The sequence below is a fragment of the Pagrus pagrus genome, assembly GCF_965226575.1.
Source record: "Pagrus pagrus genome assembly, chromosome: 23".
NCBI lineage: Eukaryota > Metazoa > Chordata > Actinopteri > Spariformes > Sparidae > Pagrus > Pagrus pagrus.
In genome coordinates, this window is record NC_140205.1 from 1080183 (window position 1) to 1152052 (window position 71870).

Consider the following 71870-nt stretch of genomic DNA (forward strand, 5'->3'; position numbering starts at 1 on the left):
GCAAAAAAGCCTCTAAATGCCACTTTATTCAATCAGAGCTGAGGTTTACGAGGGACACGTGAAGGTAACAAGACGGTCAGCACAACCCGTGAGACAATGACGTCATCTTTTGTCTTCGAACAAAGGGTGTGCTCGTTTGAACAGCCCGGATCACCAGCAACGAGGAGTAGGCGGGCGGGGTTTAACGCGGTGCAGCAGTGGTGTCACGCAGAGTTCTGTTCCCCGTCAGATCCTGTGACCTGATCAGTAATCTCCGCTGTGTTACCACCTGTGCTGCAGTGCTACAGGTGTTTTATGACAGGTAAACAAGGTGATAATGCAGGAAGTTGTCGAACTGTCACGTCTGTTTATTTTGAAGCGTCACCGGATCTGCAGGGTCACACAAATCGATGTAACACCTGTTTTAACCGACGGAGGATTTAAACATTAATCAGGCCGTGATGGAAACACCTGAGCGGGTCAGTACAGCCCGGTTCACCGGTTCATCCCTCCAGCAAAGAGAGAGAGAGCCCCTGAAACCCTCCGTCAGTCATCCGGTCAGATAAAACTACTTAACAGACACAGAGTTGGAAGTCTCAGCTAACGTTAGCTAGCGCTAACAGCGGTTAGCTTAGCTAACTCTCCAGCCGGCTTTTTTAAATTTTAATTAATTAACAGGTTGTTAATTAGTGTACTTGTTCATTTCCCCCTCCTCTCCACCGGGCGGGCGGGGACTCTGTCCTCACCCACCGCCTGGCAGCTAATGTGACGCGGGTGCGTTTGATTCACGAGCCGCTGAGCACCGGAGGACAGAAAACAGATTCACTCTCGACACTTTCTGACATTTTATTCACCGAACAACTAATAGATTAACTGATAAAATAAGATTAATGACAATAATCATTAATTGAAGCCTAATGTGCAGCAGAATCGAGCTAACATACATGAACTCCTTAAAACTACAATCAATCAATCAATCAATCATCAATCATCAGACTTTATTTGCGCCGCACTTTTCATACAAACAGACTAAACCAGCGTGTATAAAACACAGAAATTAAAGGCGATCACATGAAACACAACAAAAATAAAACGTATAAATAAAGTAAATCACAGTCAAAGACCAGACACGAGCTTCCGGGTTCAACTTGCTGTGATTAAGTGTAAACTGATTATTTATTTAGTCATTACTGTAAAATCCCGGCGCGGTCACTGAATGCTCCGGCTGACGGGATTGTCTGTAACACCTGTGTGCGCGTGTGACCGGTGTGTCAGGTGCTCTGCCCCTTTAAGAGCCTCGTGTTGTTACAGGAAGTGTGAGGGGTGTTTCCAGCTGATCTGCACAACAGAGGGACCACAGTCTCCCCCAGCAGCCCGACCTCCCTGCTCCCTCCCCGGGTACCACAGCGGAGCAGCCCGGCCCCGGCCCCCGGCAGGTCCGCAGCGCCACACTGAGGCTCTTGTCCGGGATTCATTTCAGTTCCCCCCCCTCCTCCCGCTGCTGCTCCCCGCTCCTGCGCTCCTCTTAGCCGCCTGTTAGCTGCCGTGAACCGGTGCCGTCGGTAGCTGTTAGCCCGGACTGTCATGATCCCAGCGCGGAGATGGCGTCCTTCCCCGGTTTGTGTAAGACTGTCGGGCCAGCGGAGGAGGAGAACGGAGAGCTGGACGGGTCCCTGCAGCAGATGCTGAAGGCCATCGCCGACGAGAGGAACCGACTGAACATCCGCCAGGAGATCAGCGGACTGGGTGAGCTGCTCCGCCCGCTCCGTGTGTACCGTGGCCCGGACACGAGCTCCGTGTCGGCCCCCTGCTCCGGTCTGAACGCGTCATCCCGGTAAATTAACGTGTTTGTTAATCAACGCGGCGCGATGATTAAATCTGAGGCCTCTCGACTCCTCAGTTACTTTACTCAGCTGGGCTGAAGATGTGAGTACTGAAAGTAACTGAGTACTTTTACTCAAGTACTGTACTTCAGTAAAATGTCGAGGTTCTTGGACTTTACTTAAGTATTTCCATTTTCTGCTACTTTCTAAATCTACTCGACTACATCTGAAGAAATGTAACTAAACACATCAACACAAGTCATTTACTAAAGTACAATTTTAAGATATTTGTACTCTACTTGAATATTTACATTTTCTGGTACTTAATATTTCTACTCCACTACATCTGAGTGATGGAATGTAACTAAGTACATTTACTTTTTGAGGTACTTGTACTTTACTTGAGTATTTCCATTTGCTGTTACTTTACACGTCCGGTACAAATTTGGAGGCAAACATTGTAGTTTTTACTTCACTACATTTATCTGATACTTTAGTTACTTTACAGATTACATCCTGCATCAGAGCCAAAGAAGCACATTAACAAATCGATTTACATCAGACCAATAATTGTCTCTATATTATGGAGGATTAAAACTGCCAGAAATAAATAAATAAATGTCTCAGTGAATAAGTAAATATATCATTAAATGCACCAAAGTAATATTTACAATAGATTAATTAATTGATGTGACATGAACTGATGTTTGTTTTTAAATTTATTGTATTTGTTGATTTCCACATTTATTGATGTATTTTTGTTTGATCTCCATCAGAAGTTAAACATTAAATGTTAAAGTTGATAAAAAGGATCATTCAGAACAAAAGTGAATAAAATCAGACGCAGTTTAACATCAATCAACAAACACACTGAACATGAAGAACATCCAGCTGTGTGTGTGTGTGTGTGTGTGTGTGTGTGTGTGTGTGTGTGTGTGTGTGTGTGTGTGTGTGTGTGGGTCGTTTGTTCTGAAGGGGAAATCAATGCAGCTCTGTTCTGTTCGGTCCGTGACTTCATCACAGCTCACAGGCTTCAGTTTATCTGCCCACTGCTGCAGCAGCGTCGTCAACATGTAATCACTCTGATCAATAATCTGATCAGAGATCCATCTCAGCTGTTCACGTGCCTATAATGAATATAACTTTGCTGTCAGAAAATAAACTACAGTGGCACTCAGTAGAGCGTATACCTCCACCAGCGCCCAACACTCCTGAACCGATATATTGAGACAACACGTGTAGAACCGCTGGATCAGAATTCTCATTAGGATCCACATGACATCGCTGTCACTCATCTCCGCCTGAGTGTCAGACGTCAGCTGACCGCGCCGGGCCGGAGATGGTGGACTGGACCGGCCTTGTTGTGTTGACGTGTTCCTGTGAAGCAGGTTGAGTTCATGCTTCCAGGTGAGCGGCCATCTTGTTGTCTCTCAGCTGTGTTGTTGTGTCTGGCAGCTGTTTCTTTATTCGGGCCTGTGGTCCTCGTCCTTGATGGTCCTCTGCTGGGTGTGAGTCAGGTCTGACAGCAGCCACAGTGACTCAGGTCTTCACCAGAGATTCACCATGTTTTATTACAACTCGGGTCTCATTTTGCTGGTCGGGTTCACCGGTCCTGTTAGTCATCGACACTTTGCACTCGTCTGTTTGCTGACTTCAGCTCTTATTAAAGGATGTTCAGCATGAAACGTTGAATATGTGGTGTAACGGCCGCCTCCTGTTGAACCGTCTTCTGCCTGAGCTCCAGAGAGATGAACATCAGTGATGCAGGTTTAATTACCTGCGAACACACCAGCGTGCCCCTCCACGCTGAAGTCGAGCTCTGCTGCCTGCTATAAATACTCTGACATCAGCGCACAGCGTCTTGTTCTGATCGATCGATGAAAGCAGCTCAGCTCGTCTGCTGGGATCTGCTCTCTGTACGCCGCGACGTGACGAGTCCTGTGATACTGTACAGCAAAAATAACGTGTGACTCACTCGGACAGACGAATTATTACAAATCCTGCTGAATATTTAATGCAGCTGCTGAAGTCTGATTCAGTGTCTTTGTGAAGCGTCTTCGTTTACAGTCTCCAGCATGAAGCTGTGTCTTTATCACAGTGTCTATATTAGTATAATCTATACGCTCGCTGTGTTTGTGTATATGACTGCAGGACACCGCAGACAGAAGGAGACCACAGTGGGACGTCTCCCATCTGTTTACATTGTGCTCTGTTTGTGTAGCTGCCTGTAGATAACACTCGTGTGTTCAGACTGTGGCGCTGATGAAGCGTCTGTAAACAAGCCTGCGACCAACGATTACTGTCGACGCCGAGTCATCGTTTACTATAAAACGTCTTCAGACTGCTTCTGTCCAACCAGCGGCCTCTAATCCAAAGTCTCTTCATTCACTGTCAAAGAAGAGCAGCAAACCCTCACAGCTAAGAGGCAGGAAGCAGATGATGCTTGATTTTGTTTTGGTTTTGTACAACGACATAAAACAAACCAACAAACCAACAATCTGACCAAGCGATTTTAATTTATGCTTCAAAAATCCCAAAGCGGTGTTGATCTGTGAAGATTATCTTGCTGAACAAAACGTGTCCGCGTCAAAAACTTGTGTTTGTCACAGAGATTACGCAGGACGATGCTAACCTCCGTTAGCTACTAAAATACGTCATCATGTTGTATCGGAGGCGTCAGCATACGAGCCTCAGGTATGAGGAGGCAGCTCTGATACGACGAGACACTTAATAATATGAAAGTGCCTGAAAAGACAAACGCGCCTCACGTCAACCAAACTCCATTCAATTTAATCCAAATTTAACAAATACTGTGTGTGGATACAGAACACTCTACAAATGAATATTTAGATGTAAGTTTAACTATTTTTATTTTGATTTACATTTGTCAACCTTATAAAATGTGTAAATAATAAATAATTGTGATTTGATGAACAACATTTGGACTAAAGGGAGTTGTGACAAAGGATTAATTGATCCGATCCCTTTGAGGTGGGTCAGAGTGTGTTTGGGTCTGTTGGAAACCTGATTGGATTAAAATCCAGTTTGATGGGTCAGAATGTAACTTCAGGAGGTCGACACCACGTTAAACCCTGCAGGAGATGAATCTCCTCATCAGACCTGCTGTTTGTCATCAGTTCCACCACCTCCGTCACGTCCTGAGCAGAAGCATCACATGACACATTCACTCATTCATTCGTTCAACCTGAACACATGACGGCGGTGACACAGACAAGTCACATGGTTTATAACAGAACCTGCTTTTTCCTCTTTATTTTAAAAAAGTGCATTTCAAAACGACGACGGCTCTTCTGCAGATTTTAAGAAAATATAAAATCTGAAAGATGAAAGTTCATTTTACAGTTTCAGAAGCTGGAGAATAAACCAAGTTGTGGGACTGAAGAGTCAGACGAGGAGACGTTTCATTCAGTTACTATAATTACAATAACTTTAAAGGTTCCTCAGTGTAAGTGGCTCCAACCTTTTTACCATATGGAAATATTAACTAGTTGAAAACTAAAACTGTCATTCCAGCTATAAACAAACAGTTAAACTAGATCTGGTTCTTCATGGTTCTTCATGGTTCAGGGTATAAAACTCGGTTCCACTAGAACGTAGTTTTGTATTTTGTTGGATCGAGTCCTCCGAGTTGTGTTCATGGTCGTGAAGCGATGAAAGGGTCGAGTGTTTCTCAAGAAAAAAGCAAATGTCACACTGCTTCAGGTAGTTCATGGGTCAGTGAGGACAATCTAAAGGTCTGCAAGGTAGTTCTTGGGATCAGGGGGTCTTTTAGAGGTCCGTTGGTTGTTCCAGTGACCATTGAGAGGGTTCTAGGGTTCCTTTAGGTAGTTGTTGTGGTCCTGCAGGAAACAGTCTGGTGATAATTTAGGAGGTTCTGGTCACTGAGGAGGTTCTAGAGGTGCTGTCGTGGGTTGCAGTGGTCGTGAGGAGGTCTTACGGTTCCTTTGGAAGGTTTTAGTCCTTTAGGAGTTTGTAGGGGGCCTCTGAACGTCCTCAGGGTGGTTCTTGGGGTCATGTGGGAAGTCCAAGTGGTCTGTTGCTACTTTGAGTAAAATTTTCTGATGATACTCGAATCACATGTTTAATGTGTTTTTTGTACTTCGACTGCATTAAAGGACCTGAATACTTTATCCACCAGTGAAGTTTCTGCGTTTTCTTGAAGTGACTCCAGCGGTCAGTAAGACGGATTAAGACGTTCTGGTGGACTTTGAGGAGGTTCTTGAGGTGGTTAATTGTCTTTGGAGTAACTTGTTAGGTAACGATCTCCGCCAACGTCGTGAGAATAAGTCTTATATTAGTAACAGCGACGGACACTGAACTGTGGTCGGAGTTGAACCTTTAACCTCGGTGGCTCAGTCGCCACTGAAGTTTCAGTTCATCCCTCCCTCCACCGGTCCGTCCACCCATCCTCCGGTTCATCCTGTCATCCAGGTCACTGGAGCTGTGACGGAGCATCAGCGAGCTCCACCAAGTGTTATATAAGTGATGAAAAATACAACGGGACGAACCCGCTCATGATATTTCCCCCCTCGGCGCCAGCAGCGATAGATTTTGGGTGATTCAGCTCACTTTCATCGGATGATGAGTGATAGTGCGCCGGGCTTCATAACACAGTTGATGTATTTTTAAAATGGGATACGCAGCTATAAATAGAGCAGGACTGTATGATCGTGTCTGAGGCTGCAGAGCGGCTTCACTCTGGATGAACATGAACAGACAATTAAACTTTTAACACCTCGTAGATGAAACTTTCAGGCACAGAACAACAAGCAACATAAAGAAACGAGTGTAGTGAGAAATAAACAGCGTTTCACTGTAATATCTTAAGATGATGACATTACTGCTGCGTTAATGTGAATGTTTTTGAGGTTTGGCTCATTATAACGACTTCAGATACTGGAAACAAAAAGCCGGAGCGAGGACCTTCAGCTCCTCTGGCTGGGAGTGTTTCTGGAAGCCTCTGGTGCTGTTGGCCAGCGGGTCGTGTTCACCGTCTCACCTCCGTCCCAGAAGAGCAGCGTTCGTGCCAAGTCTGACTGGACGGAGGCCAGAGGTCGTTTCCTCTCTACAACCAGAGCTGTGATTGGCTGTCGGCCTGAACACGGAGCTGTCGTGTTGCAGCAGCCTGACGAGTTGTTCACGCCGCTGATTGATGAGCTCGTCTGACGGGAAGTCTCCGGTTGGACTGGGTTCATCCTCTGACTGGTTCTGTCTCACTGTCAGGATCCGACATGGAGTTACAGTCGTTGATATGAAAAATGGTGTTAAAATATTTCTTTGGTAAAATGAAAGTCGCACGGATCAACAGTACCTGAGTGACAGTCTTAAAGTATCTGATAAGAAAAGTACTTAAGTATTAAAACTACAAGTAAAAGTACATTAAACATATATTTACATGCATGTATACATTGTTTGATATAAGTACAGTACTTAGTTACATTCCATCTCTGACTACAATTCCCATCATGCAATACCACTTCCATCATAATAATGATAATAATTAGACAACATTCAGCCTGAACTTGAAGATTAAGTTTTGGATTGAATGTTTTGATTTTAGCTTGTTGCTAAAATAAATGTAACTTTTTATTAGAAAGTAGCTAAATGATTTTATTTGTTGTTGATTTTGGCGCCACCTGTGGACGAAAGATGTTAAGAGTAGAAATGATCGATCTTCTCACTGACGTCTGTGTCGTATGTATGATAATTCTACTTTAAGTTGCATGTTTGCATTTTAATTTTGGCACCACAGGCTCCCGTACATTCTTATAAAGGAGTTACACACTTAAATAACAATGAGAACACATTTAAGTCGTCGCTGTGTGTTTCACGTTTCTTTAGTTGAACCTGGAGGGAAACGTTTCCACCAGGTGACCTTCTGTCACAGCTCAAGTGTTTAAATTAATTAAAGCCTGATGAGATCAAAGCAAACGAGGTTAATCCTCAAAGTCCAACATTTAATTAACCTCATTCAATTCCAGCCTGTGAAATTAAATAAAACGTGTTTTTGTTTCTGAGCTCCCTGAATGAATCCTGTCACGGACTCGGACGTAAATCAAAACATAAATTCTGGAGACGTTTTATATTCTTCATGCTCATCGTGTGTCGTCACACTGAGCTGCTGTCGATAAAGTTAATCCACCCTGACGCGGTGCAGCTAATCCTCATGAAGGCGTCCGACGTGAGGCTGAAGTTTGTTCTGATGAGTCTGACGAACGCAGTATTAAAAATGTATTTAACACTGACGGCTCAGGATTAAAGGTGGACAGGATTATGTGCAGTTAAAGAAGCATAAGGAGGCAAAAGTGTGACAAAAGAAAACAGTTTAAAGAATTCGATTATAAATCAAAAATCAACCAAAATAAACTTTTAGTTATGAAAGTTTTGATTATAAAATCAAAATCCGGTTCAAAGTTACTTGTCATACTTTCATCTGTCCATCCACGCCCACCTGCACACGTCAAACACCTCAAAGACGACACAGTTAGCTTAGCGTTCGCCTGCAGCTAGCTTAGCATTAGCCTGCAGCATCACTTCCAGACTCTTCTCCTGTGGGATGAAGACGATCAGCTGACTGGTGCCAGAGGAAACTGTGCTGGTTTGTTTTGTTCTTCAGAGATCCTTTATTGATGTGTTTGTGAAGAGGGTTCACTCTGGACCGATTTAGAGGAACTGAACTTTGTAACAACTGAATTTCTCTCTTTTGTAGTTTCTTATCGAATCATTCCTGCTGTTTGTAGTTTTATTTCTCAGGACATTTGAAGAATCGTCACATCCGTAATTTGAACTCTCAAAAGCACGGACATCAAGAATTCAGGCTTTTATTATGAAACATCTGCAGGAAGTCTCAGGTTTGTCTCGGTTAGTTTATTTGATGTCTATTTGCCGGATCAGTTATCAGGACGACCCATCACATACACAATGTCCTTATTCAATCAATCAATCAAACTTTATTTATATTACATCTTTCTGACGAAGCAAAATGCTAAACAAGTGACTGGAAAACAAACCAGTTTAGAGACTAATGATACCAGTTGCATTGAAATGAATAGTTAAAATAATAAAAGATATAAAGAAAAGAATAAAACACAACAAAATAAAAATCTATATCAAATAATGTTGTAAAAGAAAAAAGGCTTATGATCAAAACAAACACATTAAAATGAGTATAATCATTACAACCATAAAATCATAAGACAAGGCATTAAAGCCAGACTGAGTTGTTATTGTTGTTATTATTGTTATTATTATTATTATTATTATTATCATTGGAGATTAAAACTGTCCATTTGTTGCTGATTGGAGCTTCCACCTCACCACTGAACCAATCACAGGCGGGCAGGCGGTCAGCTGATCTAATGAATGTGAATATTGATGTTGGCTCGGGGTCAGAGGGAGGTCACTGTGTTTTCGGGGCCTGAGGGAAACGGCTGCTCCAACAGGAAGTTTCACTAAATGCCATGTCATCCTCTGCCTGGTTGCCTGGCAACTGTTGCCGGGCGGCAGGCAGGTGCAGAGCCCCCCGAGGTGACGGAGGGCAGGTGGTCCACATCTGAAACACACCATCGACCGCAGCTCGGCTTCTTTCATGGCGTCGGGTCATTTGTCAAAATAAAAGCGTGCGACTGTAATAATCCAGCAGAGTGTGAATAATTTATCTGCCGTTTTATCGGCCGTAAAGATAAACGACTGCAGGTTTGAACAAAAGCCGGAGAACAACAGAAGAATGAATCGTAATGAAACCGTCCGACCACACGACGACGGAAACTTTGGTTTTTATGTTTTCTGTGGATCATCTGTGTCTTCTCCCTCTGACCTGAACTCCCTTCGTATGTTTTTAATGTCTGTGTTGGTTAAAAAACAAAACATTTATGTGGAAAAGTTTTCAGACACGAGGAGGAGACGGTTCAACGTAAAACTATTGATCCATGTTTCAGCTGTCGGGATGTTTCTCAGAGTCGCTGCCGTCGTTCGTGTGTTTACTTTGTGTGTGTGTGTTGTTGCAGGTTGTTTTAAGGATGACCGCATCGTGTTCTGGACCTGGATGTTCTCCACGTATTTCATGGAGAAGTGGGCTCCTCGACAGGACGACATGTTGTTCTACGTCCGCAGGAAACTCGCCTACGTCAGCGCCGACAACAGCGAGGGCAAAAAGGTGACGAGCACTCAAAGATCTCCGATCAGTTCATGGACAGAAAGTTCATCTGTAACTATTTTCCTAATCGACTCGTCAGTCGAGTCGTTTATGAAGAAAAATGCCCAAAACTTTGTTTTCCCTCGTTTTAAATTTGTTTGGTTTTCGACTGTCGGTTGAACAAAACAAGTCATTTGAAGCCGGTTTCCTTTCACATGTCCGAGACTAAATAATAAATCAATTAATTGTGAGATAATTGGAAGATTAACAGTGAAAGTGTTGCAGAGTTACAGGAGGTTGTGAGTTTGATTCCTCCGGGATGACTGATGATTATAGATTGTGATACAAAGACAATAAAAACCCTGAAAACGGGTCAAACATCACAACAGACAACTCGTCTTTTAGACTTTTCTTTAAAAGCTTTAATGCTCTTCCAGGTAAAACTATGAACTGACCTCTAAAAGACAAATGAAGCACACATTAACGAGCTCTTCTGATGTTAACTGATGGACTAAAACAAGAGTGATGATCTGAAACTTCTTCAGATGAAACATTTCAGCTGAACTGATTCCACATTTGTGTAAATCAAGAATCATGACGGATTCCCTGAAATAAAAACTGCTGAATATGTTTACACGATGTGTTTTATTACACGTATGGAGGATCTCGACCTGAGTCTCAGTAGAAATGAGTCATTCATCAACACACTGAACTAAAACATGTCGAGGTCGTCTGCAGGAACGTTCAGCCCTCCGTCTCCTCCACATCTTTATTTAAACAGACCTGACGAAGGCTCTGCACGGAGATACGAGGTCTCCACATGCCAGGATTCATATCACTCACAAACCATGTAGAGCACAGGAGCGGTTGCCATGGCGACGCTGTAAGTGTGTGTGTGTGAAAGCGATTGTAAAATACCTGCTCATGGAGGAAACACGCGGCAGTAAAACACCAGAAGAATCTGTTGAAACCGACATCGACCCAAAAAACTCTCGTTTTAAAACGTCTCGTTTAAAAGCAGCAGATTCGTTGAACATCAGTTTCGTCGTGCAAATGAAAAACTGGAGGCTCAGTTTGATGAGAGACGATGTTTGAGATGTTTCTGCTGTCGTGTGGATGGTTTCACTTCCTCGGTCACGTCGCAGACAGTAAAACACGACGGTGAAGTGAAAGTACAACAGAAGTGATGAAAGAGAAGAACACACAAACATTAGTACTAAATATCCATGCATTTGTTAAATATGGGTAAAATTGAATGGGGTTTGGTTGACGTGGGGCGTGTTCATCTTTTCAGGCACTTTCATATTATTAAGTGTTCAGTCGTCATTATTAAAGCTTGTATGTTGACGTGCACGTTATGGAGCACATCGTCTGGTTCCAGCTTCTTACATGTGAGGATTTGCTGCTCGTCTTTGAGTTTTGGACTGTTGGCTGGACAAAAAGAGCAATTTGAAGACGTCTCTCTGGGCTCTGGGATGTTGTACTGAGCATTTTGATGAACTTCTGATCATTTTCTGGACTAAACAATCAATAGATTTGTTGGTAATCGTTAGTTGCAGCCCTTCTCTCAACACACTGAGTGTCTTTTATAAATCGTGTCCAGTCAGTTAATGTCGCCGACTGACACCAAGTGAATTGATCCCAATAACAATTGAGTGTCACGTCAGAGATGATCACAGGAAACATGTTGCTCCAGAGGTCAGAGGGGACTGAACGGTGTGTTTTGCTGTGTCATCACAGGTTTTTAAACTAGATGTTATTTTTAAACCCGTAGCTTCTCTCTGAAGAACATCTCAGACACAGTGATCACTGCATATTTCATATCGTCTTCATGTTGTCAAAGTAAAAAAGCAGCTCGTCCTTCGTGTCTCTGCTCCATCTGACATCACGCTGATGTGACAGAAAGTCTCCTGGTTCCTCCACACCCGACCTGAGGTTGACCCGTAGCTGGTTCTGATGAGGTGTGTCGGCTGTGTTTCAGGTGGAGGTGGAGGTTTACAGGAGAGACTCCAAGAAGCTGCCCGGCCTCGGTGACCCAGACATCGACTGGGAGGAGAGCGTCTACCTGAACCTCATCCTGCAAAAGGTCGGCAACACTCACAAAAAAAAGTTCTGTGATGTCGGTCCACTGATGCCAGCGATAACCTGAACCTCTTCTGTCTTCCAGCTGGACTACGTGGTGACGTGTGCCGTCTGCACGCGCTCAGATGCAGGAGACATCCACATCCACAAGAAGAAGTGTCAGGTAGGAATCAGGATCTGAGCTGGAGCAGCGCTCACGTCTGTCAGCAGGTTCAGGCCTCAGTCATCACTGGATCCTCATTCCTGCTGTCTGCCTGTTTCACAGGAAGTGTTTGCGTCTCCCAGTAAACATGCCATGGACAGTAAAGGAGAGGAGTCCAAGATGAGCTACCCCAACATCTTCTTCATGATCGACAACTTTGAGGAGGTAACTGTCGCCTGGTCATCTCAGCACTTCCTTTAACGTAACATGAGCCATGTTACATGTTACTCCGACATCAGCCAGTCGGAGGTCAAACACATGAAGTGTTGGAAAGAAACTACTTCACTGCATCGTAGAGAGAAACACTGCACTTTTTACCCCACTACATTCATCTGACGCCTTCAGGTGCTACTTTTTACAGATTAACACAAAATGGAGCAAATAGATTGAAGGACAAGTTGAGTCTCGTAGTCCACAAAACAGAAAACAACCAAAGAAACATCAGATGTCTCCATGCAGCTCGTCTGCTGTGATCACAGTCTGATCTGATGTTATTTACACCTTCAACAAGCTCGCGCTCACACTTCACCACTTCACCACTTCACTCCATAAACTCAGTGTCAGGACTGGTGCCAACGTTAAGCTGAAGACATCTGACGTTAATGTTTGGTTGTCACTTCCAACTTAAACTGAACATCTGTCCAACATCTTTCTTATGTTAAACTGACGTCCAGCACCAGCTGGTTTGTTCCACCACTGACATGTTCTGGACGCTTAGGAGCCCAGATTGGGAGAGGAAATGTAAATGTGAGGGCCCGCGGGTCAAATGATGAAATGTGAAAAACACTAGAAATGGTCCTTCCCCTCTTTGCTGTGAGCAGTCCGACTCCACAGCAGCTGATGTCTCCTGGTTGATGAGCAGATACGAGGAGATGCTGCTGGTTTAATGACGTGTGACCTGATGCTTCTTCTCTCCATTTAAAAACAAACTCCTGCGTTAACACCTTGTTTTATTGGTCGACTGCAGGGAAAAACACCAGATCAGAGATTTCACCCCTGGGAGGAAATCAATGAGCAGGTTTTCGGAGCTAAACAAGTCGATGCCGACAGTCACTCTGTCGAGACGCTGCCACTCCAGAGGGCTGAGATTACAGATGGGAACTTCAGGGTTACTGGGTGACAGAGTGAAGGTCTCCACAGGTAAAGTGACATATTATTATCTGTGCAGGTGTTCAGTGACATGACGGTGGGCGAGGGGGAGATGGTGTGTGTGGAGCTGGTAGCGAGCGACAAGAGCAAAACCTTCCAGGGCGTCATCTTCCAGGGCTCGATCCGCTACGAGGCCCTCAAGAAGGTCTACGACAACCGGGTGAGAGGCCGAGGGACAGCGGTGCTTCGAGCTAAATGCTAACAGCAGCATGCTAGCACAATACTGCTAATGATAACACAGTGATGTTTAGCAGGTGTAATATTTACCATGTTCACCATCTTGCTAATGCTAATGCTAAATCATACATTTTGTTTGTGTCTCCATCTACAGTCCCTGAGGTCAAGAATGAGGTCTTATGCTCAAATTCATTATGCTGGATTACTGAATGAGCTAATGTGCTAATGATATCATGTTAAACATTTTAGCTGTGCATGGGTTAGCATGCTAGCATTAGCAGGGTGATTAACTGCTGCTGTTTATACTGACGTAAGACTCTGAACGCTACTTTCATTGAAGTTTATAAGAACTCAGCTTTATTATTGTTTAATACAAATTAAACCAAAAGAAAAAAATGTCCTCAATATCTGGACATGATACTGTTAAAGCTAATGCTGCTATGTCATGCTAACATTTTGAACATCGGTATGTGAACTCGAGAAGTAAACCTGTTAGCATCCAAACATGCTAACAGAAGCATGTTACGATGCGGACATGGAAGAATCACTTTAGCTAATAAGGTATTATAACATGTAATGCTAATATGCTAACGTTAGCATGTCAGTATATATGTCTTAGTGCAGAAGGTTACTGCTAGCATATTGACCTTTTTAATGCTAGCATTAAGCTGTAATCGCAGCTACGGCTAATGTCACACAGGAGTCGCTTTAAGTTTTTATTGAATACTAAATAATATTTATGTCGACATCTGAAGTGTTATTTTGACTTCGATGTTTCTTGGGTCATTTCATCTGAAGGCTCGTTCTGCGTTCAACATATTAACTGTGCTGGATTGTTTTTTATCTGTCTTGACTTCATGTTGACGGTCTTTCGTGTGTGTTGCAGGTGAGCGTCGCTGCTAAGATGGCTCAGCGGATGTCTTTTGGCTTCTACAAGTACAACAACATGGAGTTTGTGAGGATGAAGGGTCCGCAGGGCAAAGGTCACGCTGAGATGGCCGTCAGCAGGGTGCCGACGGGTGACACCTCCCCCTGCGGCACCGAGGAGGACCAGGTGTCACCCATGCACGAGAGGGTGAGGAAACTTTTATTAGTCTTTACTGTCGATGTGCAAAACGACAAATCATCTCTCTCAGCTGCGTAGTGCAGATTATAAGATCCCAGTCCAGCCTGATGTTTAGCAGAGTTCACAAATCAGGAACTCCACACTTCCTGTTTGTCTGTTCACAAGTTGAGGCGTTTTTCAAAGTCAACAAGCGAACTGACGAGGAGTTTGGCTTCACTTCCTCCTGTTCGTCTGTGGTTGTTGCGAAACAGAAGAGAAAACCCCCAAAATCCTTCAGCTCAGCAGCTCCGAGTCGACTGTGAAGCCACACAAAGACATGAAATCAGGTCAGGATCAATAATAAATGCTGCTGGACCAGAACATGCATCATTTAAGAGTCTGTCCTCCAGATGTGTCTCACAGTCGACTGATGGATTCTCAGAGATCAGGATGAAATTACACTTTCTTTTATTTATGTTGGATTCATATTCACCAAAACTGAGATCAGCTGATGTCGATTTAATCTCGTGAAACCAGCAGGAGACAAAACTGGAGACGCCGTCTGAGCCCGTGGCTGCTGAGATGATTCGTCAATGAATCGATTAGTTGACTGGCAGAAAATCAGACGGCAACTATTTTGCTTATTGATTATTTAAATCAAATTCACAAGTTTCAGCTGCTCAGATTCCAAAGTAAATCAATACATTTCTGATTTTTGGATATTTATCTGACAAAACGTTTAAAGTTACTTCAGTTCCTCACTTTAAGACCCCGTTTACAAGACAACAGTTTCGCTAGAAGTACAAAAGTTTATCTTTCCACATTCAAACGACATTAAAATGATCCTGTTGCACGCAGATCTGCAAAAACAAAGGAGCTGTCGTGTGCATGCCAGGCCAGCAGGGGGCGGTGTAACTGTGCCATTAAACACCGAAGAATAACACCCGCCATTGTTCTTGCTGTCTTCCTGTTGGTGCGCGGCCGTCAGGCTGATGATATTCTGGAGCCTGGTTTCAACAGTTTTGAGTTTTCAGGCCCCCAAAAAGCCGTCGTCCAAAAATGAGGCAAAACACCTGGAGGATTTATGACATCACAGCTAGTTGGAAGCCAATCAGGATCCAGTTTGTGACCTGGAGGCTTCACAGACACTGAGACTGAACTGACGTGAAGATTTTGTTCTCTGCTGACAAACGTCTGTGATGGAAGAAGCTCTCGGTGATGATGCATGTTGAGTCGATGTCGCTGAAGAAGGAGGAGAGTTTTCTCAGCACTTCCTCCTTCAGCACATCAGAACAGTCGTTGTTGTCTCCCTGCAGGTGACGTCCTTCAGCACGCCTCCGACTCCAGAGAGGAACCGTCCCTCCTTCTTCTCTCCGTCTCTGAGACGCAAAGTTCCCCGAAACAGAATCGCGGAGATGAAGAAGTCTCACTCTGCCAACGACAGCGAGGAGTTCTTCAGGGAGGAGGAAGACGAAGGTACACACTGGATCACAAACTGGTTTCCATGCAGGATTTAATGTTGTGTAAAGATGTGTCACATGTTCAGACGTTAATCGTCAGATGATGAACCCGTTTTGATGTTCCAGATCTTCACACCGCCACCAACCTCCGCTCTCGCTCGCTGTCGGGGACCGGTCGCTCGCTGGTCGGCTCCTGGCTCAAACTCAACCGGACCGAAGATTACTTCCTGCTCTACTCACACCTGACCTACGTCACGCTGCCGCTGCACCGCATCACCACAGGTCTGTTACCTGCCGGCACTCATCAGCTGTTTGAACACCGAATGAATCATTTACTCAGTCATGGAAGGAGACGTGAACAGTCACCAGTCACCAGTATAGGCGACTTCTTTGTCCCCAGACTCCCTTAACAAATCTGTCAGTTTAGTGAGTTGTTGAGCTGGAGACACTTTATAAACTGTGTGAAACTCTGTCTCTGACTGATTTGTTCCTTCTTTTTAATTCAGCAAACGTTCTCCATGAACTTCTCTCTGTCTTTGAGTAGAAACATGGAGTCTGTTTGTCCCAATGATGTTTATTTCATACAGGGCAGGAAGTGACATCACAGCAGGTTAATGTCAGGTCCTTAGTTAATCTGTGTTTTTCCTGCATGACAGTAAAATCAGACTCATTAGTTTGTTTTAACTGGAAGTCGATGTGATGAAAACAAAAAGATCCTGAAATTATTATCATATAATGATTGTTAGAAAGTTTTGAGTTATCGTCTCATAATTCTGAAAATAAGAAGTTAGAATCTGAAGTCGTGACGCTCTGTCTCAAATGAACGGCTCTTCTTCAGCTGACTGACATCTCTCGGTGCGTCTCCCCTCCCAGACATCCTGGAGGTGAGGCAGAAGCCCATCCTGATGACATAGCAGAGCAGGACTCCCTCAGAGCATCACTACCAAGTGCCTCCTGCATCAGGCCACTGAGACAACAGCAGCGCCCCCCGGTGTCCGAACATCTGCTCCACCTGCAGACGAGTCAGAGGAGACGACCGCCAACCAACCAGCCATTCGAGAAGTGCCTCTTCTTCTTTTCAGTTCCTGCTGCGTCCGAGGTCGTCTCCGCGGAAACGGGCCCGGCGTCGGGATCACATGACCTCGATGTGAAAAACAAAAGGCATTGGCTGAACTCTGACCAGGAAGGAGGAGGAAGTGAAGAATGTGTGTTTTCTTGTAAATATCCTGCTGCTTTACTCACTGAGACGCCTGGACCCAAGGGCCCGCTTCACCTTCTGTTTCTGGTCCACTCGTCGTGGATCTCGTGTTTTCTTTTATTAATATATCTACTCGGACATGAGGGGAGAGGGGAGCAGTGTTTCTGTAAGAGAGGAAACATTATGACCAGCCGTGGTGTCGGCAGACGGCAGTCGAGGTCGCGGCGGTCGGATCGGGTCAGAACGGATGTTTTCCCAGATTCTCATTTAGTCTCTGGAATGTGAAAAATAGGAAAAAGCCTCATCATAACTTTAACTTTGTTCATTATTCTGTCAAATGTCCCAAAGTGCTCGAGTGCCACCGATGTTAGAAACCACAGGCAGCATTTATCTCACGACAGTCAGCAGTTCGTTAGTTTGAACTGATGAGTTGGTTAAAGTCAGTGTTTCCTAAATGTTGAGCGACGAATCACCACAAACTGGATTTCATCTTTGTTCAGTCCAAAGTGTGACGTGAACACGAGAGACTCAAGACTCTGAACATGTCTGTCAGATGTCCACCTCCAGACAGTGAGGTCAGACTGTCCTGTTTTTAAAATCAGCAGTTTTCTTATAGAGACGCATATTTGAGCCGACGTGATGAAAACAAACATCCTGAAATTATTATCAAATGATTATTGCTATAAAATAAGTTAGCATCTGAAAATAAAGAGAAACTTAATGGAAAAGAGTTTCAGTACCTGAAAATGATTTCTCAAAATAATTAGTCTCAAATAATGAGATGTTAACTCTTCAAGATGGGTTAAAATCAAAAACTGACCAGAACGTGTCAGAATCTCATAACACAGAAATGTTACCTCAGGATAGCGACTAAGTAAATATGAGCTGAGATATTTTCCCAAAACAGTGACGGTATTGAAATATTTGCTGATTGATGCTTTTGAGTTTTGACTAAATAATGTGAACCTTTCCTTTAAAACGAGTATCTGAGAATAATCAGTTAGAAGTCACAAAGTCGGCTCATTATTCTCAGATTCATTATTCTCAGATTCATTATTCTCAGATTCATTATTCTCAGATTGATTTTTCACCGCGATGTCAGAAACGTTCTTCTGCAGTCGGATCACGAGAGTTTGAATCTTGAAGTCGTGACGGTTGCGTTTCTCAGCAGGTTTGTGTCGGATCAGATCCGACATGTTGGACCTATAAAGATGTTCATCACACGTGCTGAAGTTCTGCCTCCACAAACAAACAGACGTTCTGACTTTGAGTTTGTTTCTTCACTTCTGATGTTTTTCTCGTGGGCGGTGACGGACGAGGCGACGCCTGCGTTCTCTCCGTCGGCTGTCCTGTGATGATTCGTCCACTTTTCACCACGTTAACACAAAATAAGACAAAAAAAGAAATCACAATAATCCAGCTTTGACTTTTTTACTGGCTTTTTGTTTAAAAACTGCGACTCACAAACTGGAAGTGACTTGAAAAACTACTGAAGTGACGACAGTGAAGATGATTTTAAAGGGAAAACTGAGAATCGACATAAAAACGGGAAGTGACACAACGAAGCCACCTGATTGGATCCACATGTGGAGCGAAGACACAGATGTTTGTTCATGTTTCTCCTTCTGTGCTCCTGAAGCCTTAAATCTGACTCTTTAACGTCTCTTCTTTCTCCTCGTGTTCATCCGAACAACCTGTCAAACGACCAGCCGAGGCGTCCAAAGATCAACCTGCTCTTCGTCTGCAGAGACGTCGAACTTCACGAGAGCAGAAACGCCGACTCAGAGCTGCGACACTCAAATCTGACCTGGAAAAACTCAAAAATTACAACCAACGTCCGTCACAAGCTCCCAGAGTCCTCGAGGACGTGTAGGAATTCAGGTAATGCAGAATTATCTGTTCATTAACTGAAAATATATCATCAACGCTCATGATCTTCAGTCGTTCACAGTAACAACTCAACATTACTCAGAAATGTGACCGACGTTTTCATGAAGACGAACCTGAAGTGATTCATCAGATCATCTCAGCGTTACTGACGAGATGTTGTGTTCTCACGAACGTTTGACTTGTTTTAATCACAAAATTTCATTTTTTAAAAACAAATTCTTAAATAAATAAATAAAGTCTTCACCCTCGATCCGTCTCACTCTGGGAACTTGTGACGAGCATCCTTCACTATTTTTGGACACTTTTAAAACATTTTGACTGTTTTAATCAACATTGCTTCTTTTTTTCTGAAACACATTCTGACTTTTGGCACGTATGTTTCAAAATTATTTTTCTTTGTCTTTCTGTCTTTCAAAACATTTTGTTGCTCATTTCTGAAGATATTCACATGGACAGTTATAATTATGATTTACTGTGGGAACGTATTTTTCATCTTTAACTGGCAGAAATCAGATGAAAACTAATATCTGTGAAATGTGAATTATTATAACACTAAATGTCATTAAAGGCAGATGATTGTGACATTTCACATTGTAATGAATTAAAACTGTACTGACGCTCAGCTCGTTATGAGAGCTGCAACTGATCATTTGATTTATTATCGTTCACTCTGATTGTTTCATTCGTTACCTTTTTATTTTATTTTACTTCATCAAGTGTCCAAAAACAGTGAAAGAGTCGCAGGTTCTGGTGTCTCGTGTGTTCACTGTCATCACAGTTCAGACGCTGAAGTCAGTCAGCTGTTATTGATCAGTTATTATCTGTGACTGATTCTCAGTCAGAGACGAAGCCATCGATCAAAGTCAGTCCAGTGTTTCTCTGTGAGATCTTCCACAGGGACGAGTCGACTCCTCAGTGTTGATGATGATGTTGATGATGATGATGTTGATGATGATGATGATGATGATGTAGTTGATAGTTCCTCCAGCTGAATGTATCCACGCTGATCAATATAAACGACGGCTTTAACCGAGAAACGTTTGATATGAGCAGAATGACAGTTTGCACTGTAAAACGCTTTTAGACCCTTTTTGAAACTGTTTGTTAAAAACTTTTCGTTTTGTGTTTTTACATCAGTTTAACGCTCATCATGGCTTTTGTACACACACACACACACACACACACACAGTAAATGTGCATGTTTTCAGTCATACTTCTGTTGCTTAGTCTCCAAACTGTGTGTACGTTTTCCTGTATTTATTTATTGAAATACACATTAGCAGAAAAAACTGACACTTGTGGGTTTTTTTCTTGATTTCTGCATCATGTTTATTGAAACAAGTACTCATTATATAGAACAATGTGTTTTATATTACTGGATTATTAACTATTGACGCATCACGGGGCTGATTTTAATGTCTTAATATACAGCTGGGTAGTTTTTATCTAAGTATTAATAATCTGAATCTACAAAGTAACTTTAAAATAAATGCAGAGGAGTAAAAAGTGAAGTTTCTACAGCGCGAGATTGTTTTTTGGTTTGTTTTCCAACATGTTTGAGCAGCTGAGGTTTCTGTTTCCATCTGTGCATCAGCAGACTTTAAGTTACCTGGACTCAGTCCGAGTTCTGCTGCTTGAGGGAACTTCAGAACTTCCTGTGAGAACAAAGTTCCTATAGTGGCCACGTGAGGCTCCAGAAGCGAGCCAACCCCAGAACAGTCCAAGTCCAAACGTCTTTACAGTTCTGGACTCTGAACATACTTTCATACAACTCACTGGTTTAAATGACTTTACATTACATGAAGGGTAATTAGGGGGCGTTATGTCCCATTCACTCCAACAAGGTGAAGCAGCTGTGGTGTCGTTATTGTAAAGGTGAGCCCAAACTATTGTGTTCATGATATGTGAGGTAGGAACTTTTCTTGGGAAAGATGAATTGATGTGAACCAATATCGGCAAATGTACAAATTATAGTGTGACTAGAGATAACAGTTTCTTTAATAGCGATCATGAGTGTATGTAGTTTATTATATGCCCCCCATTATTGTTGTACCTGCATTTGATCTTGTTTAGATGGTAAAAGCCCTGATAAAAGCTTTCCCAGCCGTCCCTGACATGAACTTCAGCACATCTAAAAAAAGAAATGGAGGAGAGGAGAGATCTGGCTCTTCACATCCTGGAGGCCTCAGGTAAAGGCTAATTAAGCTACAAATCAAAAACAAGATGCATACGAGGAATATATAATTAAATAAGTGTTTTTTTTAGTCTTTGACGATCAAAATTGCTGTGCTATGTGTGCCACCTTCAAGCCACCAGGACCAGGAACTGCCATTGTACAATGGGTGAGTAATTGAACAACAGTTAAAGGTATAGCTGGTAATCCTGTTCAGAAACACTTGTTATACTGGGTGAAATGGTCCCTCCACCCTGAGAGTAGTCCAACATGATGTGTTCAGAAGAAGGACTGAAATAAATCAGCCCTCTGTGGCAGCTGCAGGCCTGTAAAGACTGACCAATCCCTGCCTCTCGGTCCGACATGAAGGAACCAATCAGATGCCTTCATGTCTCGTCCTGCCTGCACCCCCCCCTCTGTCCCCCCTCCTCCCTGCCGCACTCATCACGTGTCACGTGTTGCCGGATATATTCAGCACGCTGCAGATGGAGTTAGCAGGAGATCCACTCCAGGTCAGAAGGGGGCGGTAATGCACCTAACAGCTGTTTGCCAACAGCCATAAAACAGCAGAAGAAGAAGAGTTAGCACAGTTAGCAGGAGAACAGTGGCAGAGGAAATGCAGCTACAGTAGCTCCAGAAGTGATGCAGAGGCTGCTGTCTTCCTGTTGGACAGGTAATTATTTGTTTTGCTTCGGGGGGATTTGTTATTTTCATGAAATATGTAACGTTAGCCAACGTAGCTACTTGTGTAGCTTGTATTAGCCCAATGCTAACGGCTCTCCTCTGCCCTGCTGACGGACTGTCTGATGGGGGCGGGGCTTTGGACGGAGCACTGACGGGAGGGGGAGAAGGGGGCGGAGCTTAGACGAGGTGCCAGTGTAGTTACATGATACCACACTGATTTTGAGTCAATTGATCACATGACCTGGAAGCTATTGAGCTAACATGCTAATATTTACATATAAAAATTCATAAAAAATCATAAACATTACATTACATACATTTATATGTAAATATTAGCATGCTAGCTCAATAGCTTCCAGGTCATGTGATCAATTGACTCAAAATCATGTTGGGATCATGTAACTACACTGGCTGCATGAGATACACCTCTTGTTTTTACATTTTACATCTGTTCATAATTTTTTATTAATTTTTAGGATATATGTAAATATTAGCATGTTAGCTCAATAGCTTCTCAATAGCTTTAAACACAGTACCTCTGCTTTAAATATCCCACATTTTTATTTTGAAAACAGGAAGTGGGTACACGCTGTAGCCGTCTTCTCCGTGTGTTTACTGTAAAGTCTGTAATACGGGTGCACTTGAAATGTTGGAGTGGCTGCGAATGTCGAATATCCAACTTAAAACTAACTTCACTGAAGTCTTGTCATGATGTATTTTCCAGCCGGCCCAAGACGGTTGTTTAAAGAGTTTTGGCTGAAGAAGTCGCCCCACAAAGGAAGACTCTTTCAGTTCATCACAAATATTAGCATTAAATCATCATTTTGAGGGTACATGGTTTTCACTGGGCAGGAAGGGTTTGAAATATGTAGCCAGCAACGTAAATGATGCACAGTAGTGGAGTAGAAAGTGCAGTATTTGCCTCTGAGATACAGCGGAGCAGACAAAACTGAAGTTGCATGAAATCCTCAAATGTCTACGTCAGCACTTGAGTAAATATACTGACACTTCACCACTGGGTCAGAGCCTGATACTGTGTTTGTGTGTTTGTTTTCAGAATGAGGGAGAGAGACAACGTGAAAAAGGGACAGGAAGAGAGGGACAACAGGTAAAACACATAGTACATGTGTTTTCTGTTAAAACGTACGTGTCTGTATAATTGACCTGTTGTTTTGTGTGATGTCTTCTCATTTCAGAGGGCCCCATGCCTGCCTTTGCCTTGGGCCCCAAATTTCTTAAATCCGCCACTGCGCTGTGTTTATGGTGTTGGTGCCTTTTGAAGGATTTAATGCAGATATGAGACACAGAGGAAGGATGGCGGACAGAAACGCAGTCTTGGTGAGTGCTAGCTGAGGAGCTAACTGACCACAAACACTCCTGTTGCCTGGTTCTGCTGCTAGCTTACAGCTAACTGTGGCACGAGCGAGAGGCCAAGATGGCGGCGGCCGCCACCAGCGGGGCTTCCGTTGTGAAAGAAGAGTCTGTAAAATGGTGGATACATTTTTGGGAGCGTCACAACCTCTGAGCCATGACCCGCTTCACTGTCATCACTGGAGCCATTCGGTCCAATAACACGGGTAAAGTCCAGAAAAGCCGCACGATTAAATTATTTTATCACCATTCAAGTTAGCCGGGCGCTGAACCGGATGTTAGCCAGCTCGTTCGGCGGAAGTCTTCAGTGCGCATGCTCTGTGGTCCGCACTAAGACCTCTGAGGGGTCCTGTGGTGTCTGGCACCAGGGCGTCTACAGTGGGTCCTCTGGGCCCTTTATGTTGGGGGCCGGGGCCTCCATGGATCAGACCTGCTCCAGCACGTCCTACAGATGCGGATCAGATGGGATCTGGGGACTTTGGAGGCCCGGTCAACACCTCGGGCCCTTTATTGTGTTCCTGAGCTGTGTGTGTGTGTGTGTGTGTGTGTGTGTGTGTGTGTGTGTGTGTGTGTGTGTGTCAGGGCACATTGTCCTGCTGGGGGGCCGCTGCCATCAGGTAGTGTTGTTGTGATGAGGGGGTGTACTGGGTCCACAACAGTGTTCGGATGGGTGGTGCTGGTGTCAAGTGGCCTTCACATGAACGGCAGCACCTAAGGGTTCCCACACAACATCACAGTGTGATGAGATGATCAATGTTATTCACGTCACCGGTCAGTGGTTTTAATGGTGTTGCTGATCGGTGTGTACATATTTTTCATTTTTACACATTTTAAAGCAGATTTAATACTTTAGACTATTGAGACAGTTCAGATGAACTCCGTTTAATTATCAGACCTCTAAATTCAAAGCATTTAATTGTTTTAGCTAATTTCTGGACCAGATCTAAATTTTCAGTGGAAGTCAAATGATTTGTGTGACGGAGGACAATCCTTCAAGCCACTTCATTTTGTGAATGTAATATTCCGCTCAAATAATAATTACATCATTACATACATTTAATCTGGGGAGAAGTTGGACTTCTTAAAAATTAGTAAAATATCAACCTCTGTCAGAGTGACATCTTTCTCAAGCATCTCTGAAAAACAAGCCTTCAGGCAGCAGCATGGAAACAATCTATGAAACATGTTCAGCAGCTCCTCACAATCACAACAAAGCATCTGTTGTTTACATCAGAGGAAAAACAAACACATATTGTCTTTCACAGGATAATATCTGTGTTCAGTGTTGAAAAGAAACTCTTTGATTATATCTGAAATGATAAACATAAGAGGCAGGTGTGGGTATTTTATACCCGGGTAGTCGAGCTGTATTGGCTTCATGCGCCACTGAGCATCTTTCATAGGTTTTAATCGTGCAGCCCTGTTAGCATCAGCTCATTAGCGCTAAACACAGATCACGCAGGTAATCACATGTTTTCTACTTTGATGTGTTCATGTGTGTCAAGTCAGAAGGTGGGAGCAACATGGACGCCACAAAGTTTTATTGCTCTCCATCACTCCAAGTGGACAGCAAGCGTTACAGTCTACAACACCATATTACACATGACGTGCGCTAAAACTCGACACACAATAGACGACTGATGAGTTTCTAAGCATCAACCCCACGTTTCCTTTAGTCTGCGTGTCTCACAACACATGACATCAACTCACGTAGCCACAGTTTGTTATTGACGATGCGTTCAGGTGAAGTTTCCCAGTGAAACTTCACTGAGGCTGATGTGATGTCATCGGTTTTGAACACAGTAACATGTTGATGGATGATCACCAGTTATTACAGTTCATCCTCATGAAAATCTTTGTACAGTTTTATGGCAGTTCATCAGATAGTTGTTGAGATATTTCAGTCCGGATCAAACCGCTGACGTGACTACAAAAGATTAGAAAACTGATATTCAGTCTGTTTGCCGTCTTTTTAAAGAATATTTCCAATTATAAACCTCTGGTGGGCATCCTGAGCTGCAGTGATGTGGTAATAACTGGACAGTCCAATAAAAATCCCATTAACCTCGCACAGATTAAAATATGGTGAGACATTAAACTTGGATATTTTACCCAGAGGATCATTTCTAACCGTCATCAGTGAGCTGAAAGGACGTGTTGTGTTCCTGCAGCGGCACCAGGAGCTGAATCTTTAATCCTAGAGAAGCTGGAATTAACAATCAAGTGAAAAAGCACTAAAAAGAGCAGCAGGCTGGTGGTTTGTTTCCTTTTATTCTCCAATAAATGTCTTTACAAATGTTCTCAGACGATGACAGCATGCCTCATCTCGAAGGCCGAACCAAAGGCCACACAAAGGACACTTGGAAAACAACAGAGTCCATGTTTACAGAAAATAAAACAACTGGTTTGTCTCACACGTCCCGTCCACACGTTTACAGAAGCTCTTCAGGGGAAACATTCACACGAGGTTCAATCAGTGAGAGTACAAATCCTGCCGACACAATAAATAGTTTCCAGAGCAAAGAAAACACTCAGCAGACACACTAAATCCTCGACACGTTCATTTAAAAAATTAACTGTTACTGCAAGTATTTAATTTGTAAAACCAAATCGACTGGACTTTTATTTGGAGGTTTCCCCAAAAAGACTGAGTGGTAAGGGTCGTGGATGTCACACAGTCATAATTCATCTGGATTCACACTTTCAGTCACTCGACGACCAAATTAAAACAGTAAAATTAACAGTGAGGCTGATAAGATACATGGTTCGGTTTGTCTAATAAAACAGCAGCAGCAGCGTCGAACCGGGAGGAATGTAGCCGAGTCGAACAGCGACGACGATGTGATTAGAAACTAACAAAAAGATTTCACAGTATGACGACCAATTTATTGTGAGGGAATCGTGATTAACCAGGATGACTTAAGTACAGATGAGTTTTTTTTCATGTGAGTGCGTGGTGAGGTCGATCTGTCGGAGGATGACCAGGTGAAGTCTGCTAAAAGCTCCGGCCTCAGGCCTTCTTCTCCTCCAGGGTCTTGAGGAGCTCGTCGGCGTCCTCGGCGGTCTTCACTCGGATGAGGAGGGGGATGGGGCTGGTGGGGTTCTTGTCATCGACGGGCGGGTTTGGGACGCACAACACCATCACGTTGTTCTTCCCGAGCCGGGAGCACGGCATGGACGTCTGCACGATGATGTTCAGCAGGATGTTTCCTAACGAGGACGAAAGACGACATTTAACAGCTTTCAGCGACTGTCATTAGCCAATCACCTGTCAAATGTATTATACTTTAGTGACTGTCTTAAAAAAAAAGTCAAAACGATGAATAAAAAATCATCGTAATTTCACAACTCTGAAGCATCAACTGAATTTAGAGCTTCAAGTGTTAGTTTAAAGGAACAGATCACCAAAAAACTCTCCATGTGTGTATTTGTACGCCTAAAAGTCCCGACTGATATTTAGTTTATTATCACAGTGAGCAGCATGTTTAAGCTGAAGATATTTTTTTTTAGTTGCCAATCAATCGACTGATGGATGAACCGTTAAGATTTAAAACTCCACTGAGAGGGTGTACTCGCATTATTATGATCAGCAGTATGAAATGGTCGTACGATGGCAATAATGTCATTAATGGCAGTTATTTCTGGGACAGCACGTCGTCCAACAGGCCCACAGAAACGTCCTCTGAGCTACAGGAAGCAGCGGTTCTTGTGTTTGACCAGCAGGTGGCGCTGTTGGACCACAGCTCAGTCTCAGATCTTACTGGAACATTTTGGCCGTTGAATATTTCTGTGTATTTAAATGATTCATCACCTGCAGGTTTGTACAGAACAAGAAAAATGTGGAGCAACAACAGTTTTCTTTCCTTTTCTGTATTTCAGTTTGAATCTGCGTCTTCTGAATCAAAAATAATCTGACTACAGAATAAAATACAGTTTATCAGTGAGATCAGCACATAAACTGAAACAACTTCAGCTCCTTTCATACATGTAGTTTCCTCCTCACTGCATCTCAAATGAGAATAAATGTTTTATTTAGCACCACTTTTTGTTTTTTACCCAGGTTTGTGTCGGCACGAATGATCATCTGAGTTTTCCCGTCGTCGGTCTGTTTGAGGTGCAGCGTCCCGACTCCTTTCTCTTTGAACTCAGAGTCCTTCTTGTAGAAAAGTTTACACCTGACAGAAACAGACACGTCAGGTGAGCACGGATAAAAACAATCAGCTACAGTTTGAACGACGATGTGTTCACAGTCAGGTTTTCTACAAAGCAAAATTTCATTTCAAATTTCCGATTTTTGGGAAACCGATCCGATTAGATATCGGAACAAAGTCCAGCTTCAGTATTGAGGGATGTTTGGATCACTATACAGTCTGACGGCTTAAATCTGATGTTATTTGAATGGAATCTGGTGAATCACACAGACATCCATGTAGATTATTCTGTGGTTGAATGATTCTCTCCCATTCTGATATAATCCAAAAGATAAGTATTTATATAACCTCAAAAGACAAAAGCTGAGGGATCATGGGACGATCGAACAGAACCAATAATTCATTTATTCAACATGAAATCTGTTAATTTCCCGCTTCTTGTGACAAAGTGGATCATTTTTGATCCTTCAGGCCTTAAAAAAAAAACTCCGTGAGTGAAGTAAATCACGTTGTTTGAACTGACTGAAACATAACAAAGCTGTTGTGTTTTAACATGGCTGCAGGGGAAAAGATTCATCAAGTTTTCTGAATACAAATCATTGAGTAGAAAAGATGATTTCAATGTGACATCACTGTTTAACATTGAATTAATCATCCGTGAGACGTACTTCTTGGAGTAGAAGGCGTCGTCCTCCTTCACCTCCTTCACCTCCGGTTTAGGCGGCTCCTCCGTGTCTTCGTCTCCGTTCTCGTCTACAAAAAGAAAATCACATGTTTCAACAGAAACAAGATGATCAAACAGTTTCAACAGAAACAAGATGATCGAACAGTTTCAACAGAAACAAGATGATCGAACAGTTTCAACAGAAACAAGATGATCAATCAGTCGGGAGTCACGTGAGTGAAGCTCAAACGATTGGTCGACCTACAGAAAATTATTAAGCGTCTGTTTAAGTCATCTGCAGATTAATCAGCTTCCTTTATTACTGTATCCGTGTCGGCTAATTACAAACTCTTAATCAATGAAATAAAAGTCACCTTTTTCAGCTAACTAGTGTTTTTCTTACTAAATTAACAATTAAGCCAAATAAAAGAGATGTTACCCAACAGTGTTTAAGACCATTTTCTGTGTTTCTTTGGTTGAAATGACAGTAAACTTAATGTCTGAGCCCATAATTAATGTAACAGACTATAATTAACTGCAACTGACTGTATTTAATGAAAAGCCTCACAGAGCTTCAGGAGAAAAGAGTTTAACCACAAATTAATCTGGCTGGAAAACAAGAAGAGTATTTGTTTCACCAGAGTGCATTTAAAAATCACAAGATTTAAGCCACAGCTGAAACAGTTTGTCGATTAATTGTCAATAGTTTAATGATCATTTAAGTCACTTTTAAACTAAAACTCAATTAGTCCCATCGTCTAACAGTGAAGGTTTACTGGATTTTATTCTGTGATTGTAAGTTTTAAATCAATGTCACTGACTGTTTTCCACAGAAATCTTAAGGATTCTAAGCAGGATTGTTACAGGAGAGTTCAGCTCATCATTGGTTCAACCAGAGTGCATTTAAAAAACATGAGATTTAGCCAGAACAGTCAATTATCAGTAGTAGCTGATTGTGAACCGATTTTCTGGTGTTCGGTTGTGTCGGCCATTTTAAACATCTTCCTGACAACTGACAGACCCAAAGATTATTCAAGAAAATAATCCACGGATGAATCTACAATGAAAATAATATTATTTGTTGTAAATGACGCCTTCCTAACAATCCTTAAAACAGATAATCACGTCCTCTTCTGCTGAATTTATTATGAGCAAAGAGAAGACGAACAAAACCCAGTTTGTAATTTCTTACTAAACTGACGTGAGATCAGTTCGTCCAGACACAAAATTATGTGAAGATTTCCTGTTTCCTGTCGACTGTCGGTCCAACAGAACACACTCTGGACTCTTGTGTCGCACATTTTGAATGTCTTTCTGACATTTAATAGATTAAACACAGGCTGCACTGACAATTATTTTCATAATCAATTAATCTGACGATTATTTTCTGTGTAAAACGTCCATCCCAGTTTCTTTAAATGACAAAAACTGAGGGTGGAAAACAGTTTTCTGCCATTTTGCATGAAAAATAAAGTCGTTACAGCTCGAGACGAAGCGTTTGGCTGCAAATAGTGATTATTTTTATGATCTGAGAATAAAGTTCTTGATTTATGAAGTAGTTAAAACGGCCGTCACAACTTTCCAGAACTCAGTGACGTATTAATGTTCTTACTCCGTCTGACCGAGAAAAATCTTTTATTTATCATGTTAGAAAAATAAGCAACAAATCTTCATATTTGACGAGCTGAAACAATCGATGATTAAAATGGTTGCCAATAATTTTTTCTTTTGCAGCTTTAAATCAATTAATCAAGTATCCAGCAGATGAATTGATAATGAGAATATTTAAGTTTTTTATACTTCCTGGAGAAAAAAACAACAGACAGCCTCTCGGCTCCCTCTACGTAAGGACATAAAGATATTTCCGGATGGTGTTACCTGCCGGTCGAGCGTCCTCGGACTTCGTCCCGCTGAAGGACAGCGGTGCAGCAGATCCAGGAGCTCCAAACAGGGAGGTCTGGCTGGAGGAGAAGGAGAAGCTGGGGGGAGTCGTTTTGGACCCTAAGGAGCCGAGGACGGAGCTGTCCACCTTCTGACCGAAGTTAAACGTGACGCCGATGGCGCTTTTGTCCCGGGCTGAGTCTTCTGTCGTGTTTTTGCCAAAGGAGAACAAAGCGGCGGCTGGAGCTGGAGCCGCCGGGCTGCCGGAGGAGGAAGCCGAGGCAGGAGGAGGAGGAGGGGTGGCCGCGGCTGGCAGCTTCTTCTCCTCGGAGCCTCCGTCAGCAGACCCGGCTCCATACTGCCGCTCGATGCTGGCCAGGTGCCGCTCATAATCCCTGAAGATGGGGTTGAGATCACACAGAGGGTTGTCGTTCACGTGCTTGGTGATCCAGTCCCGCACTGAGCAGTTGAGGGCGGTGAGCTGCCGGCTGTACTCCTTGTTGCTCACACTGGCGCTGCTGCAGGAGCTCGAGCTTTGAGTCAGGCTCGGGGTGGAGCCATTGGTCTGCTTGGCGATGATGTCAGCGCTGGGCTTGGCGGAGGCGGGGCCGTTGAATGTCAGACCTGAGACGATGGAGGGAGAAACGTTAGTGTGACAGCAGCTGGGTGAGGCTGAGAAGAGCCCCCTCCCCCTCTGCTGCCCCCCATCCTGCCCTGCAGCGACACGACAACATGATGACACACACACACACACACACACACACACACACACACACACACACACACACACACACACACATTACACTCCATTACAAAACCAGGAGCTCTCACAATGGAGCTGCTTTTCTACTCCATTACATGTGGACTGAACATGATTTCATCAGAGCGAACGAGCCTTTATGAAGTCAGAGAGAATTAAACTGGTCTGAAATCAGGTCACAAACCAAACTGTTGCTCTGCTGCAGGAGCACACTGACAGCTGATATCAGACAACAGACTGCACGTTCAGATGATCCACATTACTGATGTGGTACCAGTTATGTCCATGAACATGTCGAGAGTCAGCGACAAAAACAACGAGCAAAGAAAGAGTTTACTTGTTCATCTTTAAAACAAACTCGTTCTCATTTTATTCACAAAAATTACTACATCTATCAAAAGGTTATATTTTACAATCTGTTATTGTTCATTGATTAATTCTCTGTCTCATATGTATGATATACTTGTGTACTAAGTGCCTGATGTCTGACCAGGAGGTGAGGAACCTCAACTGTAAAATGGCGCCAAAACATGACCAGCTGCAATATCCAAGAAGCTGCAGTTTGTTTTATAATAAAGTAAAAATGTTCCGAAGTACAAATCTTCTTCTCTGGATGTAAGAAAACTCCAACAAATCATCAGGATTTCATCGTTTTTTCTTTCCTAGTCAAAATAATCGCAGTGTGGTTTTTGTGGAAGATGCCAATAATAATATGAGGAGCTAAGAAATTCTGGTATTGATAAATCAGTCAATACACACACATTTTGGAGGCAGGATATTTTACAGTTTAAAGCCACATTGTGTAGAAATCGTCATTTTGTGTGATTTGGCGCCCCCCACAGTTTCTGAGTGCAACACCACTGTAGTGAAAACAAATCCCAGGTGTGTCACAGTTTGTCAGACGTAATATAGGTGCCGACTACAAACACAACTTCATGACGGTTTTTTCTTTCCTCTCCAATCACACATCAGAACATATATTGCAAAGTACCAGCGTGACAACAGCAGTCTTCTTCTTCTCTGTGTTTATTGGCTGCTCGCAAACCAACTTTAAAAAGGTGAATACCACCACATACTGTGTGTAGATGTGGCGCGTGTTCAGCAGCTCTGTTTATCGTCTTTAATTTAATAAAGCTGATAACCAAAAATGTAAATTTCCTGTGATCAGGCTGATGGATATCGTGCACCGCTCGTCAGTATCGGCCAATGATATCGTGCAGCCCTACTTTCTCTCTTCTCGTGGACTGATACGTTAACAGAACAGCCAATCAGAGAGACTTCTCTCACCAACAGTCTCCACCACCGATTCAACATGTTCAACCGACCGAAACGCAGCCGACGAGTGCCAACAGTGCGGGACACGCTGCATCAACTCGTACTCGCTACTGACAGCTCTGTTAGTGTCACACCGCAGCACAATGTTTCTGCCTGTCGCTCCCTTCCTGACTTCTAATGGACGCCAGAAGACCTCTAACTCTGATCATTCAGACATTAAGTATCAGCCAGTAATCAGTCCGTTCACACTGAAGGCCGACAGTAGTGTACTCACCAGGTGCAGCGGGGGAAGTTGCAGCAGGAGATGAGAAACCTCCGAATGATGGAGCAATGCTGTTTCCATTGGTCAGACTGCTGAGGCCTTTAAAGCCGCCGCCGTTCCCGAATCCAGAAAAGGCTGTTGGGGTGGAGCCTCCGCTCGCTGCCGCCGTGCTCAAAGAAAAGCCTTTAAAACCTTTGAAGGATCCGCTGCCCTCTCCCTGAAACAGAACGAACACAACACTGAGGGTTTACAGCTGCATTTATTTAAAAATCATCTCAGAATCCACAGATGTGAATTCATCAGACGTTTAAAGAAAGTATTTACTCCATTCACAAGTTGATGTAAATCAGTAAGAAAGTTGAGTTATATGTTGCTGGTTGGTTTTACCTCTCCTCCAACATTTCTGCGTTTGGCCTTTTTAATCGGCCTGTTCTTCAACACATCTTCACTCGCTACTGAAAACGTCCCGGCCTGATGGAGGACAACATGTTACAGGTTAAAACATCGTCACTGTCCACAATCCGGATACAGATGCAGCTGAACAAGAATATTTCTGTCAATCAGCTGCATCTGTTTTTATTCGTCTCATTTCTGTGTGAATCAGTGACTCACCTCCTCTCCCTCCTCCTCCTGATCCCAGTTCCTGTCTGTTAGCTCTTTATCAGCGATCCTCTTCGCCATCCCACCGGCTCTGTGACACAAAGCAGACGGACAGTTATCAGGACAACTTCTCCTCTAAATAGTTCATCAGCAGTTAGGACCAGGTCATCCAGATGTTCATGAGATGAGTCGTAAAAGGAGCAATAAAACGACGACACAAAGTATTAAAATTCTGTTTGCCGGGATGTTTCAGTATTTATATACTCTGCTATGTTATACCTTTACTCCATTACATCTCAGACGAAATATTGTACTTACATTTATTCAACAGCTTAAATTACTAGTTATGTTGCAGGTTAAGATTGTAAGATACAACATGGAAATGATTAAGCATCAGTAATGAGAATAAAAATCCAATAATACATAATAACATAACACTGACAGGAGAAGAAAATACTTCTGTAACTTGATTTAGCTCCAGACTTGTAGAGTATTTTTACGCTGTAGTAACAACAATTTTTCTTCAATAAATAAAAATTAAATCTCTTCCCTTCTTTGGTTGAGATCTAACTGTGACAATAGTCGTCCATTAGTCAGGGGACAGAACATTAATTGGCAACCATTTTAATTAAAGCCCGACTGAACACAGTGCAGGAAACGATGCTTGGGATGATTTCTCATTTCAAAGTGTTGGATCACCTTTGAGGGATCATTACAAAACATGTGCATATTTGGTCGATAAATCAAAACAGAAGTGTTTTACTCCCCAACATTGGGACTGGCCCTGATTTTAATTATCAGTGCATTATAAAGTCATGTTTAGAGTTTAAATGTAGATTATCAGGTTTCAGCATCTCAAATGTGAATATATGTTGGTTCATTAGTCTTCAGTGCTTGTTAACTAAATATCTTTGAATTTTTAATAGCTGGTGGATAAGAAACAAGACATTTAAACACGTCAGACTGTAATGAGGATTTAGTTATGTACATCACAAAGAAATGAGGCAGGTGAGGAACAAAACACGATAAAGAGACTTAAATAATTAAAGAAACAAATCAAACAGAATAAGGTCTGTGAGTCTGAACAATAGATGTGTACTGAAGTAGTGCACAGTAATCATCTCAGTCACTAAAATAATCGTAACATCGTGCCTGTGAACACATCAGTTGCCTTCACTGTCTGTGTGTTGTTAGAATGTTCTGGAGGGTTTGATGCCGGTGTGTAACGTTTATCCGTCTCATTAACGCGGTGATCCGGATATTAAAGAGTCGGCTACAGGCTTCATTTGACCCCTCAGTTAACCCACAGACACACAGATGTGTCCGGTAGAATTTAAGTTAGGGAACAGTTACCTAGCTTAACTTAGTTAGCTTTTCTTTACCGGCTAACAAGCATCCGTTCTTCATGTCAGGCAGGGTGCTTATTAACGTCTCAGTCGGATAAACAATTAAGAGTAGAATATTTCACAAGGTTAATTACTCAGGCTGTGAAACGTCTGATAATATATCCATTCATATATCTAACATCCATCCACAGGCTGTTAGCCGGTGAGCTAACGGCAGGTTCACCGGGCCCGGACGTTAGCAGCTAGCGGCTAACGTCATGTTAAATATAGCTTGAAAGCTAACGTTAGCGCCACACACCGGCTGATTTAACGAATAAAACATGACGTACCTTTTCTGGAACGTAAATTCCAGCCGCTGCCTCTGAATGCTTCGCTCACAGCTCCACGTATCGCAGATCGTTCCGGAGACGTTAGCTAACCTCCTCACAGGTAACACCGCTATGTTTTGAACGAGCCTCTTTCACGCCGCCATTTTACATAGCGATATATCCGCATGGGTTCGCGCGCCCCACCTTTTTGCTCATGCGCAGTAGTCCTCTTAACCATGGGAGTTGTAGTTCATGCAAGTGACCTTTTTTTCTAGATGGATAGATGTGTACTCAGTGATGGAATGTAACTAAGTACATTTACTCAAGTATTGTACTTCAGTACAGTTTTGAGGTACTTCTGCTTTCAATGTGTAAAAGTATTTCCATGTTCTGCTACTTTATACTTCGACTTTACTACATTCTGGAGTCAAATATTATCTTTATTCACTCCACTACAGTTATTTGACAACTTTAGTTACAGTTACTTTGCAGATTACATGCTGCATCAGAGCCAACACACATATTTGACATTAATATATTTTATCTGCATTTGAATTAAAAAAAATAAAATAAATACTGATTCCAAAAATGAAAAAATTGAGAATTATGATTCAGATTATCAGTCGACCCGAAGTATACAATATATACATACATGTAATATATGTATCATTTACTTTTACTTCCACTTTTGATATTTAATTACATTTATTGCCAGAAAACTGCTTGTGATAGTGTGTACTGTACAATTAAACCGTGTAGTTAAAGTAATGCTTGAGTAAAAGTAAAGATGTGGTGTTAAAATATTGCTTTGATAAAAGTAATAGTACTCTAGTAAAAGACTTAAAGTATCTGATATTAAATGTACTTAAGTATCAAAAGTGCCTAAATGAAAATGATGTCTGTTTAGGTACATGTATGTATACGCTATAAACTGTGGATATCATTTACTCTTACTTTACTTTAGTTACTAGTTTTTACAGATTACATGCTGCATCTGAGCCAATCAAATAAATTAAGTGGGGTAAAAAGTACAATATTTGCCTCTAAAATGTAGTGGAGTGGAAGTATAAAGTAGCAGAGAATGGAAATACTCGAGTAAAGTACTTGAGTATTTAAACCACGTTATTTAATTATTTTGTTTCTCCATCAGTGAATAAACGAACTGTTCTCAGAGGAAATAAGGTCCCAGAACACTGTTTGAAGCTAGAGAGGTGGCAGGGTCCGCCACATATAAACACAGTAAAACAGTATAAACTGTGTTGTCCTTTAAGGTCAGTTTGTTCATTCAGTTTATTCAGTCATGAACACAAAGACAGTTTGATTATTTAATTTGTTTACGCAGAAATAAAATCAGCCAATGAGGATCTTTGTCTGCTCATTAACATTTCTTCAACAAAACTACAGACTGCTCCTTTAAAGTGTAACATGATGCAAACTTATCGCTCTTGTAGAGGCTTCAAAACATCACCTCACACGTCCATCAGGGTGAGATATTACAGCCATTGTTGCTGCATGAAGGTAAAAATAATTTCCTGGATCTGGGATGAGGAGCGACAGTTATCAGTCAGTCGGCCTGCGCGAGGTAGACGAGCTCTGCTACATGCGTCCTGCTTTGATTTAACCTGCACAGCCTCTCCCTTCAGCTGAATGGTGATTTTGGGATTTAGCAGCCAATCCATTTCAGCTCTTCCTCCATCTTTCAGCAGAGCTGAAAAAACAGAAGAGAAATCAGGATGCATGCAGAGACTCGAGGGATCGGGGGGTAAAATGGTGCAGAGCTGGGCAGCAGATGGCTCGTCTCCAAGCTTTCAGGATCCCGGTCGGCTTTGCCAAATAGGAACAGGTGCTGGAGAAAGTAGGAAGTGAGCTGTGGGCCCTAGCGGCAGCAGGAGACCCTTGACCAGCTGGCGAGGAGAAAATGGAAAGACTTGGCAGTGGAAAAGAGAGAAAACCTGTATAATGTAGAAGGAAGAGGGCAGCCAACATGTGAAGCTGAGAGACGCAGGGGTTCTTTAAGGCCTCACACATCACACTGACTGATGGGAGCTCAAATCCTGCTTTGTGTTTTCTTATGTTTGAACATTTCTATGGTCAGGCCCAAAAATGGAAGCTTGGATATTGTTATCGACATGTTAGAAAGAGTTCAGAGTGACCAGAGTTCATTCTGAACAAAATACAAGAGAAATAAACACAATAACAACAATTTTTGGGCTAAATATGCTTGTTTGCTTTCTGGAGTCAGGGTGTGTTCAGCTTAGTGCTCTGACTTTTAAACAGATTGTTTTTAACCCCACAGACACACAGAGCTGTCATGTACTAATTAAGTTAGGTAACAGTTACCTCTTCTTTAGCGGCTAAAAAGCATCTGTCCTTCATCTCAGGCGGAGCGATGACGTTTCAGTCAAATTCACAATTAACCGGGTAAAATAGTAAAACTATAGGTTCACCGTGCCCACACGCTAGCAGCTAGCAGCTAACGGCATGTTAAATACAGCTTGAAAGCTAATATTAGCCCCACGTACTGAATCATCTACAACATGTCTACAGCTCACTGATTAACATGATGCATGTGATTGTGTGTGTGCACAAGAACAGTAGAAAAACACAGTTTGTGGTGTAAGAGAAAGGTTCATGTTGGATCTATTTCCTGACAAACAGCCGTGTATTCATCCGCCCGGTACTTCTATTTTCTGCCACACTAGCTTCATGTCTCTGTAGGGAAATCTGTGGTTCATCCAACACTCATTTCTTACAATGTTCCCCTCAGGATGAATATAAAACTTTGGTAATCTTCAACGTTTTATTGTTTCTAATACTTTTGTTTACGACCAAATACCTGCAGAACTGATGACATCACATCAAAATCAGCTGGACTCTGTGTTTACTGCTAATTAGCTAATGTTAGCATGCTAAAAAAGGGTGAAAATGGTACACATTACAGCTGCAAAACATCAGCATGTTAGCATGATGACTTTAGCATTTAGCTTAAAGCTACTGTGTCGACAGAATCACCGACTCTTACTGTTAAAAGATCATCTCTTAAAGGAACAGTTCACCCAAAAAGTAAAACTCAGTCATCATCTCCTCCTGATGATATAAAGTCAGGCTCAGTCATCATCATCTGAAGCAGCTGGAGATGATTTAAACATCAGATGTCTCCATACAGCTCGTCTGCTGTGATCACAGTCTGCAGGAGAGAAGAGATCACAACCTGATCTGAGGAGACGTTACTCACACCCAGTTCAGTCGGGTGCATGCTAACACTTTTAGCTTAGCAGCTGCAGTGAAGATTTCAGATAAAAGTGTGTAGGTAACATCTTTTCAAATCAGTTTGGGTTTTTTACTGTGGATTGAATAGTTGCTGTATGTAATAATCTGTCTGTAGATATTAATAGACCTGCCCTGACAACAGATCTTTGTGCTCCTGAGCAGGTTTCTCTTCACCATGTCTGTCGAGTGTTTGTACCATCAGTGGCTGCTGCTTTAATAGAGGCAGATCCTCCCTGCTGTGCAGAGTGAATTACAGTGTGTTGATAAGATGGAGGGCCCCTCAGCTCAGTATGGGGGCCCCTCTCTCAGCAGGTGTCCACTGAAGCCTGGAGCAGCCGGCGGGGCTCAGAGCGAGCCGGTCCGGGCCCTCGGAGCTCAGCAGGGCCGGTCTGTGTGGGACCAAACTTCAGAGCCGTGAGCAGAATCAAAGCCGGCGTCTCCCCTGAGAGAGCTGATAAAGATCAACGGCCGTGAAGGGATGAACATCAGCGATGATTGAGAAAGAGGTGAGACAAGGGAACGCACACACAACACATGACACACAACACACGACACACGACACACGACACATGACACACGACACACAGCACACGACACACGACACACGACACACAACACACGACACACGACACACAACAACGACACACAACACACGGGGCAGGTTCTCTTACACTGATAGCAGAGGGGACGAGTCTAAAAACAGCACAAAACACTATGGAGTTCTGCACAGGGCTCAGTGTGACACGGTTACAGTATATCCTCAATGAATCTTCACTCACTCACTCACTCACTCACTCACTCACTCACTCATTAATTAATTGATTAATTCACTCACTCACTCACTCACTCACTCACTCATCCATTCACTCATTCACTCACTCCCTCACTAATTAATTAATTGATTAATTCACTCACTCACTCACTCACTCACTCACTCACTCACTCACTCACTCACTCATCTATTCACTAATTAATTCATTGATTAATTTGTTCACTCATTCATTCACTCACTCACTCACTCACTCACTCACTCACTCACTCACTCATTCACTCACTCATTCACTCATCTATTCACCCATTCACTCATTCATTCATTCATTCATTCATTCATTCAGTCACTCACTCATTCATTCATTCACTCATCCATTCATTCATTCATTCATTCATTCACTCACTAATTAATTAATTCATCCATTCATCCATTCATTCATTCATTCATTCATTCATTCATTCATTCATTCACTCACTCACTCATTCACTCATCTATTAACTCATTCTCTGATTCATTTATTCACTAGTTGATTCATTGATTAATTAGTTCACTCATTCATTCAGTCAGTCACTAATTCATTCATTCACTCATTATAATGAGAATGGTTACATGAATCATTATTTAAAGTTAGTTAAGTCATTAATTCCCTCTCTTATTCACTTATTGGCTCATTAATCAGTAAATCTGGCAGTTTATTCATTAATTCTTCCAGTAATTAATTAATTAATTAATTAATGATCTCATTCACTTATTCAAACGAACAAGATTGATTGAATTAATAAATTAATTAATCGTTTATTCATTCATCATCAGCTTTTTAAGTTACAAGTTAATTAAAAAAAAACTAATTTATACAATTCAAGCAAAATCTAGTTCATAAAAGTAAAAATAAAACGTGTTGTTTTTTGAATGGAGTTTGGTCTGTTTAGTTGGAAAATGTATTTAGTTGAAGTGAATAAAAACGCGCTCCTCTCTTAACGACCTCGTCTCGTCGTTGTCGACCTGCCTTTAGATTCCTGCCTCTAATTAATTATTATATTTGATGAAATCGTTAAGATCCCGCCATCATTTCATTTCATACATGCAATATTTCATGCATCTCATCTCTAATTGCCCGTTCAACAGACAGATCTACGTGTCAATTAGTCTTTTGCAAATGGAGCTATAATTAGGTTGAATTAATTGACTGGCTGTGTGGACAGCAATTAGTGCAGTGACAAATTAAAAGGAAGCAGAACTGATGCTGATAATCATCCAAAATGTTGTTTCCATTAAAGGAAGGTGAGAGAAATCACAGAAATGTGGTTTTAACACAAACCTGAGAGTCTCTGGTGTTTCTGCTCTGTGTGAAACAGCCTGATGCCTTCTAGTGGCTGACAGAGGTACTGCAGGGAGAGACAGGGGACAAGTCCTCATACAATGTGTTTAAAGTCACATTCATTCTTCTGTCAGCAACAATATTTCACACTTAAACGTCATTTAATTTGCTTTGTGTCAAATCTGTGACCGTCTGTGTTTTAATAAACGTGTCTGAAAGAAAAATGAAACTCAAAATGAAGAAGTTGAGAAAAAGTCTTTAATTCTTAGAGTCTGCAAATGACGAACAGGATGAAAACATGTAAATATGTGTAAAATGTACTTTTATTTATTAGTGACTTTTGTATCTAATAATTCTGACTTTATATCATAATTGTGACTTGTGAAGTAGACATTTTACTTTTTGTCTTGTGAGTGAATCTTCATCTCATAATTTGACTTTTCTGTCTCTGTCTTCTGTATCTGGCCCTAATAGTTTTCCATCTTTCATTGTGGACAAATCTGCCGCTGCTTTGAACGCATCACTTCAGAAGTCCAAACACGTTCAACAGCTTCTGCCAAGTTTAAAATAAATAAATACAAACATCTCACAGCTATAAAAGTTTGATTCTCATTCTGAGGCGAGAGACTTTACACAGAAAAACAACTAGTTTTGACTCACACTCCACAGACGGCGTCTCGGCCTCGGGCTCTGAGCGTTTTTCTGTTTGTTGTGAGTGAAACTCATCCATAAACATGTGAGAGCAGACGGGAGGAAGAGGTGGACATCTCAGCAGGTTAAAATGGCCTCTGTGCTGGTTTGTTGCCACTAATGTCTCGGTGCATGCTGGGATATCTGCCGGCCCCGGAGAGACAAACCCAGGTGACGGGATAAATGGATGAGTACGTCTTTAAGAACAACAGCCTGTAGTTGTCTCCGGGCCGCTGTGATTGTGATGCAGCAGCTATACGATGTGAGGCTTTGATGTTCACTGCTGGATGCAGCATTAGCAGCTCGCTGTCTGATGTTTTTGGGGAGTTCTTCCTCCCGCTGCTCTGGATCACAGCTCATAACAGCCTGTGAAGCTGATCCTCCACCTGGGGAAATATCCATCTGATAAATGAATTTGCCCGTCAGACTCTTTAAAGCTGCCTGATTACAAACTGTCTGTTTGGTTTAATATGAAGTGGCTTTGCAAACACTAAGGGGAGTTCAGAACAATCAGACTGAGAATGACTGAATTATACTGATTAATAATTCATTCCTCTTAAATCCTCAAACTTAGAACAAGTGAGCGGCGGTTGCCAAAGAGCTGCGTCACCGCAGGATTAGAAAAGAGGTGTTTTGTTGCAGTCTGAGGGCATTTTATCTGTCAGCGTGTCATTATAATACTCCTAACACCGTGTAGCACACAGAATACCTGCCGAACACTAACTTTGTTATTAAAGTTTACAGCACACATTCAGCTGTTTTGATTGAACCGACATTAGCTGATCTTTTAGGTGACGTATACAACATTCACTCCAATCCTTTACTAAACTGAACACACACTGCTCACAAAGCTCAGGTCAGACTGTGAATGTGCTGCAAGATCTCACACACACCCGGTTACCAAAAAGAGAAGCTCAGATTGAGTTATGTAACGTAATGAAAGACCAATATAACGTAACGTAGAGTGGGCATAGTGTAGCATAATGTAACCTGGGCCTAATGTAACACAACATACCAGAACATAATGTAAAGTAACGTAGGCCTGATGTAACACAACATAACATACATTCCTGCCGGGTCGATGATTGAGTAACTGTCTGAACAACAAACTAAACTGACCGGTTTACCATCAGATAGTCCATGCAGCAGCTGAAATGCTCCACTTGAACACTTGATCTTCCTCGTGCACTGATTTCTATATTAAATAAAACTTCTTGTTCATTTAAATGTTTACAGCCATTTCAAACCCCTCCTCCCGTTTGCTGCTGAAGTGCTTGTGAGCAGAATATTTCCCGTCATGTTGGTAATAATACAGAGACATCCAAAGCTAATTGTTAAATGTTAGCTTGTGGAGCTCGTCAGGCCGGCTAACGAGCTGATAATTATTGCTTTGCAGCTTGTATGAATCTAATCACACGCTGCCTGATGTGAGACTTCTGTACGACTCCTTCAAAGAAACAAAGAGTGCACAAACATGAGATATCCTTCAGTACCGGCTGCCTCCTCCCTGCTACGCTGCATGTTTCTGACACACAAAAACACAGTGAATCATTATTATGTCAGCACATTATCTCCGCATGACAATTTCCAGCTGAACAATACGTTTTCCTCCCATTCACAGGAGCAGAATAGGGCTGCAGACGCCTTATTTCTGTTCAGATACGGCTCGTTCAATAGCTGTTTCTTTGTGCCGGCTGCTGCAGAATTGCTCAGTTATGCGCTCGGCTGGTAGCCAGAGCCGAGCCGAGACCACTCGCTGGAAAAACTTGTGTTTATTTTGTTGGTGAGGAGAAAGAAGCTCTGAGTGAGAGAACTGGGTCACAGCCTCAGCAGAGCAGCAATTATCTCAGAGAGGTTGGTGTTGTTTGGAAAGAGTCGACTGTGCTGCCTCCGTCATCAGGCTGAACGACATGTCACATAATACTACTTTAATACTCACTGTAATACTACGCTGTCACCAGGGCAGCAGTACTTCACGTCCTGAGAGCGTTCTGGAGTGTTTCAGATGGATTCATGTGTTTTCTTCCTGTCAGGCTCTCTCTGGTTTCCATTCATGTCAGTTCAAAATAAACATGTTTACTCTCCCAACCTCTATTCATCATCACACAGCGCTAATGTAGCCGCGACACAAACAGTGAGAGAAAGTGCATCAACTCAAGTGCTCCACTTAATAACACTTGTGAGACATTTGTGCTTTGAGTACTTTCATTTTGTTACTTTATGTGTGTAGTTCACGACTTCTCAGAGGTTTAAAGGTTTATCCAAAAATATGAACTCAGCCGTCGTCTCCTCCTGATGATATAAAGTCAGGCTCAGCCATCGTCTCCTCCTGATGATATAAAGTCAGGCTCAGCCATCGTCTCCTCCTGATGATATAAAGTCAGGCTCAGTCATCGTCTCCTCCTGATGATATAAAGTCAGGCTCAGCCATCGTCTCCTCCTGATGATATAAAGTCAGGCTCAGCCATCGTCTCCTCCTGATGATATAAAGTCAGGCTCAGCCATCGTCTCCTCCTGATGATATAAAGTCAGGCTCAGCCATCGTCTCCTCCTGATGATATAAAGTCAGGCTCAGTCATCGTCTCCTCCTGATGATATAAAGTCAGGCTCAGCCATCGTCTCCTCCTGATGATATAAAGTCAGGCTCAGTCATCATCTCCTCCTGACGATATAAAGTCAGGCTCAGCCATCGTCTCCTCCTGATGATATAAAGTCAGGCTCAGCCATCATCTCCTCCTGATTGTACATTTTTAAAGGGCAAATAGCTCATAAAGAAATAAAACAGCATAAACAAAGATTTATATTATCATTTTTAAGTGTGTTTGTTTGTTTTTAAATTTTTTTCTTCGACAGAAACATCTGGTGGGCCAAATCCAGCCTTTGAGGGGTCAGGGGGGTCTGGGAGTCCTCTTCCTGTGAAACACACAGATCAGTCTTGATAAACTCTATCAGTTCAGTTTTAAATGATATTATAATATGCATTGCAAATTAAAGACAATAAAAATAAAAACAATAAAACAATAAAAACAATGTGTTCCTAAGTTTTCAAAGTGCCCCTCCCCCCTCCATATGCCTCACAGTGGTTTGGTCCAGTGCCAATCAACCTGCACCTGGACAGGTAACACTCAGTGGAGTGTGTGGAGGTCTGTCTGGGTGTGCTGCTGCTGGCTGACTAAAGTAAGTAGCTTCTTTATAAAAGTTCACTTAAAGCAAAAGATGATTTTCTTCTCTTGTCACAAAATGTTTGGTTTGAGTTAGAAACACTGTTTTGGAAAAAACAAAGGTTCCTGTTTTAGTCGCCATGAACGTCCACGAGGTCTCTTTAGAAACACCAGGTTTAGCCTCCACAAACACGGCTGCAGGTGAGTCTATCCTGGTGACATTTTACTTCTACCTTAATAACAAAAACACATTTACAGTTCTGCCTTTTACGTCACATGCTGGTCCAGTCCTGAAGTTCTGTATCTCTCATAGTTTTACAGTGAGCCTCCTAATGATGGTTGAGTGGGCTGTGTTGTTCAATTGTTTTCTTAAAATGTGTTTATTGTGAATATTTCCACTTCGCTGTGCTGTAGATCAGTCTGCAGGGTGTTTTATTTGGAAAATCCACTGGATTCATAACAGAGAGCTGAAGTCCCGCCCCTTCCTGTTTCCTGTTTCCCTCATGAGACCTTATTTGATAAAATGTTTGTCTGGTGGTGAATGAAGTGACAGATAATGTATTGATCCTGTTTGAATTGTGTCATGAATCACACAGATGATGTTTGTCAGTTTAATTTCCGACGTCGTCTCGTTGAGCGTTCACCAAAACCCCGAACTGAAACATTGTAGAGCTGCTCGCAGAACTGAACCAGAACCGACTCTCCTTTCACAGAACTGCAGTTGTCAATATGAGCAGATTTATTGTGATGTAAACAGTACTTTTAGTGGCTCCTTCAGGAATCGCTCGTGAGAAATGTTTCTGTTTGTTGCCCCCCAACAATGAAATGAAATAATATTGCGTTGCAGCATTCTCCTAAACAACTGACGGAGCCGGGGACTCGTTTTAAAACGTGAAGAACAACCAAAAAAACATTAAATGTCTCCCAACAGCTCATCCATTGATTGGTTGTTTTTTAAATCCATTTGTATTTTTTAAAAACTACAGATGCTTATTTCAGTATCATAACATAAATGTCATATTTTCAAAGTAGAATTGTTACTGTGAAAACATTATATTACTGTGATTATGACTATAAAATAATAACAGTACACTGCTGTAAATGTACCGCAATTATCTGCCAGTATTTAACTGTAGAATTACAGTAATCATTTTACAGTGATATATAGCCTCATATCATGCTAACCATAATGTCCATGTATAACTGTACAGGCTAACATGCTAACAAGCAAAATCTGGTTGGGTTAACATGAAAACACAGTACATTTCTGTAATTTTACCATAAATATATATAGCGGGTACATATAGATGTGATGGTCCTGAGCGTGTGGATGTGGGGTTGAAGCTGAAGCGTCTGTGTTTTTGTAGGTAGAGGAATGCAGTGTTTTCTCTGCTCTGATCTCAGCTGCCAGCTCTCTGACTGCACTTGGCTGACATTTATGTCAACCTCTCATAAGCCCAAAGACACAATCCTTACAAATGTCAGTGTATCTTTTCATCAGCAGTGAAGGATATGTTCTTGGCTTGTGCTCCGTCTGCGTGGTGCGACGCTGTTTGCCAACCATCCATTTGGAAGACCAAATAAAAGCGTCAGAGCACCACTTCAGTGATGGAGTGTCTCTGCTGATATTGGGCCACATTTAACTGTCAACCTGCTGCTGCTGTTTATACCACACACACTCAGAGCATCACTCCAGTACACTGTGTAAAGCAGCAGGTAAATGAAGCGCTGCAGGGAAACATCCAGAGTTCTCCCTCATATTCATTTATCTTCTCGGCTACTTGCTTCTCTATCAGCTCTTAATTTTCCTGCAGAACATATTCAGGACAAATAATGAAAAAGCTTCTGATCTGGACCTCCGGCTCATCATCGCTCTCTGAGAGCTGCTCGTCAATAAGAACCATCTGTGACGACTTCGTCCAACCTCAAACTACTTCAGCTCTAGTATTTCAGGAAACTGATTCTCACATTCAACAGACGCAAAAGTCACTCTGAAGAGCTGAGATGTGACTGAAAGCTCCAGAAGAGTTACTGAAGTGACCTGGAGGTGGGAGCAGTCTCTCAACTCAGAGGGGAGTAATTAATACTGATACCACTACTACTACCACTTCTACTACTACCACTACTACTACCACTTCTCCTACTACCACTACTACTACCACTACGACTACTACCACCACTACTACTGCCACTTCTACTGCTACCACTACTACTACTACTACCACTTCTACTACTACCACTACTACCACTTCTACTACTACCACTACTACCACTACTACCACTTCTACTACTACCACTACTACCACTTCTACTACTACCACTACTACCACTTCTACTACTACCACTACTACTACTACTGCCACTTCTACTACTACCACTACTACTACTACTGCCACTTCTACTACTACCACTACTACTACTACCACTACTACCACTTCTACTACTACCACTACTACTACTACCACTACTACCACTTCTACTACTACCACTTCTACTGCTACCACCACTACTACCACTTCTACTACTACCACTACTACTACTACCACTTCTACTACTACCACTACTACTACCACTTCTACTACTACCACTACTACTACTACCACTTCTACTACTACCACTACTACTACCACTTCCCCTACTACCACTACTACTACCACTTCTACTACTACCACTACTACTACTACCACTTCTACTACTACCACTACCACCACCACTTCTCCTACTACCACTACTACTACCACTACTACTACTACCACTTCTACTACTACCACTACTACTACCACTTCTCCTACCACTACCACTTCTACTACTACCACTTCTACCACTTCTACTACTACTACTACTACCACTACTACCACGTCTACTACTACCACTACTACCACTTCTACTACTACCACTACTACTACCACTTCTACTACTACCACTACTACCACCCTTACTACTACCACTACTACCACTTCTACTACCACTACTACTACTACTACTACCACTGCTACCACTTCTACTACTACCACTACTACTACTACAGTACTTTACTACTGATACTACTACTGTACTTTACTACTGATATTACTACTCTACTTTACTACTGATACTACTACTACTACTACTACTATTGTACTTTTACTACTGATACGACTATTACTACTGTACTATGAAGCTGACTGCACCACAGTACTTTACTTCAGTAAAAGATCTGCATACTTCTTCCTGATTAAATATCATTGGCTGTTGTTTGTAGGGGTCGACTTTATTTAGTGGTGTTGCGTTCAGGGACATTTGTGCTTCTGAGACTTCTTTGCAGCCTCCCTGACAAACCACCAAAATAAAGCTGTGCGGTTTAGTTTCTACAGTCAGTTGAGCAGCCTGCTGTACGTTATTTGTTTTCCAAATATCCCTCATTAAACATTTCCTGCGAGTGACGACCCAGGCTGGTCCAGGACCGGCCAGGCTTCACTGGGTTTTGCCAGTATTGACAGATGGCCGGTCCAGGCCTGGCCTGAGGTGGACTATAAGATAAAACTAACGTCCAGCTGATATCAAATCTGTTTGAGTTCCTGCATGTCTTCCTCTGACTGCACATTAAATGAAGATAAATGAAAATTAATCAAGTTGTAGAAAAGCAGCAGACCTGCTCAGTTATTGATCTTCTGAGAGTTCACTGCTGACCTCTAGAAGAGCAGCTGACAAAATATTCTCACCACAAGGTACATTTAGTCAGTACGTTAGTAGTAACTACGTTTATTTATAGTGCGCCTTAATGAAACCAGCTTACAAATGCTTGACATTAACAACGAGAATAGCACCCTGTAGCCAAGGCCCAACACCAAACCCAACCCACCAACCAAAGTGGGGAAAAAAATCCTGGATCCATACATTCACCCAAAAATTAATGGGTCTGTCCTGAGCTGAGACCCATCCTCCATCCAAGTGTTGTACAAGTTCAGTAGTTTTTGTGTAATCCAGCTAAAAAAACAACAACCAAACAACCAACAAACCAACCAATCAAACAACAGACGAAACAACCAATCAAACAACAAACACATCAGCTGGCTGTAGTGAAACTGCAGATGTTCATATTCATTCAAAGTCATTAAATGATTTTATGTGATATGATGACTGAACGCTGCAGAGCTGCTACTTAACGTAACTTGTTGGGAAAATATTTTGTCAACTTCTCCTGAGAGGTTTTGTGACTTTCGTGTAATGCTTAAAAGTAACTAAGTCAATGTACTCAAGTTACTGTACTCAAGTACAACTTTAAGGGTGGGCTGGACTCTACTACATCTCAGAGAGAAATATGGTACTACCACTGCCTTAATGTGATACCCTTAATCAACAAATATATTATGTTCATGGTGAATTAAAATACCCAGATCTTTATATGAAGTAACTAAAAGTAGATCCATCCCAACATTAGCCATAACCAGATGACTCCATCAATAATTATAATTCAACAATAATAATATATTTATCTTGAATTTAGCCATTCAGCATATTTAGTACTTTTACTGTTGGTATGTTAAGTGGGCTTTATCTGTTTGCTAATACTTTTTACTTAAATCACATTTTGAATTCAGGACTTTTACTTGTAACAGAGTATTTCTTTCTGGTGGTATCATTACTTTAACTTTTTACTTGCTTCATCGTGTTATTACAGACATTAGTCAGATACGAATGATTCAGATGTGATGGATAAACAGTATAAACATCTCTCAAGGCACTTAAGTGTTTTGCGTGACTTCATGGTGGATGAATCAGCTGGTTGTGTCATTTTTTATGAAAACCCTCTTCTTCTTGTACCAAATACACAGAAATGACCTTGTTAGATCCACTTTAATCTTGACATTTAAAGGACACCTCATAGACGAAATGATGTGGTCTGGTGGAAACACTGAAACCAGAAGAACGGACTGTTGGAATCACATCAAGTAAAAAGTACCCAAAAGTCGTACTTGAGTAAAAGTAAAGATATAAATATTGGTAAAAGTAAAAGACACCCCCCATATGAATAGTACTTGAGTAGAAGTCTTAAAGTATTTGGTGTTAAATATACTTGAATATCAAAAGTAATTTATGGCAAGATTGTAGCTACTTAAGTCTCAAAAGTACAAGTTAAAGTACCGATGAATACCACCCATAGGTTCAGATATTCAGCATTTGTATGACTATTGAAATCAGTGTTTTTAAATCCGATTTTCCAATAGAATGAATTGATTTAAAAATGTGGGGCCTACTCCTTTAACTCTGGTGCCATCTGTAATCCTCAAAGTAACTATTAACTAAAGTCATCAAATAAAAGTGGTGGAGTGGAAGTATAAAGCCGCGGAGGATGGAAATACTCAATTCAAGTACAAGTATGTCAAAATTCTACATCAGTGCAGTAATGAAATATATGTAATTTAAACAAACTATATGTTTGAGAAAAACTTACGTCGCTAAAACAATTTTTAAAAATGTATTTTTATGTATGTGGTTCCCTTTGTTAATGTATTTTCCCAACATTAATAAAATTATGGAAATAAATAATATAGTTTAACTAAGCATATTACATCATAATAATCCAACTAATTAGAAAAATACAGCGGGTGGGGGGACATGGAGGGGGGCCTTGGATTGACCCCAGTGAAATCCTAGCTGCGGCCCTGGAGACATAGAGCCTGAAATAATAAACCCCCACCAACACCAACATGGAGGCAGCAGCAGCTACAGTACATGTGGAGTCTGCGTCCATTCAGAGCGAGCAGAGCTGAGAAACTCGGAGCAGCTTGGAACAGAGAGCCACCACAGAGAAGACTTCAAGAGTTTCACCGCTGAGCCGTGAAATGAAAAGTAGCAGCTGATGTAGCAGCAGACCTGGCCGGGTGGGGGAGGGTTTCAGCGGGCGGGCGAGGAGCGGAGGAGGAGGAGGAGGAGGAGGGGGCGCTGTGAGGGACTACTTTCTGTCAGCGCTGCAAGCTGACTACAAACTACAACTTTACTGTGAGGGTCGATGTAGAATTGAGGCCTGTTTATGTCGGGCTGGTGGATCCCTCCTCGGGTGTTTGGTGCTGTGTGGACAGACTCAGTGGAGCTGCGGGCCGCTGGGGGGCCGCCGACATGAATAAATGGCTCCACGGCAGCGTCGAAAGAATTGTAATGTCCGTTTGTGAGTCCCTCGAGCTGCTGCCTCTGTCCATGGTGCTACTCTGTGTTCAACACGTCTAATCACCGGCACTGAAATCATTCAGACACCCACCCTCCTCCTCCTCCACCGCGGATATTCATGGTGAGATGCTCGGTGCTTCAGACTGTGGTGAAGTTAATCGCTGTCGAGTCAACAATAAAGTCAAACACTAACTGCCATCTCTGCTCTTCATCAACTCTCCGATCACATACTCACGCGTGCAGCCCCGCCCCCTCCGAGTCCTTACGTCTTCTAATTGGGTGGCCGTCCCGTCGCTCCGCATTCGCAACTCCGGATTGGCTCGACCTTCCCGCCCCCCTCTCGTCCCTCGCGCTCTGAGCCAGCAGCTCGGACCAATAGCGGCTCGGCTTGTGTCCGAAGGGCGGGAGGAGGAGGAGGCGGCGGGGGCCAGGCGGACAGGAATGGGGGAGAAGAGGCTGGATTTGTGAGAACAAACTGCCACATTTGGCCTCTTTGTGTTTGAAGAGGCAAAAACTACAACTGGGCAGATTTGCTCGGAGGCTTTAGATGTATCGACATATTTTATAATCTCTAATCCTCCACATTCTCCTTGTCTGGCTCACTTACTTGTGATTGTAGCTGTGGATGCTGCTGCTGCCATTTTTGCTCTTGTTGTTAATGCTGGAGTCCAGAGGAGGTGAATAATGTTAGATGTCTGGCTGCTGCAGCCTTTTCAGGTTACAGAGGACTGAATAACTTTTAAAAACAGTTTGAAAAGAATCTGAACTTAGATTAGAAGTTTGTAACCTTAATGCAAATGAATAGGTGGATAGACTACAGGTCATCATTATTATAACACATGAGAAAGAAAACATTTAGCACTGTTTCCTGACATTTTTTAATCTAAACATAACAATTAATTGAGAAAATTGATGAAAAATGAATATAGTCCTTAGTTAAAGCCCTTTTTACAACAGCCAAAATGTTTTATATTTGCTTGAACGTTTAGGATGACGAGCAAATGTAAAAAAGGCGGCTTAAACCAACTTTAATACTGCAAACACAAAGGTGCTGATCCTACTGATAGTCACAATTTAACTTATGGACACTGGAAATGACTTTACAGACCGTTGTTGTTCATTATATCATTTGAAAGTCTGTAGTTGTATATATGAATATGTATTTTATTAAATCAAAGAGTAGCAGCAGTTTCTCATCTTTACAAAAGTAATGCATGTGTGGAACGAATGGGACGATCTAAGATGTGTAGTGGTAGTCGCTGGCATACAAAGTTTGCAGTTTCTGCACAGATAAGTTCAAATTTATACGTATCATAGTATACTGTATTGACATGTCTGAAAAAAAATAAAATGTCTTTTTATGTTAATTTTACATGTTTTTTAAGCAACAAAAACCTGACATTTTTTCAGGGAAGTCAGACATGTTTGTGGTGACTGAAACAGGTATTTTAAGCCAAAAAAAAGGAGATTGTTTCATAACCCAGAACACCCAACTTAAGTTCAGAGGAGTGCACCAGTTTCTAGTTACATCAATATGTAGGTAACCTGACTGACTGACTGACTGACTGACTGAGCATTTATAGTAATATTTTCTAGTAAAATCATGAAAGCAATTGTATTTAAGTAAGAAAAAATGTGTTCAAGTATTCAGTATCATTGAATAGAAACATTTACATTTTAATACTGTATTTTAACCAGATGCACCCACCAGAAGGTCATTTACCATAAACTCATTGTTCAAACATTTTCTGAATACCTCAAATTGCTTTACCTAGGCAATAAGCAGTCTATAGAGATACAATAAGATAAGATAAGATATAACTTTATTAATCCAGAAGGAAATACTTGTGTCAGAGATTGCTTCAAAATTAAAACAACAACATTATTATATAGAATAAATATTAGTGAAATATACAAGACGTAAAGTATTCAAGGAGTAAAAGCAAAAACCAGTGCTTAATAACAACAGAAGTAAGATAAGTACAAGAAGGTTGTAAAAAAAAAGTAATACTGCGCCGGTTTTTAAATGATATATTGTATATTATATATTGTATATATATTGTATTTTTAATTTTGTGTGTACAGTAATCTTATTCATGACTGTATGATTTCTTTCATTTCTGTTTTTATGGTGTGTGTTCTCTTCTTATACCTTCCTATACTCAAAATAAACGTAGAATAAGTCTAGTTTTGATGCATACTGTCTATCTGTATGTTTCCTCATGTTCATGTGAGATTATAGAGTGAAAACACGAGTTTTTATCAGAAACCCTCCTCACTGTGTTCAAGTAGTGGCCCCACAGGCTCACTGCGCATGCGCGGTCTGTGGGGGGGTTCTGCTCGCTCTGCTCCATCCGGGAACTTCAGAATTACCATTGACAGCCGAAGCGCAACTTTTCCCCAGGCAAAGTGAAATCAAGCCGCGGACTCGGACAAAATATAGTACCCGTTTTTCAACTTAAATTTATCGAAAGAAAAGCGAACCCGCTTCCCTGTCGGACCCGTCGACGTTCGGCCGTCATCTGGAGAGGACCCGTCCGGGGCCTGAGCTCTTTCTGCCGGGTTTGGAGCACTTTTTGAGACGGGCGGAAAGTGGGTGATGAGTCCTAGCCTGGAAAAGAAGCGAGAACTTGCTTTGCAGCCTGAGTAGTTCTTCTTTCAATTGTTATTGTCGCTTTAAAAAATCTTTAATTCACTTAAACTTCGTCTCGGTCGCGTCGAAAGTGGGAGAAAAGTGCTTTTCTGGTCGGAACATGGAACTACAAGGCCTGCAAGAGGCGTTGAAAGTAGAAATCCAATGTCATCAGGTAAATGAAACATCGTGTTATTCTACCCTTATTGGTGTTACGAGCAAGTGAGAGCAGGAGGGGAGAAATCTGAAGGGATGAGAGGTTAACACTCCGAGGGGAGAACTATGCGACATGTCGCGGTTAATGTCTGCCGGCGACACATCGTCCACTTCCAAGTCAGATTAAGTGCACTTTTCACGGTACTTTGGCCGATTGTCGTAGGTGTTTTTCTCCGAGCAACAAGAATTTGGAGTGATAATGCGGTGGTGCTGTGTGGCGATCAGGACGCGACCTGAATATTTATGAGGTGCAAGAAACTGAGTCGCTGTGGCTATCAGCACCGCTTTGTTCCTCCCTTACATACTAACTTGAGACACTTTTGTAATTCCCATTTCACTCCTCCGTCGTTTACAAACTAGTTGCACAGATGAAGCAGGACCCACAGGTAAACGTTATATTTTCCCGAAAGCTTCTCAGCTATACGATCAGGGCAGCAGGCGGATCGGGGAGTGTGCGAGAAACTTTATCAGCATAAATCTCTTCTTCTCCTCGGTTAAACATCACTAGCTTCACCAGTTAGCACGCCTGTCTTTTTATTATTTTGGCAGCTTTCGCTTCCCTCATCGTGACTTTGCTGGAAAAAAAAAAAAAAAAAAAAAAAAAATCCCGTCATATGTGGTGTGAAGTTTCATTGTTGTGTCACAAAATGGTCTTTTCAACTGACAGTGTTTTTTTGTTCGATTGTAGGATGGAGAGCTTAAGAGACAGCTGCACGACAGGCAAACAAGAATAACAGCCCTGAGCGATAAACAAGTAAGCTCCGATATGTTTCGTCTGGACTGTTTCTTTTATTTTTGCCATCTCTGTGCCCCATTGTGGGAGCTTCTCTCCCGGTACAAGTAGCCACAACAACACGGTGGATGTGAAAGTGGACCGTTAAAAGCCGCCTCGTCGTGTTGTGGTGGGCAGTGCAGCTAGCTTAACTCGGCGCCGGGCTTCATTCTCGGCACTCAAAGTTGTGTAATGTTGAAAAATGTTAGCGTCCATTTTGAGTAGGTCGACATGTTTCTGGAGAGTAACGGTGGAGGCTAATAAAGGAGCAGCTGAGCTAACTATCCGGCTCAGACTTTTTGGAAATAATAGTTGAAGTTGTGTGGGTGAAAGGAACCGTTAACATCACCATGGAGTTGCTTTTTAGGCGTCTTTGACACCGCTGCTCGGCCCGGTTCTGTTACTTTATACTTAGTCTGCTGCTATTATTTCTTGTGGGTCACATGACCACAGCGGTGCATTTGATTCGCCCACGATTACGCTTTCACTTTTCTACTATCTTTATGGTTAGCAAACGGTGTCCTATATTAACTTTGAGGCGGCTGGTTTTGGAGCTACACGGCCCGGATGGATGGATGGATGGATGGATGCTGAAGGAGGCAGCAGCGGTGTTCAGCACCGCGGCCAGCTCCTCCAGGCTCCTCCAGGCTCCACCAGGCTCCTCCGGCTGCCGCTGCACCGCCCCGCCGGTCGGTCCCAGCCCGACAGCAGCGTACACAACTTCCCCACATTAGCAAGAAGAAGAATTCAAGGAAAATAGGTCGATTTTTATTTCGCCACTCGTTGCCTTGTGTTTTATTTGAACTGTTAGGGGCCTGTTTTCCCTCTGCCTGACTTTAATCGATCCCATTTCCTGTGGCATGCAGTTTGTGAGCACTTGGAGCAGCAGCGCCTTGATGTGTTGCAGTTAAACCCATTAAACTTGCTGTATGTAAAACAGCCACATAGCAGCACAGCAGCCAGAGTTATGAACCCAGTGTGTTGTCACGGTGCAGGCCTGAACCCTGACTCTACATCCTTGTTTTTGTGTTGGACTGTGTGTATTTTCTTTCCCCTTCTTCTTCTTCTGCTTCTTTCAGTTTGGTAGTGGAAGCTTCCATTTTGAGAGAGAAAAGGGGGTGGCTGCTTCCCCCCTCTAACATGGAGAGGAAAAAAGTCTGCAGAGTTTCGTGCAGGAGGAGGAGGAGGAGGTGGAGGAGGAGGGGGGATGGGCCCCATTCATGCCTAACATTACCATTTTGATTGCTTTGATGCTGTTTTTGGTTTGGAAGGGGGGGAGGGGTGGCAGGGAAAAGAGAGACAGAAAGCCCAGTCAGCACTGCACGGCGATGTTTTTAATCACAACACACTATACTGATTTTTTTCTTCTTCTTCCTTAGCAGCAAAATGTGACCTTTACTTTTCCTCTGCACACACGTGAAGCACTGCTTCTCTCTTAAACCAAATTAGTCCTAAATTATACATCCACACAGGACTGTTCCAATAGAGATTTAATGATGATCTTGGCTAAAACTAAGCACACTTTGAGGCTGTGTCAACATTTGCTATGTCCAGAAATAAACTCGCCGTGAACTTCAAGCTGCTAAGAGAGCAAGTTTTTATCGGATGGAAGCAGAAATAATTAGATAACCGCACAAGTGTTTATTAGTAGGATTGAGAGACTGTCTCCTGGCTGGAAGAAAAGCCTGGAGGTCATTTCATGGTCACAGTTTGAGGCCTGGAGACGGAAGTTTGAGAGAGAAGCCTCCACTAATCAGACGGAGGATTTTAATTTGGAGCTGAGCTTTGAATAGGGAGCGCAGTCTGTCTTCAGCATCCATGTTGTGAATAGGAACACGTTTTAATAACACCCTGTTTTGCTCCAGAAAACAGCCAGTGTTTATCAGAGGAGGGGGAACAGGCTGCTCTCCGTGGTTGACGGATGTAAATGCAAACGAGGAGTGATTAGAAAATAAAAATAACTTAACTGGAGAAGTGCAGAACAGACGAGATGCATTTATGAATCTGACCGTGGTTTTACCCTCCTCCTCATGTATTCTGACTCGGTGTGAAGGTCTGTCTCCACTATAACATCTGTATCGACTACCTTTATCCTTGATAGCCGTGTTTTCAGTCCTTGAAGAAGAATGGATTCATTGATTCTCCTCCACTCTGCCCCACTTGCTCTCTGTTGCATCATGGCGTCAGTTTTTTACTGACTTGTCAGGTGGAGAGAAGTTGTTTTTCTTCCTTTTAGACAGTTCTGCTCCATTTATTGTCTTTATTTATTTCTTCAAGCAGATCACCATCGATCAGCTTCTGTGGATTTATCTCCTGGGCGTTAAACTCATCTATTTATTCCATTTCTGGAGTAGAAATAGTGTTTCCAGTCTTGCGTTTAACTTGAAACAAAGGCCGCAGCTACTTGACTTGAAAGATTCCCAGTGACAGAAGTAAAGTCATTTTAAATACAGCATCTGTAACCATGGATACTCCTGCGTCTTACACCCTGTGCTCCTCATTAAGGCTTTTTTTTAAAAGTTTCACACAGTGACGTGTATACAGGGAGTGTATTTTGCTATATATACACACAGTATGTGTGTGTGTACATGTGAACAGCAGTAAAGCAAAGAGAAGTAGTGCTCTCTAAAATGAGATCCACAGGAGAGGAGTGCGAGTGCAGAGGGAGTGATTGGAGGAGTAATGACGAGACACAGTTGTAGTCAGTGTTGCCAGATCTGGCGAGAGAAACAAGCAACCGGGTCTATAAAACAAGGCCAAACAGGCAGCTTTACCAAATGTGAGAGGCTAACTGATCAGTTTATTTTGCATTTTGCTTGTAATTTCATATCTTTTCTTTTGAACTCTTAAGTAGTTCAAACAACTAATAGAAATAAATCAACGGACCAGGTTTGATGTAACAATAATTTATCACTTTGAACAGTAACAAAGTAATATAACCCAAGACTTTGGATTTTGATGCTAATATCACATTCACTATATCAAGTACAGCGTCATCACCGCTGAAGACTTCACACTAAACCTATAATATCGAGTCGAATCCTCACTTTGGTCATTGGTATGTTTTCTCCCAGATTTCACCCACTTCGTCCCTGGCATTGTTAGGGAAGTAGCTAAAACAACTCTATTAATTTCTTTAAAATGTCACCTGTGTTTGTGTTGGTGGAGGAAACAGGGTTGTAGACGGATCCTACAACATGACAAGATCGGCATTTTTGCTGTATAAGACAGGAGAGACAGGAGAAGCAAATATACTTTAGAAACAAGCCCAATAAAGCGAACCTGCGAAAAAACAGAGGTGGCAACAATACACACTTATTTTCCTCTCGTAGAAGTAGAGATACATGTATTAAAACAGACTCTGGTAAAAGTAGAATTGCTGATTCAGCTTCTTTACTCCAGTAAAAGTAATCGAGTACAGGCTCTGACATGTACTCAGAGTATCAGAGTAAAAAGTCTCCCTCTGAAGGACATTTGTGGTCAAAGCTAACTGAAGCTCACGTCATATTAATATAATTCAAAGACTATTAAAGTTAAAGGTAGAGTCAGTAGGATTTGTCCCAGCTGTTCCTGAACGCACCACAAAGATAGTTGATTGTTGAGTGAGGAGGAGAAAGTTCAGATGTTTGTGTTCAGATGTAGAGAGGGAAAGTCTCAGAGATACTCAGGTACAGTACAGATACCTGAAACATCTGCTGAAGTACAGTAATGAAGTATTTGTACTTCAGGACAGGAAACGGTGGGTCTATAGACGGCTCTAATTTCGATTCAGATGTTTTTAATCAGGTTTGTTGTGATGAGAAACGGTGTGTTTCTGGATGGTTGGATATTCAGGACTTTGCTGTGTGTAAAGGTCATGACTAATGCTGTGTGTCCCATTTCCATACTGTTTACATAGGCTGCGAAGTACACACTACAGTATGTACTAATATGTTTCTGTTAGTGTACAAGAAGTGATGCATCGCCTACAAACCAGTGTGATCGCTAGAATAAAGACCTCTGCAGACGTCCTCTGGTCAAAATTGAACAAAATTCAGCTTGAGTTTGGTGAAGACAGTCAGGAGACCGTATATGGTGTTAGATTTGTGAACTGTGCGCTGTATTATATCAAACACGCCATCTTTATATCATATCAGTGTAAAACAACTTTAACATCATGTAGTTAATATACATAATGTATGAGGAAGAGTCCCAGAGATGTTTAATGCTGGTAATCGGAGGTTTTGAGTCCGTTACCTCCTCACTGTGTCCCTGATTGTTCTGTAATCTGACTTTTTCTCTCTCCTGAGCTCCTCGATAGTAAGTTGTGTAATGAGAGATCACCACTCAGAATTCATTTAGCTACTTATGGAGGAGCCGGATGACGAAGTGAGTAAGAGCTGGTGAGGCAGCTACAGTTTGGTTTCAGGTTGACCTCTTTCACTTTCACAGCTGAGATCAGAGTTTTGGAGTAAATCTGTTGTTGATGTGTAGTTCAGAGGTGTGATGTCAAAGACGTCTCACAATTTATTTTAACATTTCTGGATTTTATTCTGTGGAAAAAAGCAAATAACTAGACTGGGACTTGTGTCAGTTTATTATATTTTCCTTTTTATTTTCAACTCTATATATGCGCTGGCCCAGATTTGTTGGATTAAACACATTAATTTAAATGCAACAAATAAACACAGGAGTAAAATAATTTAAACTGGGTTAAAACTCGGTCGCATAATGAAGCAGGACTGTACACCCCCAAACACAATGACTGTCAGGGTTGGGGCAGGAAGCCACCTCTTACACTCAGAAATCAATAGTCGAATGGCCATCAGGGTCATTTAAAACAGAAAAGTTAGAATTTTTTATGATGTTATTATTTTTGTCTGATCTTCAGGTGCTTCACTGTTAACCTGCCATTGTGAGCAGCAGATGTTTGTGAACACACCGTCTGTTTCATTGAACTAGTAACCACAACATCACCAGACTCCCTTAACAAATGTGGTGATTTTAAGAGTTGTTGAGTTAAAACAAACTTTGTAACGTAGTGAAACTCTGTCTCTGACAGACTCTGAATCATTGTCTCCTTCTTGTAAATTCAGCATTAAATGAAAACAGTAAGTTGTGTGTTTCCTTGTAAAAAGTGTCAGTTTGTGGCAGCATGGCTGTACCAGCCTGTCTGCTTCTGTGTCTAAAGTGCTAAAGTCTTACCTGCCAACATTTAGCAGCTGTTTGAACACACTGTTTACACTGAGTTCACCATTTACACTCAATTTATGAAAGAAGAAACATTTTATTGATCTAAACATGTCACATTTTACAAACACACTAAACAGTAACCAGTATAGGCGACTTCTTTGTCCCCAGACTCCCTTTACAAATGTGTCAGTTTAGTGAGTTGTTGAGTTGGAGACACTTTATAAACTGTGAAACTCTGTCTCTGACTAACTCTTCGTTATTTGGGCCTTCTTGTTAATTCAGCAAATGTTCTACATGAACTTCTGTCGTTATGTGAAAAACACAAGTTTGTGGCTCAGGACGGATGTTTAACCCAGCTCTAAATTACTTCTCAGAAAAGCACTCTTAAATCCATTTTCTGCTGCTGGTCCAGCTCACATTAATATCATTAATTATATCATCAGACATTATAGTTATTAACTGCTGGTGTGTGATCTTAAAATGTGATATAATTTGCTTCCGGTGGCTGCTGTGATGGTGAAACAGGTTTCAGATTGTGTTCTGTGTGGTATTTTAAAAAGGTCTTGCTAAGTGTCGACTTTAACTTAGTGAACCTGGCTGTTTGTCCTCTCACAGCTCTGCAGGTGACATTAAAACGGCTGTAAACTTGTTCAGAAACTGTTTCCAGTCCAGCTAAAAGCCATTTAAAGACAACACTGTGTCTTTTTTCTGCACTAATTTCCTCTTTGCACATACATTAGTCAGCGAGGGTCAGCGGTCGGCCCGCGCTGCTGAGACTCAACTGTGTCATACATCAGCCCTGCTCAGTAATTGGACAGTTGAGAGGCTGGAGAAGCTGTTGGTCGTCTCTGGTGGGAGGCAGAGAGGCCCCCCGCCCCCATCCATACATCCCTCCATCCCTAGCTTCCTCCTGCTGGGCCGGGCTAAAGGTTTTCAGGGAGTGCTTGTCGCATTTGTTTAGACAGAGGACAGGGTTTTTGTCTCAGCCGTCGTACGGAGGCCGGCGAGTAGGCGAACTTTCCCAGCAACTCAAACCAAACTCGGGCTGATCCCACAGCGTCTCATTACAGCCTCCTGCAGAGCTGATGGAACCAGAGGAAGGTTTAGGGATTTCTGCTGGACTAACTCGTGGTTTTACCGAGCAGAGTGGTGAAAAGGACCGGGTTCCCTCCAGGCTTTTCTTTTAGAGGCCGATCTATACCTTTAAACAACTTTCTCCCTGAATTCACCCCGCTGCCTTTCTTCTTTTGTCTCCAAAACTGAAGGAAGCTTTAACTGGATAATTACTGTACCTTCACGACCTGATGGCAAAATACACTCTTCTTCTTCTAACACGGGTTTTCAGTATGCAGGAGATTCACAGAGGAAAATGACTAAATGTGTATTAAAAGCGTCTCGTTGTTTCACAATGCAACCAAAGCAGAGAATGCACTACTCGGCATGCGTCAAACTAACCAGGTCCTACAACATGTCCGCCCTCCAGCTCCACATTCTTATTATCTGTTTTCAAAATGTATCAGAATTGACGTATGTGGCCCCAAATCTTTGGAAATCAGGTGCGATTGTGTGTCGTCGGATACGGCGTGTAAAAAAACTGACAACAGGCCTGCAGATAACCATTGATTATTAGTAATTAAGGAGGCGGATGACCAATAAATGAAACATTTGTTTGTTTGTCAGCAGGATTAAACAAAAACTACTAAACAGATTTCCATCAAACTTGGATGGATGAGTCTCGGCCCAGAATAGACCCCATTAACTTCTGGTGTGGATCCAGACAAAGGGACGGATCCAGGTTTCTTTTTCCTGATGAAAAAAAAATATGTGTATTAGGTGGCTTGTATCTATGAGTGAGTACCTTGGCGGAGGTATGCACTCTAATGACTTTCTTGTTTGATTGATTGACTTTATTGGTAAGTGGACAAAAAAAAGATAAATTCCCATAATTTGAAAAATATTAGATCCAATAACCAGTGTTTCCCTACAACTAACAATTATCTTCTTTATTTATTAATCGGCCTGTTATTTTATGGATAAATCAATAGTTTAGTCTATAAAATATAAAAGAAATGATCATCACAATCCCCGTCATCATTCCCCAATAGTAGTAGTCAAAGCAACAGTCCGAAACCCAAAGAATCAGAAAAGACAAAGAAAAGCAGCAAATCGTCACGTTTCAGAAGTCGGACTCTGTTGATGTCTTCAGGCAGAATTAGAGGATTTTGTCTGCAGCTGTTTGAATGCGATGGATTTTCTGTTCATCCTTTAACTGTCTGTGATTTTTCCAACATATGAGACTAAAGACAAATCAACTTATGTTCCAGATGTTTAAATATTCTCTTTATAAAATCCTGCCAATACAACAAGATTAAAGGACAAGAGCTCTCTCACACGTCCTTCTGATCTGGATTGTGGGAGTTTTGTCTTTTTATAATTTTCTGTTAAAATAAACTCCATGAATTTAATCCAAACTAGTACCCAGGCAGCATCAGGACATGGTGTGTAGTGTACGATATGTAACAGCCCGGTGAGAGTCTCTGCAGGAAGTGTTTCAGCTTCATTTCCTGCTCGTCTCTCAGGAGTTTGCTCTGTGGTCACTAACTCGTCCATCAGTATGAAGCGCAGCGTCTGTCCGTCTCTTCACTCTGTGATGAACTGGAAGCCTGTCCAGGCTGCCTCATTGCATGCTGGGATACACTCTAGTCCCATCACTCTGGACAGAAAGAGAAATGAAGGCGTGGACATCAGAGACCAGATCCACATCCTCTCATTTGTCACTTTAAGAAGGTTGTACCACGAATGACTGACAGACTGTCTACAGTTGTACAAGTACAAGTACTGAGCATGCTCAGATAAAGACTGTGGTGAAGCTGAAAGTGAGTAAGTGGACCCTGAGTGGATATTGTGTCTATGTTGTTGTCATCAGAGGACATCTGAGGACGTATGTCAAACAATCAGGCATCCATTTTATATGGAGCACATTTATTTAGAAGTTTTAGAGGAAACTGTAATCATGTAAACACTTCCTGTTCTCTGATTGGTTGGACAATTCCTGTAGCTCTCTGACTGGTTGGACACTTCCTGTAGCTCTCTGATTGGTTGGACAATTCCTGTAGCTCTCTGATTGGTTGGACACTTCCTGTAGCTCTCCGATTGGTTGGACACTTCCTGTAGCTCTCTGATTGGTCGAACTGAACTGCTGTGGATGTTCTCCAGACTTTAATCTTTTAGAGAAAATTGTGGCTTCACAGGTTGAGAACCTCACAGTGTAGTAAGACAAATGGAAGTGTGTGTGTGTGTATGTGTTTGTGTTGAGGTGTGTGTGTGTGTGTGTGTATGTGTTTGTGTTGAGGTGTGTGTGTGTAAATGTGTTTGTGTTGAGGTGTGTGTGTGTGTGTGTGTGTGTGTGTGTGTGTTTGTGTTGAGGTGTGTGTGTGTGTGTGTGTGTTTAGTAGGACAGGCCACCTAAAGGGCAGCCACATATCACTACCACGCAGCAGCAGATCCCAGTTCAGTCTCACAGGACTATAAATCTGCCCTCGGTCGTCCTTGTGCTCTTGAAGCTGCAGAGAATAGTCCCCATTTTTTTGTTTTGTCTTTGTACTCGTTACTGGAGGCGCGCTCGGCTTTAATTAAGAGGAACATAGCAGGAAACCCTGTGATGACTCTTCCTGAGGGAGGCCGGGCTGTCTGTCTAGCAGCTTTATGTTTCACTCTTTTCACCACAATCAGAGGCCTCGAACAGCCTGCACGTTTGTTTCTGGGTAAAAAGGTGATTTCTGCTTCATGTGAGGTTAAAAACGAGGAGCTCGCCAGGCTGTCTGCATCCGTGTTTAAAGCCATCAATGGAGTCGTGACGGTTTCCTGGAGTTAGTCTGAAACGGCCCAGAAGGAAGTCTGACATTTTAGGAAATCCTCTTTTTTTTGCCATTTCAAGAGATGAGATGGTGGATATCAGTTTCATCTCAGCGATGAGTCTGTTAAGATATTTCCTAAAGGTAAAACTCAACACTTCCTGCACTGATGCTTCACATTCAAAGCAGAGAACAGGACATTATCCCATCTGTTCCTTTTAGACTTTTAATTGTTAACACATGCAGGAATTAAAAAAGTGAAACGTTTGAGTAAATACAAAAAAATTTATTACGAATGGCGTCATAATTTAAGTCCAACGTTAATCATGTAAACTATGACTTTATTTAGTAAGATATCAGTATTTTCTCCTGACTATACAGTTTTTAGTATTTGCGAAAATGCATCATTATTATGATGTTACAGCTTTTTCTTGTTATGAACGAGTTAAAACATGAAATAAAGTCAAAATTATACGTCACATTTTTTAATTGGACAGTTAAAAAACCTTTTCAGTGTTTTGCCTGTGTTTTTTGAGTCTTTTACGAGGATTTACATTAACATCTGTGAGAAAGTAAGTAAGACAGCCACATACGACAACCTGAAGAACCGCATGTTTATTTAATTTTTAGTGTCGTTGGCCACTTGGAGCCTGTACATGTTTCACAACTATGCTTAGAAAACCCCAGCCTCCCTTCCCCCTGCTCTGCCGGGTTTGTATCATCCTGCAGTCGTGGATCCGTCTGACGGCTTCTTATTACCGAACAGCAAACAGTCATTTCCAGAGACTCACAGAAAAGTGCTGATGTAGCTCTGCTGGCAGGCAGAGGGAGCAGAAAGGCTGCGATGAATTAACCCATGTTGACTGCCATGATGCTGCTGCTCGCTCTCAAACACTCTGTCATCTCTCTTCACACAGCAACAGTGTGTAATGTGAAGACGGAGCAGCAGTAAATCTGCTTTTAAGATCATCAGACAATGCTAAATCAGTTCACAACACAGATTTAATCTTTGCCATCAGATCTGCGTATCATTTCTATTTTTCATCCTGTTCACCTCGGTGAGTCCTCACACTGGACATCCTAGAAACACTGAAATCCATTATCATCTCTTCTATTTCACATTTATCTTTTTATCTACACAAACTGACTATTCTTTTAAATATTTTAGCTGCATCCTATTAAATCGGGCTCCTGCAGCTCTCCAGTTTCACAGCTCAACAGACATGAAATGGAAACGGAGACACTTTTTCTCCTGTTTTGTTCAAACTGCGACGTTTCTTGAAATGGCCTAAAAAAAGCTAGAAAAATAGTTAAGATGGATAATTTAGTGCTGATAAATATGGTCATGTATTTACTATGTTATAGATGAATCTGCAGACTATTTTTGTTTCTTTAAGGAGCAGTTTGTAGAAGGTGGCCAGCGTTGATGTTCTGTCTGTTCTGTTTTCCTTCTAAACAGAAAAATACACCCGTCCACCGTCAAGTTTCTTTCTTTGACTGAACTAAGACGAGCTTCATCGCCATCGTACAACACACTTCATTCAAACTGGACACAAACTGAATCAAAGAACCGGAACAGTGTTGGTTTGTCTCCCGGTCACCTCTGGTTCGGTCCAAATAAATCCTCAGTTCACAGAGTAAGAACGTGCAGAAACAGAAATGATTCAAGAGGTGATGCATTAAACAATATTATCATAAGGGTATTTTTCAACACAATATCAATATTTAATTTTGAACCTGCTCTTAATCCTGGAGAGTAACATGATCCTAAAGGTCTCTTCCAGTCCAGTCCAAAGTAGATTCAGAGCTGTTGTTGAACCATGTGGAGACGGACCTGGTGTTGGGCTTCTGTTATTAATCTGTAGGAGTTTGAACACATTGAAATATTTATTTTTAAATGGAAATCAGCCTGCAGATGAGCTGTAACTGCCTCTTTTAGCTGGAAAACACACAAAATTTGATAACAATATTACTTAGAATTATGTCTTTTTTTCTCTTTTGTCAATCAAATGGCGGCCATTTTAGGATCTCGTCTCCATTTAATGATGAACACTGTTTTGGACTAAATGTGTGACTGAGATGGATCTAGTGGACGCTTTGGGATAAGAGAAGACAGATGTTGTTATTGATGCTCCACTGAAACACACTTTGTTGGTGCGTTGGCACACAAGCTAGTTTGTTAGCTTGTTTGTTAGCTTGTTGATTGTACCTTGCTGATGTGGTTTTATCTTGAAATGGTTCGCATGAATAGCATCAGGAGAATCTGAGCTGTCTAACACTGCATGGCATATTTTTACAATTAAACTGAGGTGTTTGTCTGCGTGCTGCTGTGTTCGTTAAGTTTGTTGAACCAGCCGAATTAAATATCACAATTATTGTCAGTATATCGCCACACCCCTAGTTCTGATGGCCATTAAACTTGATACAGACCTGAAATATTACTTATTTCTGATAACACTAATAAAGTTGAATCCAATAGCACAGATAAGCAAATGTTCACGGTACAATAAACATCAGTCTCAGAACACGGTAGACCTTGAAACCGGGGCGAGAGAAACAATTTTCAGCACAAAATCCAACCTACCTGTTGTTTCTGAAGCGGAAAAACCATTACTAACATATCTATACATTTCCCATGATGCAATGGGGCTCCGTCTGCTCTTTCGAGGCAGATGAACGACACAGATGATAAAGGCTGTGTGTTACAGTCTGTTCTGAGAGGCAGGACGGACGCCTCCCTCAGGCTCATTCAGCAGCAGAGTTACAGTCTCTGTGAGAAACACCAGCAGGTCCACAAAAAGAAGAAAAAGTCATTAAATTTCATCACTTCCTCTGTTCACAGCAACACTCTTTATTTGTTGTGTTTGGAGCCGATCCCAGAGGAAATAATAAATAATGAGTGAGAGTTTGGTTTGGAAAACGGCTTTTTGTGGAGCGAAGAATGAAAGACGCAAGTTAGTGAAATCGATAGAAAGACTGCGAGCATGAGGCAAGTCGTCTGCTGCGAGCTGTAACTGCTGCACAGACTCGGGAAACACTGCTCCGCTCTTTGGTCTTTGCTTTGTCCCGTCCGGGCTTCTGTACTCGCCTTCTGCACACTTTAATTCACACGTGATGATCACAGGTGAGAGGACAGAAGCCGGCACCGTCTTTACTCCAAGCTTTTCATCAAAATTATGGAAATGTTAGATTTTTATTGAGGTAGCTTGATCTCGTAGTTTAATAATCTTTCCTCAAAAGTTGTCTTGTCTCGTATTACATTTTAATTTAACTCATGACATAACTTTTCTCATAATTACAATGTTAATCATGTAAATTATGGCTTTTTGTTATGATGTTCTTGTGTATGGCCTCTTTCTGGTAATATTATGACGTAGTTTTTGGAATTTGCGTCTCTGTTTTTCATAAATGTGCATCTTATCTGATCATTTTGAACTTTTCTGTGGAATTACGACACCATTTTACCAACATGACAACTTTTCTCTGAGATCGTCTGACACAGTTTCCATCACAGCAGCTCTAATGCTGCATCGCATGTAAACTCGTACACAGTCTGTTCATGTCAACAAGCGTGATCCCTCAGAGGAAGCCTGACGTCAGGTACAGAAGCAAAGCGGCGACATGCCCTGGTGTTTCAGATGTGACTTCATTAGCAAAGAAGAAGCCTGGAAACATTTCCCTCTCTTCTTCTGTGGTGAGTTTTGAAGGCGGCAGGTGGAAACATCCTTCAGTCTGGTTCTCCCTTCAGGGAGTGAGAGAGTTGTGTGCTGGAGTGCTGCAGAGCTCGGATTATCCTACTCAAAAAGCCGTGAAAATTGCTGTAATAATTCAAAAATTGCCTCCCTGCATCGTGCACAGAGCCTCTTCTTCTTTTTGAAGATTTGTGTTTGTGTAGCGCAGACAAAGTGCTCCAGTAATTTGCATGTTTTGTTTATGAGAGCTATCTCCTGCCCTTTGTGGCGGCGGTATTTTCAGCACGAGTCCGTATCATTGCTCAATTTCACGCAGACCTGAAGTTAATTGTTGCGGTTTCATGGACATCAGTGTGTTTTCACTGCACTACTTTCTGCTGCACTCAAATACCATCCACACACACACACGCGCGCGCGCGCACACACACACACACACACACACACACACACACACACACACACACACACACACACACACACAGGAGGCGGAAAGTTACAGTCAATTATATCGGCATGTTTGATAATTACAAAGTTCAACCTGATCCTCGTCCAGTCGACGGTCGGAGTGTCTGCAGGGGTGGAGTTCAGATGGATTCATGGATAAATCAGGACGCGCAGCTACAGGTTGATGCTAATTAATCAGGACAGCTTGGAGGCTAACGTGCTGATGTTTGGGGATACTGACCTGTTAAAACAGTCCAAATGATCCACTCCTGATCTCAGTCCACTGCAGAGTTAACTACAGATAATCTGCTGATGTTTTTACACAGTGCCACTTGTTTTTATGTGATGGAGTCAGCATCACAAGGAATCTAACAATGGACTGATACATATGATAATACAGGGACAAAAAATGGTCTTCATAGCCTGTGTCCCAGTAAGAAAGGGGAAACACTCCAGTTTTAACACCCTTGAAACATTTGTTATTGATTGATGGTTGTTATCTGCTTTTAGGAGGTGCTGCTTAAATGGAAAATGACTTTCTCTCAAAGCACTACGACAGTTAAAATGCTAAAAATGCAAATGTATTGCGTTTCTCGATGATTTAAGTGGTGCTCCTAAAGTTTGCAGTGAGGAGCAGCAGAGCTGCTGGTGGGAGCAGCGAGTCTGGAGCCCTGCAGTCGTCTTCACAGTCCATCAGTCCTGAAGTCTACAAATCGTCCAAAGTGATGTCTTCAGACTGCTTCTCTTGTCACGTGACCGCTGCTCTCTATTGGCTGACCTTTCATCAGGTATCATCATGTTTGTGTTCTGGCTCTTGTGGACGCGTTCCTCTCGCTGCGACCTCTTTAATGCTCTTTATGAGTTAACGGAGAGGTCGACCGTGTGATGAACGCTGTGAGTGTTGTGAGGGAGCACACGGCAGCTTGTGGTTGATCTCTGCTGTCAGACGTGAACGTCTTCAGTCTGCCGGCTGCTCGGCCGGCTCGGTGATGAGCTGGAGGGACAAAAGCTGCACTCATTTGTTTCCTCTCTCGGTGGAGCTCCATTCAGCGGCCTCACCCTTAATGAACTTCCTCACATTTTCTCACCCCGGTATCGTAGCAACACGTTTTATCACCGTCCAGTCACCTGGGCCTCGTGAGTGTGTGTGTGTGTGTGTGTGTGTGTGTGTGTGTGAGAGAGAGACTGGATCGGATAGAAGAACAGGAACAGCCTCCTCACACCTTCAGAATAAAAGCAGCAGACTCTTGGTTTTGAGAAGTTGCTGTGATGATAAAAAGGTTTCTGTTCGTCAGTCGTTCACATTCATTCCTCCTCCACCCACCGGTGTGGCCGTCCAGCTGACTGACACCATGAATAACATCGATGAGACACGAGCAAATTCCTTGACATCGAAGCGACTCGTGTACGTGAGCGCTTTCATGCATAACAGATTACAGTTGAGCTCAGGCTTGAGTCACAACTTATGTGTCAGAGGACAGTCGTGGACCAAACTCGTGTTATTGTTCTAGAAACTAAAGCTAAAGATGTAGTCGGGTGTTTTTAACGTTTTAATCTCTTAAATGCACATTATCACATCTGAGTGCTGTAGTGCTTCATTTTTACAGTCTGAGCCGGACTCCAGCTGTTTTTATTGTGCATAATTTTATCCACATTCGCCCAACATTCAGCCCCACAGACTGGGTATTTATTAACTTTGGGATCTGCATGAGGATGTGAAATAAAGTTCTGTGATTTTGAATCATATTTTTGAAGAGGGGTAAAGTGGTTAAAAAGGTGAAGATGTCACAAAAGTGGAACTTTTTTTCTTCCTAAACATAAAAATATGTGAATACACTTCCTAAAGAGTGAAATGAAACGGTTGCACCCACCGGTCCTGCTGCAGAGGCTCGATGAACTCACCTTGAACGCTGTAATTTAAAGGACAGTCCGACTTTTTTCCACAGAGATTAGAATCGGGTCCTTGTTGAAGCATTTTTCTTTCCTGTAAAGGGCACAGCATTAGGAAAGGCAGCCGTATTGACTTTTCCCTTGATAAGGTTTTCCAGCTCGTCTCTGTGTTGATAGCGGAGCGGAGCGGCGGGCCGAGGCTTCGGTCAGCAGCTTACCGGCTGACAACGCCGCTGTGCACAGTCAGCAGCGGGACCCGGCCAGAAAGACCCACTTTATCATCAAACGCTGAGCCGCAGCATCTCAACCCCGCTGTATGGCAGATTATTTTGACAGTTACCATGACAGCAGCATCTGAAATGTCTTCATGCGAGATTTCAACGAGGAGATGTCCTTAAACTTCTCAACTGACAAAAACTGTCTATATAAACTTTTATATAAAGACTTCAGTATAAAAACAGTTTAATCTGCATTAACTGGAGAGGTGGAAAAGAGAGTTTTATGAAGGTTCAAGAAAAAGTTTTTCTGTGGTGACCTTTATTAAACATGTTTTAATAGTTTAATTTTAATTTCACTTATTTTAAACATCTGCAGGAAAAATTGTCTCCATACAGCTCGTCTGCTGTAATCCAGGTCTGCAGAAGCCCCGAGATCACAGGCTGATCTGAAAAGACGTCATTTACGACTTTTAATTAAGCTGAAATCTTCACTGTAGCTGCTGAGCTTAAAGCGTTAGCATGTATCCCGTCTGAAATGGGTGCACGAGCTTAACCGCACGTCGAGGGTGTAAATAACGTCCTGTCAGATCAGTTTGTGTCCCCAGCTACTTCAGTTAGGGTTAATGACTGGATTTACATTTTTATCTGAACTCCTCCTTTAACACTGATGGAAAAAAACTGTAAACAAGAAGTAGGCCACCTCAGGAGCGCCACCTTTAATCATTACACAACTATACCATGAGTTTAAATTTCTGTAAGCTCTTCAGCTGATTGACAGACCGAAACCAAACTTGACCTTCAGAATTAAATCTGTCTCCTCACTGTTTCCCACCGAGCGATGACCCCCGAACAGGAAGTGAGGTCTGTGTGACGAGTGTCTCCGATGTTAGGCAGCACATTCATCAGTTAAAGGGAAACATGTATGGGCAGGTGAACGCCCTGCACACAGACTGACAGGATGATGGGCTGGAGCAGCCTGCTGCTCCCATAACCCACTTCACCTCCATCTGTCAGACGGAGAGAGGCGGTTTAGTGAACACAGGAGCTTCACTCTCTGAACCTGACGGAGCTGCATTGAATTTTTGTCACGTTGGGATTCCTGCAGCTGTTTTTCCAAACAGCAGGAAAACGTGTTTCTTACCTTGATGAAGTGTTGGGAGGTTTGAGGTTTGCCCAAACTGTCGCCTGCTGACTTTCATCCAACAGCTCAACTGTGGTTGTGGATTTTCTTTCTTTGCTCTTCAGCAGCTTCAAACTGAACCTGAACAATGTCCCAACGTAATGTGGGCGAAGATATAGAGACATTATTCCCTGTTTTAGTTTTCAGCTTAGGTTCAGGGAACAAAATACTTTGGTTCAGGGAACAGAAATACTTTGGTTCAGGGAACAAAATACTTTGGTTCAGGGAACAAAACACTTTGGTTCAGGGAACAGAAAAACTTTGGTTCAGGGAACAAAATACTTCGGTTCAGGGAACATAAATACTTTGGTTCAGGGAACAAAATACAGTTTCATAAGAGGGTTGTTGTCGTTGTTGTTGTCGTCGTTGTTGTTCTGGGTGGTGAGGAGAGTCAAACTAACTGGCACAGGCCTGGAGAAGTCGGGAGTTGAAAGCTTGTGAGCTCCCCCGTCTCCTGCTTTTGTATTAACTGGGCTGCTCTGTAATCTTTTATTTATCCTCTGAACTAAAGAGGTCATCCTGATTAAACATTGAGCGGGAGCGCTGCAGTTTGGGGAGTTTACAAAGAGACGGAGAGAAGAAGAAGTGACAGAGGCAGAAAGTCATGTTGTTGTTGTTGTTGCTGCTGCCGGGTGTCGACGCCTGTCATCACCGGATATCTCTCTCCCAGCGCTGTGATTCGTCAATTAGCGCCCCACAATCCCTCTCATCTCCAGTCTGGATCCTTGTCTTTAAACTGAAACTGACTTGTGGTGTGCAGAGATTATAGGGATGAACTTGTGAAATAAACAATTAGGAGGAGAAGAAGTCTGTTGTTGTAATTAAACTACTGCTTATTAATAGCTCCAGTGTGACGGGCCTGTCGTCAGTCAGCGTGGGCTCCGTCTCCAGAGCTGCTGAATCAGCCCCTCCTCAGCGTCCTGACCTCTGATTGGCTCAGATGGCACTGTTAAATGGGTAATTATGGAAAGGCCAGGGGTGCCGCTCCATGAATAATGTTGAATGACTGCTCACAGCAAATTATTAATTGTTTTACTTGATCTGTTGAACTGCTGTGGACCGACTCGCAGCGTATCAATTACGATGTTGTTCTAAGTGTTTGCAGTGGAAATCCAATCAGAGTCCACCTCATACAGCGACATGTGAACCTCTGTCCTATATTTCAGTCCATTCGAGACACGTGGAGCGACGCGGTTTATATTAATATTTACTGGTGTTTGACATCTCAGATAGTCATATTCATATATTAGTTTTTGACAAGACGTCAGGACATTTCCAGCTGCGCTTGTGGCAACAAAACCAGGTACGATCGAAGTGATATCGAGACACTGTCAGCTGTGTTTTTGACAACAAAAATTGTAATATTTTGAATGTGATATCGGGACATCTTCAGTCGTATTTAATGTAACTAGTGGTTGGGACTTTTTCAGGCGTGTTTTTCTGGTGACAAACCCAGATATTTATAATGAGATGTCAGGATCGTTCCAGTTGTGCTTGTGGTGACAAATCAGGATATTTTTAAAGAAATGTTTGGATATTTTTCAGCCATATTTGTGGCGACAAAACCAGATATGTTTGATGTGACGTCAGGTCATTTTTAGCTGTGTTTGTGGCAATAAACCAGTTATCTTTGACAGGATGTCAAAGATTTACATCCACGTTGGTGGCGACAAAACTTTGGGACATTGTAATGTAATAATACATTTTGACTAGAGGTTTTCTTTTTAGCCATGTTTCAAAACCAGATATGTTTGGTGTTATATCGCGACACTGTCAGCTATGTTTGTGTTGACAAAACTGAGTGTTT

At 42.2% G+C, this 71870-nt stretch overlaps 3 protein-coding genes and 1 long non-coding RNA gene across 11 annotated transcripts in view; 3 read left to right on the forward strand and 1 right to left on the reverse strand.

The window, feature by feature from the left end:
- Positions 1 to 213: 213 nt before the first annotated feature.
- kiaa0930 lies at positions 214 to 19787 on the forward strand. Of its 4 annotated transcripts, none has more exons than XM_084345335.1 (11): positions 238 to 301; positions 1291 to 1725; positions 9830 to 9978; positions 11939 to 12043; positions 12125 to 12202; positions 12305 to 12406; positions 13410 to 13550; positions 14454 to 14642; positions 15929 to 16088; positions 16199 to 16354; positions 16946 to 19787. In XM_084345335.1, the coding sequence occupies exons 2-11, from the start codon at positions 1581 to 1583 to the stop codon at positions 16984 to 16986; spliced, it is 1266 nt and encodes a 421-aa protein (XP_084201461.1). In that variant the 5' UTR covers positions 238 to 301; positions 1291 to 1580; the 3' UTR covers positions 16987 to 19787. The 4 variants fall into 4 exon arrangements, with proteins under 4 accessions (XP_084201462.1, XP_084201461.1, XP_084201460.1 ...); XM_084345334.1 differs by lacking the exon at positions 238 to 301 and adding an exon at positions 384 to 458; XM_084345336.1 differs by lacking the exon at positions 1291 to 1725 and having other exon boundaries at positions 214 to 301.
- A 2049-nt stretch (positions 19788 to 21836) lies between these two features.
- On the forward strand, positions 21837 to 40552 carry LOC311252299. Its single transcript, XR_014621513.1, has 5 exons — positions 21837 to 22006; positions 23075 to 23125; positions 23214 to 23355; positions 38190 to 38411; positions 40470 to 40552. It is a non-coding gene; the product is annotated as an uncharacterized lncRNA (long non-coding RNA).
- Positions 25641 to 34822, reverse strand: nup50 (nucleoporin 50). Of its 2 annotated transcripts, none has more exons than XM_084345331.1 (8): positions 34657 to 34822; positions 32994 to 33072; positions 32769 to 32852; positions 32394 to 32598; positions 30082 to 30708; positions 28208 to 28292; positions 27445 to 27563; positions 25641 to 26598 (listed from the first exon to the last, which is right to left on the reverse strand). In XM_084345331.1, exons 2-8 carry the CDS (start codon positions 33060 to 33062, stop codon positions 26399 to 26401), a joined length of 1389 nt encoding a protein of 462 aa, XP_084201457.1. In that variant the 5' UTR covers positions 33063 to 33072; positions 34657 to 34822; the 3' UTR covers positions 25641 to 26398. The 2 variants fall into 2 exon arrangements, with proteins under 2 accessions (XP_084201457.1, XP_084201458.1); XM_084345332.1 differs by lacking the exon at positions 34657 to 34822 and adding an exon at positions 34335 to 34555.
- Positions 40553 to 52382: 11830 nt separating the features above from the next.
- phf21b (PHD finger protein 21B) overlaps positions 52383 to 71870 on the forward strand; it is an 86125-nt gene continuing 66637 nt past the window's right edge. For 3 of the 4 annotated variants that reach the window (XM_084345318.1, XM_084345319.1, XM_084345321.1), the window contains exons 1-2: positions 52383 to 52800; positions 53530 to 53595. In XM_084345318.1, coding sequence (XP_084201444.1) covers positions 52747 to 52800; positions 53530 to 53595 — 120 coding nt within the window. In that variant the 5' untranslated portion in view covers positions 52383 to 52746. Of the gene's footprint in view, positions 52801 to 53101; positions 53228 to 53529; positions 53596 to 71870 lie in introns of those variants that run through there. The other variant, XM_084345320.1, reaches the window with a different exon arrangement.

What these genes read in the sequence shown, in the direction of transcription:
- kiaa0930 (XM_084345335.1), top strand. Translation starts at nt 1,581, where the DNA reads ATGGCGTCCTTCCCCGGTTTGTGTAAGACTGTCGGGCCAGCGGAGGAG. An exon ending in ACAACAGCGAGGGCAAAAAG is followed by an intron (nt 9,979 to 11,938) that starts GTGACGAGCACT and finishes GCTGTGTTTCAG; the next exon opens with GTGGAGGTGGAGGTTTACAG. An exon ending in TGATCGACAACTTTGAGGAG is followed by an intron (nt 12,407 to 13,409) that starts GTAACTGTCGCC and finishes TTATCTGTGCAG; the next exon opens with GTGTTCAGTGACATGACGGT.
- nup50 (XM_084345331.1), bottom strand. Translation starts at nt 33,062, where the DNA reads ATGGCGAAGAGGATCGCTGATAAAGAGCTAACAGACAGGAACTGGGAT. An exon ending in AACTTCCCCCGCTGCACCTG is followed by an intron (nt 30,709 to 32,393) that starts GTGAGTACACTA and finishes CCATCGTCTCAG; the next exon opens with GTCTGACATTCAACGGCCCC. An exon ending in GACGCCTTCTACTCCAAGAA is followed by an intron (nt 27,564 to 28,207) that starts GTACGTCTCACG and finishes TGTTTCTGTCAG; the next exon opens with GTGTAAACTTTTCTACAAGA.